This window comes from Schistocerca americana, chromosome 2, assembly GCF_021461395.2.
Source record: "Schistocerca americana isolate TAMUIC-IGC-003095 chromosome 2, iqSchAmer2.1, whole genome shotgun sequence".
Classification (NCBI taxonomy): Eukaryota; Metazoa; Arthropoda; class Insecta; order Orthoptera; family Acrididae; genus Schistocerca; species Schistocerca americana.
In genome coordinates, this window is record NC_060120.1 from 659400702 (window position 1) to 659472790 (window position 72089).

At 42.2% G+C, this 72089-nt stretch overlaps 2 protein-coding genes across 2 annotated transcripts; both read right to left on the reverse strand.

Moving 5' to 3' along the window:
* Positions 1 to 1850: 1850 nt before the first annotated feature.
* On the reverse strand, positions 1851 to 4724 carry LOC124594302. The gene is made up of 2 exons (XM_047132665.1): positions 3885 to 4724; positions 1851 to 2258 (listed from the first exon to the last, which is right to left on the reverse strand). Exons 1-2 carry the CDS (start codon positions 4722 to 4724, stop codon positions 1851 to 1853), a joined length of 1248 nt encoding a protein of 415 aa, XP_046988621.1.
* A 26430-nt stretch (positions 4725 to 31154) lies between these two features.
* Positions 31155 to 33550, reverse strand: LOC124594303. The gene is made up of 2 exons (XM_047132666.1): positions 32855 to 33550; positions 31155 to 31562 (listed from the first exon to the last, which is right to left on the reverse strand). The coding sequence occupies exons 1-2, from the start codon at positions 33548 to 33550 to the stop codon at positions 31155 to 31157; spliced, it is 1104 nt and encodes a 367-aa protein (XP_046988622.1).
* Between the last annotated feature and the right edge of the window lie 38539 nt (positions 33551 to 72089).

Genomic DNA, 72089 nt, shown 5'->3' on the forward strand with positions numbered 1-72089 from the left:
ATGTAAATGATTACAGAGTTGCAATTCTCTGCTGGAGGTACAACGTTTATTATTGTAACCAGGCCCAGTGTGCTCTATAAAGGGTGTTAACAGTGTTCGATGATGAGTTATCACTGTAAAGGACACGGAGATCCCGTGTACTCGTTGAGACAGCATTATCAGCACCTGACAGAGATTTCTCTGGTTGGTCGAATCACGCAGTATCCAGATATATCGGGCATTCAGATGTGTCAATGGCCAAATGTGTGCATTAGCACGTAAGGGTAACGCATACTCGTCATCAGTGTTCCTGTCGATCGCCAGTTGTGCACAAGGCTCTTTGCAACCCCTTCACATCTGTCGTAAAAGAACAACTGATAGACTCCCTGCTACTTTCTGTATTTCACCACTGACTGCAGATTAGCAGCAGGCGGACTAGAGAATTACCATCCCATGCGTAGGCTGCCATTAACACAGCCCCAAATGCGGCTACATTTGGAGTAGTACGGTGTCTGGAAAGCATCGTCTCCTGATAAATGGGTTCAGCGGTGAATTGTGGTTCTGCACTATCTCAGATGGACATGATGTAAGGTTCCATCATTCCAATGTTTTGGAGAGGCACAAAAGTTTTGACCCTGGGACCATGATGTGGGAAGCCATCGAGTATGACGTCAGTTCATGGCTGACAGTGATTCAGGCAAATCTGATGGCCTAACAGTACAACACGAACTCCGTTCTGATGTGTTACGTCTCTTGCACCATGTTAGCCCACACATGGAAAAAGGCTTTGTGAATTGTCTGCCTGATCTTGAGGTTCTTCATGACCAGCAGAACGTGGGACGTCCACGAAAGGACCTGTTTGCGACCAGCTTGAACATCAACTCCATCCTAATATATCCTAGTAATAGTGTGCTGGATTCACAGAGTAGGTACGACAGTTTTGGCCCCGTTTGCTTGAAGAGAGTGTACAATGGCTTTACGATACTCGTCCTAACAGAATCGACGCATGCATCCTGGTCCAGGGGGACAGGGGCGGGGGAGTGCAATGTCATCCTGATACATAGATTCATGCTACTAAGCTCTTTGCAAATTAGATTCGATTTTACAAGCACTGACATAACATCAAATACACTCTCAAGCCACGGAGTTGCATTTCGTTTCCTCTTCCTCTTCTATACAATTATTTTTTATGATTAGGCAGTGTGTGCCATATTGGTGGAAGTATTGTCTTAATCATCCAGTTTGAGGATAAAAAGAATGCGCTTCAGCTGGAATGCACTGACTGTGTAGTCCTCCTACGGAGGCCGTTGGAGAAATTAGTGTTCTTTGACGTTATTTTTCTGGCAGAACAAACCATGATATCTTGAAAATTGTATCTGCTTCATAACCAAACCACAACATGAATAGCCAGCAGGTGTTACATCATCTATGCATTTCTTGTGACAGTTAATAAGAACCCAAATAACGTGGAAAATCTAAAATTTTAGTTAACATTAGCATGATTCCAGCTAAAACGATAACAGAACATAGAAGCCACCACAAAAGACGCAAGTAGTAAATACAACTGAAAATAGCTGCGAAAATTTCTTGCATTGAATTTTAAAGGTAATATAGTATATTGCATTACAGAGCATTTCTTCATTTGTTGACAGGTAAATTTTCCTTCTGGTGCAACGAACTCTTCAAATAATACAGAAACCATTGATGACGAGGGACTATTTTAGAAATAATGTCGACCAAACATAAAGAAACCAGTCACACCCTCAAAATTATCATAAATTTCTTTATTGAAGTCAGAACTTTGCGAATATTTACAATACGCTGATGTTTTGTTTCAGCTCTCTTTGTCCTGGGGATATTAATGATGAGCCTCAACTTTCTAGAAGACAGTTCTTCTCAAAAAATGGCGTCAAGTACTCGGCAAAGGACAAATACTCAGGATTTGTGTAGCATTTCTGTAACAACTTGTCCACATTGGCTGCATAGTTGGGTGACGATGTATCGAGGTCGAAATCGACTGCCTCTAGGTTGAGCATGACAGGCAGCAGGTTGTAGGTGCAGAAGACCCCTACTGGTGCCAGCTGCTCCATCTCTCTCCTCAGCTGCTCTAGCGGGTAGGCGTCTGCCTGTTGCTGCAGCCCCAGGGCTCGCAACGTGTGCTGCAGGGTGCTGTGGTACTCGGACAGCAGCAGGTCCGTGTGCCGCTGCAGCACCTCCAGGCTGGTGCTCGTGTGCAGGAAGTACTGCAGGTCCTCCGCTGGAGATCCGATATGGGCTCCCTGAAAAATCCAACATTAATGAATTAATTATTGATTGTCACAAGTTACAAGCACCTGTACGGCAGTGAGGCGTTTCAAGAACGCAAATAAGAAGAACAGAACATCATTAGGAACATTGGCCAGTGTACACTCTCAAGGATCTTTTGGATTCCACCTCTCGACAAATAGACATGGGTCGCTGCACTCGCACATAGAGTCTGGAACGTGACCACCACTATATTTTTCTGCTATGGTCTGTTCACATCCGCAATTGAATGTATGAAGGGACACAATTTAATATCACAACAACAGTGTCATTATGACCTAACTGTCAGTTCCGATGTTTGATGAAGCTCAAGGGAAGTAAGCCTTGCCTGTTTTGGGATCTGTCCCAACATAGACCTGAAATAATATGGGGAAACCTCAGGAAATGCAAATCAGGATGGCCTGAAGAGGGATTTGTAGTCTGTTTGGCTCGAATATGAATTCCACTGAAGAAGTCACACAGGTACAAGCAGTCTTCACAAATGGTTCAAATGGCTCTGAGCACTATGGGACACAACTGCTGAGGTCATTAGTCCCCTAGAATTTAGAACTAGTTAAACCTAACTAACCTAAGGACATCACAAACATCCATGCCCGAGGCAGGATTCGAACCTGCGACCATAGCGGGCTTGCGGTTCCAGACTGCAGCGCCTTTAACCGCACGGCCACTCCGGCCGGCCAGTCTTCACAGAATTACAAAAAACATCTGAAGTGAGACAGTCCCCAGAACAATAATCTCTCTTTTGGGTGCAGAAACATGGGAGGGAATTAAACAGTTCCAGAGAAGAGTGTAGATTTTTTTAAAACGGTTTTCCGCATTCTGTCGTTGGTGTGAGGCATACGAAATGGAGTTCTCTAGAAACTCCCCCAAAGAATGGACATCTCCATCACAGTGGAAAAGTCAAGAAACCGTTGGGTTGGATTAGTACAGAGAGCATTAAATGATGTCAGCAATATTTTATCAAAAATAAAAAGCAGCAGTACAGTTTATTCCATTTACGATCGACTGAAAAAATGAGTTTTTGTTATTGTGATCACGATCACACTAAGATACCAGATCAGATGCACAGCCATTGCCCAATGTTGCTATGTAACACTACAAGACCCCGGTCATAACAGCTGACTTCTGGTAACTACATCAGAACGTAAATGAATTGCGATTGGGAATCTTACTTAATATTTTTACACTAGTGCAGTCTCTGAAGTTCTGAGAGATGACAAGAACTCAAAATGTGTTAGACTGGTGCCCCAAATGAGAGGCAAAATCAATTATTGCATATATGGATAACAAAATTGAGAAAGTAAAGATCATCAGCAATTCATGTCTCTTGCTCAGTACCAAGTAAGACAGAGAAGATTTCTAGTTATCATACAGCCCAGTAAAGAAATATGAGAAGGAAAGTAAAGAAGTGTTGAGAACTGTACATTCAGACCTACTAATTTAGTATTACAAAAGCCCTACTAAACAGCATGTTCCCTTGGATCTACTAGACACCACAGGGAAGCTGACATTTGCATAATTAACTTAGAACTTTTAGGATAAGCGTAGTACATTATCAGAATTATCAGATGGGTTGCAGCTTAAGTAAATTTGATTATTACCTGATAATCGTAGAATATGACTTCAAGCTCTTCTTTCGAGTACTGGAACATCATATTGTTCTTCTGAAAGTCCCCATGCAGCATGACAGTGAGTTTGTTGTCGCAGCTGCTAACGGCGTCAACAGCTCGCAGCAGCAAAGTGTCCGCAAATTGTAAGAACTTGTCCTTATACTGCCGGAACCACGGATAGCGGTTGAGTATTTGAGCCATCTTGAGGACGGTTGTCTTGGTCTGCGACTGAAGCAGTGGGATCTGGCTGGAGCCAAAAGAGACGGACTCTCGCAGCAGGGGTTCGACTAGGGCGTCCTGGAGCGCATTTCTCGTGGTGGCAGCGTGAAAGCGTGCCAGCCCACGCATGGCGACCACACAGTGCTCCAGATCCAGCCCGCGGGCCGAGGCGGCACTGGGGGCCTTGCGGAAGCCCGCGGCCACCACGTCCTCCAGCAGCAGGCAGCCGCCCCCGCCGCCGAACACGCCCGGGCAGGCAGGCCACAGCGGCCGCCACGCGCCACCTTCAGCAGTCTTCAGCGCCGCCTCCGCAGCGGGCAGAGTCCTCGTGTACAGCGCGCTCTCCCTCCGGAACAGCCCGTCGGAGCTGAGCGCGCCGTCCCCGCCTCTTTGCAGAGACACTTTCAGCACCAGGCTGGCCACGTCTCCGTCGAGTGTCCGCCCCCGCAGCACCAGTGTCTCGCTCATGAAGCCACCCCCGCCGCTGCAGGCGTTCTTCACCTGGATGCTGTCCTCTACCACATCGAAGCCTGCCTGTTTGAAGGCTCTGACCAGGAAATTGCTGCAGGCCCAGTCAGGATGGGGTTCGTTCTCCACTATTTCTAGCACCATGTCTGCTGGTGTTTCGCTCAGGTACCTGGAAGTAAAACATAATCTTCACTACTAATCCACATTGCTCTTGATGTGACAGTCAACCCAAAGGACACTTAGGTGTTAGCCAAGTCGGTAAAAAATCTTCATCTCTGAATAACTTCTGTAAACTACAGTACACCCATTTGAACCCACTTGCTACAACAAAGACGTGCTCTCCAAGTTTTGGGCTACAGACTTCCACCCATTGCCAAATCGACTATTCCAAGATGCTACAGGATGTGTCCTATCTGACAAACTCTCTTTCCGTCAAATTGTACCACGAAGTTCTTTGTATCTTGTCTTCGTACTCTTTACTAGTTGTAAGGCATGTCAATGTAATCTACAGAATTCTGCCAAGGTACTATATTTCAAAATCTTCTAGCATCCACTAGGCTACTGTTTATCATTAATATTTCACTTCCATATATTGTGATACAACAGACAAATATTTTCATAAAACAATAAAAAATTCAAATAGACGTGGCCAAAGTGGAAACACAAGACATCAAGTTTCTGCAAAGAAGAGAGTATGGTTGAAAGGAAAATTTACTATCTCATATTTCACTGACGTCTTGGCTAGCAGAGTCAGATCATGTGCACAGTTGGACAAGGATGTGGACTAAAAGAGCATTCATAGAAACTATACTTGTTTTGCGTTAAATGCTATATGAGGATAAGTCTCAAGTGATTTAGACGCTACTCCTCCTCAGAACAATTTTTATGTTTTAACCCCTTGTGGCTTCACTGGTTGTAAGCAGGGGCATAGCTCACTGGCACTGCTGTTTGACATGTGTGCTGGTAACACAATGAAGTAAGTTAAGCAAACTTCCACTACAAGAAAAGTCTGGAGGCAAATAGGTAACTCAGCTCTGCAGACAACAGAATCTCTCATATCGAAAATGAAATAGATTTAGAATAACTGGTATTCAATGTAAACTACCTACTTATCATATCATTTTGATTTAGACTATGCAGAATTATGAAGATAATTGCAAACAGCAGAGTAACGACTTACTAACACTCCATTGACTCCCAGAAGAACTCACTCAAATATCGTACTTTAAGATGCAATGAAAGAAAGGGGCCATCGATAGTAGATTATTGCAGTGGAACTACACTCACTTCAACGAAAGGTATTTTCTGGTGTCAAATAGTGCCATTCATTTGAGGAACAAATTTCTCAACTAAGAAGGCTACAAGCACAACATCATGTTGAATTGAAAAGTGTTTCATTGATAAATTACAAAGGCAGAATCTGGAACCATTTAAAATGTATTGTTGCAAGAAGAAGACAGATCAGGATTTGATATCTCATGGACGAAGACGTCATTAAAAATGTCACAGTAGCGTAGTTGCCAAAGAGTGGGGTAAGAAACTGGGCGTAACGGAGTTGTATGAACCTTGTCATCATTTGCCTCTAACGATTTAGCGTATCCAAGAAGAACGCATTTTTTTTATTACGAGATCGAAATTGGGACATACACAGAAAAACTGCGTATTGCAGGTGAAAGGATGCTTTGAAAACACCACGGTCGGCTTCTTCCCCAATTCTTGTTCAGAGCGAGTTAGTGAATGCTCGCCGACCATGTCTCAGACGTAGTATGAAGAGCTATTTTGCTTTTTCAGCTACTTTTGATTGGGCTGTGTTACACCATAGTTTGTGGAACCATTCCTGATACTTTTCATGTGACTGCTAACGTAAAGAGCAGAGTGCATTATACTAAATTTTCCTAAACGCTGAGTATATGATTAATGGTTGGTAATGCTGTGTCAGTTTCTATAGACAATCTGAGACCACACAAGAGTAACACATAATGAATTTACACGAGTTCCCTAAAAGAGACTCAGTGTCTGTCTGTCACCCTGAAGTCATCATAATATGCCATGCTTAAGCAACCAATAAAGACATATTGGTTCGATGACGAAGTACGTTCACTCACCTGGTAAGCAAGTAGCGCGCTGGAGATTCTCTGCCTGTGACTGATGCTTCCAGTATGCGCTTGCTCGTATATATAATAATCGTACTGTAGGTTTATCTGTTGGGTAATAGGTTGATAATTTCTGTCCTTGGAAGATACATTGACTTCTTCCGATTACAGGCTCTTCAAGTTCATGCAACAGCGAAAATAGTGTATAAGACGATGGTGTAATTCGCAGATCTAATCTAAAAGATGTTATCTGCCTATTCGTAGTCCGAATGAGTCCACTGAGTACTGCTGTCAGTGAAACTGCTTTATCCCAGGAGTTCCTTGACCTTTAGTAACATACCACACTGATTTCTAAGACATCCTGTGCAAATATCTCACCTGTATCACTTCAAGAGAAAGTCACTCGTCTTAGAAAGTTTGCCAGTGCCAAGAAAACTGCTCAGTAACTCTGCCATGTAGTGGATAGGTGGATAGATTCTGATAATTGTGAGAGTTGACAGGGTAATATCGCAGCTTATTGCATGTGAAATGTAGAAGGAGTGAGCACTGAATATTTTTAAGTGTTTTCCAATGTCCGCCACCTTATCTGAGCAGTCTGCACGTCTGAGTGACACGCAGCAGGGCCGGATTCGATTCCCAGCTGGGTCGGAGACTTTCTCCGTTCGGGGACTGCGTGTTATATTGTTCTCCTCATCATTTCAGCGTCATCGACGCTCCAAGTCGCCCATTGGAGCGTCAACTGAAGAGACTTCCATATGGGGGCCGAACGGTCCCAGACGGGGATTCCTGGCCATCAATGTCATACGATCCTTACATTTCATTTTTGTTTTTCAAAATCGACGGTAGTTAATTCAATATTCCTCATTTGTGAGTTTCTGAGGCACTAAACCTATCACACAGTGGTAGAAACATTACGTCTAAATACATCAAAATGAGAGGTTTAATAGAAGGTCTCGATCCGTTCATTGACTTTTCATAAGCAAAGTACTTCTAAGATTTTCTTGTTGGTCTTCCACCAATGGTCTGACATTGGAGACTATTATAGACTTCAGGCTTAGCTCTAGTTATGGATACACCAGCTACTGTAAAGATCTATTAGTCAGCTTCTCTTCACAATATACGATTGTACAAAATTTGGAGGAAGCCGAGCAGAAAAATCTATTTCGGTACAGTACAGTATTAACGTGAAATCTAAATCCACATATCTTATATAAGGTGACAAAAGACAGTAATGATCCAGCTTGGTTTAGATGTGAAAAAAACCGAGGTTCTGAGACTGGCGAAGACATTTTACTTTCATCGTCACTAACGTATACGAATAGTTCTGCAAAACACAGTATCTAGTGCTGTAACCAGCGTCTTGTAGAAGTACAGGATACCTAAGCGTTGTGCACAACGTGTCTACTCGGTGAAGTCAGGAACTATGCGTCTTAAACACTTCCTGTTCTACTTCTTAATCATCTCTCCGTCGGTGCTACTCGGTGTAAACAGAGCGTGCAGTTCGTACAGTGTCATTTCTCAGTTTCTCGACTTATTCGCTGACAGCGCGGCGAAGAATAACGATCAGTGGGCCCTCTGCCATGCGACAGTCTTTTGGCGTCCCGCGTCGTCGCATGAGTTGTCCTAATACTTCAGTCACTTCACACCTAACGAACACAACATGCTAGATGCGATTTTCACATGGAAACTTTCACCTGGTCATCCCACTGCCTCCTCCTTCCATTCTCAATTTACCTTCTGATCGATATCCTATTAGATGCCCCACTGACCTCTCCCTACGTCTGAAAAGTGTATGCGATACCCTTTGTTCTGTGATAAGATTCGCTGACAACATTACTATCATCATTGAAACTGAGGAAGAATTTCAGGACCTGTTGATGAAATTAACTCACAAATGTACACGGAATGTGGAATCAGGATATACCACTCAAAGAATATGCTTATGAGTTGTAGGACTATTAATAGTGATAAACTCAACGTCTAAACTGGGGAGTACGAAGTAGACGACGTGAAGGACTTCTACCTTCTTCGATGCAAAATTACGTATGACGGACGAAACAAAGAGGGTAGAAGAACCTTTCTGGTACAAGCAAAGAGGGCATTCCTCACAAAGAGACGTCTTCTAGCTTCCAAAATAAGGAAAGTGAAATTTAGGAAACTCAGATTCGTTTCGAAATTAATTGTATAGTGGGGAGAAACCGGAGATGAGGCGAATCGAAGCGTTCGAGATAAGAAGCTAGAGAACCACGTTGAAAATTTAGTTAACAGTAAGAAATGATAGGTGTTCCACCGAAAGGGCGAGGAAACGAATATGTGGAAAACGCTGAAAAGACGAGGGGCCAGGATGATAGGGCACGTGTTGAGGCATCAGGGAATAACTTCCATGGTAGCAGTGGAAAATGTAGAAAGAAACGACTGTAGGGAAAGACAGACTGGACTATGTCAAACAAGTAGAGAAGGGCGTTGAGTGTAAGTGCTACTTCAAGATTTAGAGTTTGGCATAGGAATGGACGTCTTGGAGGATACCAACAAACCAGTCATAAGACTGGCCACTCATATACAGGGTGATTAGAAACAGTCTGAAAAGTTTGTAAGTGTACTGCAGGGTAGACTGTGTTGAGAAATAATTGTAAGGAAAAAATTTGATACGTTAATTGCCTTTCAAATTAGCCAATCAAGTAATTGCATGTGCAACATCAAGCATCCTCCCACTGACAGTGTCGCCAAACGTGGCCTTTCTTTGGTTTCCTCGGACACAACAAACTCAGCTTTTGCCCATCTGCCTTCCGAAAAAGGCGCGTTTTAACTGGTAATGAGCATTTCAACAAGTTGTAACTTGCAGAAAAGGAACCGTTGGGGACAAAGACCTAGCGGTCTATTAGCGTGACTATCTAGCGAAGGACGCCAGGGTATCAGGACACCTGGACACTCAACTCGAGTGAAGGTACGCAGATTCGGTGACAATCCTGTAAAAGCTGGTAACATCTTCAGAGGGTGTCTAAAGTCGTTTATCAAGGACTGCTTCGAATGCTTTGGATAACTGGATAGCAATATGTACATATATAGGTGGCATACGTAAGGTATAAAGAGGCAGTGCATTGGCGGAGCTGTCATTTGCACTTACATGATTCATGTGAAAAGCTGTCCGACGTGATTATGACCGCACGACGGAAATTAACAGGCTTTGAACGCGGAATTGTAGTTGAAGCTAGACACATGGGACAATCGCATTTCGCAAATTGTTAGCATATTCAATATCCAAGACCCAGAGTGTCAAGAGTGCACCGAGAATACCACATTTCAGCATTTTCTCTCACCACAGACAACTCAGTAGCCGACGGCATTCTCTTGATGACCGAGAACAGCGGCGTTTGCTTAGAGCTGCCAGTGATAACAGGCAAGCAACACTGCATGAAGTAACAGGAGGAATCAATGTGAGACGTACGACGGACGTATACGTTAATACAGTGTGGCGAAATTTGGCGTTAGTGGGCTATGGCAGAAAATGACTGACGCAAGTGCCTTTGCTAACAGCACGACATCACCTCCAGCACCTCTCCTGGACTCGTGGACTTGTCAGTTGGACCCTAGACGACTGGAAAACCGTGGCCTAGTCAGATGAGTCCCGAGTTCAGTTGTTAAAAGCTGATGGTAGGGTTCGACTGTGGCGCAGACCCCAGGAAACTACAGACCCAAGTTGCCAACAAGGCACTGTTCAAGGTGGTGGCATTTACATGGAACAGAATGGGTCCACTGGTCGAGCTGAGCCGACCATTTGCTGGAAATGATTATGTTCGACCACCTGGAGACCATTTCATGTTCCCAAACAACAATGGAATTTTTATTGATGACCATACGACATATCACTGGCCCACAATTGTTCGCGATTGCTTTGAAGAACGTTCTGGATGGTTCGAGCGAATGATTTGACACCCAGATTACCTGACTTGAATGCAACTGAATATTTAACGAACAAAATTGAGTGGTCACTTGGTGTACAAAATCCTGCAGCGGCAATCTCTCGCATGTATGGACGGCTATAGAGGCAGCATGGCTCAGTATTTATGCATGGATCTTCCAATGACTTGCCGAGTGCGTATCACATCGAGTTGCTGCAGAACGCTGGGCAAAACGAAATTCGACGCGCTGTTCGGAGGTATTCCATCACTTGCGTTCACAGTGGATAAAGGGCTCTTTAGAATGGTTTTGGTCGCCGATGGTAAAAGAAACCTCCAGATAAAGTGTTGATCGAATATCTTGGGTATTACTGCATAAATTGTAGGAATGTGTGGCTCAATTATACTGTTTTGATGTTCAGTTTACCCTTGAAAGTTGAGAGACTCTGATACATGGTTTCACTGACTACTAGGGTGTAATCAGCGATGCAATGAAGCATGCTTCTTGGGAATAAGCAGTAAATTGTGGTTGTTTTTTTTGTGTGTGTGATGAGTCACATGGTTGTAGGTTCAGTTGCATACTCGTCAAAGTGAATAAATGCTATTATACTGTCCCTTTCTCTCTGTACGCTATAGAAGGGATACTGCTTGCAGTTCTTAAACAAATTTCTGACCTCTAGACGATACGTAGAGTATGTTTTGCTAGCCATTCTTCTATAAACTGTGGGTTGAACTGATCGATTTTGTGGTGCTTCTCTGTCTGAAAACTACACGGACTGTATCTTATGAGAGTCCAGTTATGATTTTATGACATGTAGAAGTTTACTTTCAAATTTACCGATGGGTTTCCCCTTCAAACGTCGAATCACTGAAGCTGTTTTGCATATAGCGGCTCGGACATTTTCCATGTCCCTGAGATACATAGTGAGTATTTTTCCGACCGACGTAGCATAATAGGCCACTTAATCACATTCTTGTACTTCAAGTTTTCCTTGAGCATCTGGAGCGAGTAGTTTTACCGTGTGTTGCATATTGCTTAAGAATTTTATAGCATGTCTCTTTAGATGAGAGTGCTTTCGTTGATTTAATATGTTTTTCTCTTCTTTTGTACATTCTGGAAGGATACGGAATATTACATTTACATTCAATAGATGTCATTATAATTTCCAACGTTCTTCTTGCTACCCAGTTCCTATCACTCCTTCTTGGAAATAAACGGTAACCACTGTTTGTATTGCTTAAGACAGAAACAGTCATATTACAAACTCCGTTTGAAAATGGTTCAAATGGCTCTGAGCACTGTGGGTCGTAACTTCTGAGGTCATCAGTCCCATAGAACTTAGAACTACTTAAACTTAACTAACCTAAGGACATCACACACATCCATGCCCGAGGCAGGATTCGAACCTGCTACCGTAGCGGTCGCGCGGTTCCAGAATGTAGCGCCTATAACCGCTCGGCCACCTCGGCCGGCTGAACTCTGATCAAATTGCTTATAGCTGAAACAGAAGTAGAATTATGGAATCGCACACGTATGTGGCTGCTTACATATACTTTAACTTTCATTCTCCCATGAAGCTTGCATATAACACCCCTTAAAGAGATCTTACAACTAAATTTCGTTTGAACTTGTATCTGTGCCGGCCGGAGTGACCGAGCGGTTCTAGGCGCTACAGTCTGGAACCGCACGGCCCCTACGGTCGCAGGTTCGTATCCTGCATTGCGCATGGATGCGTGTGATGTCCTTAGGTTAGTTAGGTTTAAGTAGTTCTAAGTTCTAGGGGACTGATGACCTCAGGAGTTACGACCCATAGTGCTCAGAGGCATTTGAACCATTTTGTACCTGTAATGCGACTATTCTTATGGAAAGGATATTGATTATTATGAATCACATATACTAATATTGTCTGCAGCTTAAATTCCGACCAACTTTTTGCTAAGCGTACCAACAATAAAATCGGCCTATGGTGAAGTGCCGTCGTTGGCTGGAGTGGCCGAGCGGTTCTAGGCGCTACAGTCTGGAACCGTGCGACTGTTACGGTCGCAGGTTCGAATCCTGCCTCGGGCATGGGTGTGTGTGATGTCCTTAGGTTACTTAGGTTTAAGTGGTTCTAAATCCTAAGGAACTTAAGACCTCAGAAGCTAGGTCCCATAGTGCTCAGAACCATTTGAACTATTTTTGAAGTGCCGTCGTTACCAGTGCACATGTGTCGTAAATACCTGCAGTGCACAGACGTTCCCTACTACTAATCTTAATGCTTATAGCTTTCTATTGTAGACTGAGGTTAAATGACTCGTCCCAATGTGGACATTTACGTCGGTACTTCCACTCCCGTCGGCCGTCACATTACGCTCAGGCGCTGCGGCTGTGGCCTGGTCACATGTGGGTCAGTGGACTGCATCTTATCAGGCAGTGCATGTCTGCATCTCGCAAGCGCTCCGTACTGTCGAGTGGACATTGATCTGGCTGCTTGTCTCTTCGTATCTGCTGAGATAGGGAACGCCTACAAAGCAAGTAAATGTCACTGAACTCCTCAGACGTTTTTCTTTCAAAGTTACGTCACTCCTAGTGTTCTAGAACAACGGGAGTGAAATCTTGTATGGGAGGATTTAACTTGTCAAAACAGTGACATGGAAATAACGGTAAGGCTCTCGATTCTTACATCATCAGGAACAGGTGGGGCCAATAGGCCACCTGGAATATCAAAAAACCGGAAATTCAGAAAAATATTGTATGAAGTAAGTCAAAGGCCATTAACAATCTTTTTTTGTTACGTAAAGATACGAATTATTATTCACCGAAACAACAACTAACTTTGTTTCGAGCAACAATCGTAAATCGTTTATGTCCAAAAGCGTCACACAGATGTTTTACTAGCGTAATTCAGTCGAAGTTGTGTACAACTTGCGTTCAAAGCAAATCATCAATCTTTCAGCCGCGTTGGCGCCTTTATGTGTGTCATGATGTCTTCAGGCTCAGTGCCAACTTAATCCATCATCACCTTTGTCACTGTCACCCGACCAACAGAGATAATTTCGTCTTCAGATATCATTTATATATTACATATTGCCAACCACAGCAAGTACCCAGAAGTCACCTACCTTATTAGTAAAATATACGTAAGTCTTCATTATTCTGCAACTACTCGTTGTAAAGTCAGACAGCATAACACTGGCAGACTTAATAACATTACAATATTCTGATGCAAAATTTTACAGTGATTAGCATTGTTTTCACAAGCAACATTGATATGCTCTTACTGAGGTGATTATAACGCCACTAAATTCTATAATTTTGAATTTTGGTGCACCGACTCTAATATCTTTCCGATACATTTTCTTAATTTTACGGTTTTTTTTTTTTTTTTTTTTTTTTTTTTTTTTTTTTTTTTTTTTTTTTACAGATCAAAATCGGTTATAATAGCAATTAGTACGAACAATTGTGATCTGGTTCTTTTATTCTGATTATCCTTATTATATTCAAATAGCTTTTTTGTATAATATTAGTCTCAGATATACACTTCATCTGTGAATGAATGACAGTGAGCGACCGGCCGGAGTGGCCGAGCGGTTATAGACGCTTCAGTTTGGAACCGCGCGACCGCTACGATCGCAGGTTCGAATCCTGCCTCGGATATGGATGTGTGTGATGTCCTTAGGTTAATTAGGTTTAAGTAGTTCTAAGTTCTAGGGGACTGATGACCTCAGATGTTAAGTCCCATAGTGCTCAGAGCCATTTGAACCTTTTGACAGCGACAGGAAGGATATACAAACAATAAATGCCACAGCAGTTGCAAATAGCAGACATACGGCTTCGATATTTCATTCAAATAACCACTTCATTACAAGTCAAACAGGCCATTAACATGCAGTTTGTCTCTGTACCAAAAGATAGAATATTTAACCACTGAGAATAGGCTCAACATTCGCTGAGTTCGCCTAAGCTCTGCGTAAGCCTGTTATTTAAAATCTCTGCCGTCGACCTATACCGAAACGAGGAACATGAGCGTCTTACACAACGTCAGCAATTAGGTAGTTGAATTCATAACACAGTCTCTGACTGGACAAGAAATTCTGCTCAGCCAATTTAGGAAAATAACGGAATACTTGACCCTGGAAGCCCGAACACAGAATTTAAATCTCTCTCCTCCGGAATGCAACTCCAGTCCATTATCCACAGCACAACCGCGCTCCACAATCTGTACGACTTTAGCAGAGGACCAAGATGCCTCTGCAATAGTGGTATCTGTCTTTAGCAGCGGATATCCCTTCAGCACCAACACCACATAATCACAGAAAACCACGGTTGCTCGTCTCGAGGCGAATGTGTTTACTGTTGGTTGCGTACATAGGCTCTGTACACTAGACAGTAGTGTGAGGAGGGGGAGGGGGGGGAGAGTGAGGGAAAGGCGAGGGGGTGGGGGATTGCGACACCGATCACCACTCTAAAAAGAAAGATAAGTACGCTTAACCCTTCCCTGCCCGACAGTACTTAAAACTCCCATTCACTTTCTATAGACATAAAACAGAGGACAGAAGACATCGACGGACTGTCGAACCGTAGTCATAAGAGCTTGAGCTCTGATGACATAAAAGTACATTATTGTAAATGATTTGATGTTTACACTGTGGTTTCGTATTCCTTTAATTAATGTAAACAGATATTACTGATTCAGTAAGTAAATAACCCGATCAGAAACGATGAATATCTTCTGACAGGATTCAGAAGTCCCACTTGCGATTTACAAATGAAGTAAAAAAATATATCTTTTACAATGCACTACTCAGTTTTTAGTTGCTTTCGTAAAATTCTTCTCAAATAATAAATCCTATGCCACTGTTTTCATAGTTGGGGCAGGAGAGGCTTGAATTTGGTTAAGGAACAACGTCATTGAACTATGAATCGTCCTTATCTCAAATGAGCCATAGTAACCAACAACACGCTTTCTGACATACGTCACATCAATGTGCTGTCTATGTGGCATCAAGTGTGAGCACATACAACACTTAGGGTTTAGTGTTCTTATTCTGAGCTACCTATTTCCGCGTGCTTCACTGTTTTGGATGCAGAATTCTATTTCTGTGTTCATTTTCGATAAATTATTTCTTTTTGAAACAGCAGTTGTATAGCTGCATTTTGTTTTCATTTCGTTTCTTTGCATTTTCATTTCTTTTCCCGACAACTTGATAGTGTACATCAAGAAGCGCTTGAGGGTGGGGCTGCGAACCAAAAATTAGTCACGAAAAAATGAAGTGCAATTAGATCAAAATAAGCAAATCTCCTACACATAGCCATTTACTGCTCCTATTAAAATCTGTTTGCTTGGATAATTCCACTTTCGATGTGTTATAATGATTTATTTCACCTCTTATTGGATAACACCTTCAGATATTTCGTTGATTCTATTTTATTAACCATTTCGAAATTATAGACCTTCTTCTACTGAAGTGCTTGTGGCAGTGCAACTCAACAGAAACATGAAAGTACATAAAGTGATCCAAAGCGTAACCAATCCGAAAATGAGTAGCCTACTGCAAGCAGAGAATAGGCCATTTCTTCAGTGCACCATATTTTACGGCTACAGTAGCACTACAGATTTTAGATGTAATTGCTTTTTGGATCACCCTCTATTTCACCGTTAATATTACTGAGCTGCCAAAAGCACCTCTCAAGATCAAGTTTATAAATTCCAAATCGACCATGTGTATTAAATATCAATAATAAACAACTGACAGGATTACCCAATAACAGCGTATTAATGAAAAACATCCATAAAGATGAATCTCACCAATATTTTTTTATCCTTTCCTCAGTATCCCGCATTTGTACAAATTACCACTTTTACTTTCTGTTCCAATTAAACTCAGTTTGATTCTTCTACAATAGGTCTCATCATAAAGTTTTAATCATGACCTAAAAAAAGTTTAAAAATTAATTTTTGTGTTTTTGCTGTGCATGTTAGCATTCCTGGTCCACATTGTGGTTCCCGTGACGCAATAAAATTGCAAGACCATTGAAAAGATGGAAATAGATGTGAATCAAGTCAACGGTAACTGTTTTCTCAAAGAAATATATATCTTACCTTTAGGTATTACTATTAGGTACCTACCTGTTGTTTCACGTTTCCCATTATTTTTAGGCTCAAGAAACTTCAGTCTTCCATCCTTCGCAATGCTCACTTTGTTGACCTGAAATACACAAACATGAGTGGGGTCTTCACTTCTGTCTAAATTGGAGGTATCTTATTTTCTCTGTGACATTGTAGGCAGGCTAGTCATCACTGAAGAAACATAGCGACGATGACATTTAACTAGAGTCAAAATGTTGCATATCGGCGAATGATCACACTAGAAATAATTACTTTGAGCATATACTAATGTATGTGGTATAACAGCCTGCACCATTTAAGGCATTGACTTAGAACCTGAGAGTTGTGAGTATCACAACGTCTAAATGATAACAAAAGCTTTGTGTTCTGCTTTACGGCAGGTCTTGTCATGGGGGAAGCCTCGTCAGAGAGATCCACCGCATGAGCGTCTAGGGAAGTGATTCCAGTGGTGGTTTCCCTTTGCCTTCCACTGTTGATGATGAAATGATAATGAGGACAACACCCAGTCCCTGAACAGAGAAAAATCTGCGAAGCAGCCGGAAATCCAACCCAGGCCCCTTCGCGTGACAGACCGCCTCGCTGACCACTCAGCTATCGGGGCAGACAATAAGTGCTACCCTCCATCTCTTAGTTAAGTCATGGTAATGAAGTGGAGTTTGTGTGCCAATCAGTTGTATGGAAGTGTGCAGTACTGTGGGTCGATGTGTCAATGTGACAGAAAGGGCCTACTGCAATTGTGAACCCGTGACCATCTTGTGAGTAGTAGGATGGAGCGATATGGAACGATTTCTGAGACAAGCCAGTCACTTGGTCATAATAGCCTCCATAAAAAATATAAAAATAAAAATAAAAAAACAACGAGAGAGGGGGGGGGGGGAGAAACAGAGATATCCCTCTTAAGTTACAGGGGTTGGACAAAAGTATGGAAATATGGAAACACCGCAAAAAATGCTTGTTTGAATGTTAGATGCCTGCCAAGACCACAGATGCCACTTTTATATCCGACCAACCAAACGGCACTGTCAGTCATGGTCAGAACAGTGTTCTGTGTGGTGGTGAGTGCAGTATATCAGACTATAGAGCTTTTGAGGATGGGCAAGTTGTTGGTGCTTATATGGTGGGTGTTTCCATAACAAAGATACCATAAAGGTTCCAAGAGGCTCTGTACCGAATACCGAATATTTATACTGCATATAGATAATTCGGAAATCCATCATCTTTTAAGTGACAATGTGGATGGAAGTGTGTGTTGAGTGATTGTGACAGATGATCATTGAAGAGGATTGTAACAAAAAGTAAGAGGATGACAGCTGCAAAACTGCAGGACGAACTGGAATTCCAAAACTACACATAAGTGATGCAAATGCATGTAACAGGAAAACATGGTGCCTAAGCCAAAATTTTTGACTATGGGACAATGGAAGTTTACATCTAGCATATGCTTGCTGCCAAAGGTGAAACATGATGGGGGCTCAGTGATGATTTGGGCAGCCATATCGTGATATGTCGAATAACTAGCAAGGATTACGTGACCATTTTGGCTGACCAGCTCCATCTCAAGGTTCAATTTGTGTTCCCTCCATTGGTGCACTGCTGTAAGTTATTTGAATTCGTTATACAGGTATTGCACATCTGATTTACGATATAGGGACTGAATCGTCTCGGAATTACCTTTCTTCCATAGAATCCTATTTAAGGTCCTACAAAAACAATACAGGCTACTTATCATAGTACACCAGTGAGATTTTAAATCTCTGGTCATTACAGCAGTGTTAGCATTTTGAAACATAAATGAGGGAAAGCATATCTAGTGGGGTGGTTATTATCACATGCAAATGCAATTCTTAATAGTCATGTCATGCAGAAGTCGTAGGAACATGCCAATTTTTTAGTTGTGGGAAAAGGTTTCCACTAAAGAAGAATAGTGACGGATAGGCACAAGTTGGAAAAATTGCCAAATTGTAAAGTAACAATTACAGATACATAACTGCTGATGACAGCAAACAATTTGCATTTCAAAATCATGAAGATCCATTTGTTGTATGTTATGAAGACTCTAACATTTATAGGACATTTATTAATGAGAAGAATGTAGGGAAATGCAGTACCATATGGCAGTGTTCTAAGTTCCTATATAATGCACAAATGACTAGAGCATATACTCTTATTGGACTGGATAACGTTTCTATTACACGTCCAGTCTGATTTGGTACTTAACTGACATGGATAGTTCAGTGTTATTGTCTAAGATCATGTGTTGCATTTTCCTCTGCGGCTATACTTCGCCTTTTAGTATTACATTAAAACATAATCATTCCACAAATATCGCATAAGTCTAATTTGGGACTACTTTGTCATATAGGTCTGTAAAATCATTTTGTTCGTAACAGGAACCTTAAACGACACTAGGAGTTGCATGAAAGATGTGATTATCAGTTTTTCTTTGGGATGACACCAGCAACAAATTGTAAAAACGAAGTTGCAAATACCTACCGAAACACTACAGAAAATGAACCCAACGGCTCTGAGTAGGGGTAGTCTGTATCTCTGACCGCCACACAAACGAGCAAATTACTAGAGATAAGTACAATTGTTGACTTTTCTCTTCCATGAGAAGGACAATGTTACAGTGAGAGAAATCCTGGAAAGCAATCTGAGGAGATATAAAAGCCCTATTGCAACTGAGGAAAAAAATGTATGCTTCTGTGCATTGTAAAACGAGGTGGGAGCGTTATTTGTAGTATCTAAGCTTGTATGTCAAGTATTATAGACCCTACTGTGTTTACACAATGTGTAGATAGCCTCTTTATATACACCCACCACACCCACACTGTAACAAGAGAATATGATGGCGTATGTGGTGTGACATCCAGCTGCCCACGATCAGTCTGCCATGAGAGAATGACGAATTTTAGTACATAGTACAGCCATAATGAAATCGGTTACCTTACAGTTCTCACTACGGAAAAATATGCCAGGATGATGAAATGTTGAATATGCCTCTTTCTGGGAATAAACTCAGTGACTAATAGACAAGTTATAATAAAACTATTAGAGTTTGTTTAACACTGCTAACTGCAACATCCCTGCATGGTGACCCAACCACGAAGGCCCATTGTTGAAGGTATGTTAGATGAGAATATGCTTGAGACATGATGATAGTAGCACACCAGTGGTCAGAGCCATTCGTGACTCAGCCTTCAAGTCCGGCAGCTACAGCGGCCTGGGAGGGGCACTGTTGGCAAAGGCAGCGGCCAATGATACCTGCAGTGCTGAACCGTGCAAAGAAACGGCGGCCCTCACCAGTCTGGCACAATGATGGGAGCGGCACTGGGGCAGGCTTTGGGTCGACAACACACATTCTTTGCTTGTTTTAAATAACGACATCTTTATCGTTCCTGTTCTGTCCTGGTGGTGATGGTCTTAGTTAAAGGTTCCCTTATAACTGTCTAGGTAATTTAGTTTTAGATGGAAGTAGAACTACTCCTAGTAAATCACTGTGCTGTTCAAATCAGCCTTTGGGTTTATGGTAGCCTTGTTTAAGATTCAGAATAAAAGTAATACATAACGCGCTCTGGTATTCAATACAGTGAAGAGCTATGAGAAGCACATAATTTAACTTGAAAAGTAAATCTTTAGTATCAGTGAAGTCATGCAGAAGTAAGGATACGGGACAAAAAATCAAACAACTCGAGCAGACATCATACTAATTCTGTCTAACACCACCTCTAGCCTCGCTAATGGTGCAACAGGCCAAGATCGTGCCTAAGCTGCTTCAGGACTGCTGAACTCAGCTGAATCATTGATGATTATATCCGACAGAGCTAGGTTATTGTAAGGATGTTGTTCTACACAGTCCCAAACATTGACTATGGCATTAAGATTGGGCGATTTAACACACCTATCGAGAGTGTGCATGCAGCCCTGCGAACACTGATCTTGTCATCTCACAACACTTGGTGACAGACAATTTTTAAAAATATACTTCCTCGTTCTTCATGATGGCTTCAATGGCTGGGTGAAAACATGGTACAAAAGGCAACACCAAAACATCACAAGAACACTTGTGACGTGAATTACACCGTTCAGCCCCTGTACGTTGTGATCTTTCTATTACCATGTTTCCTACATCAGTTACACGGGTGCCAGTGACACACCTTTCCTTGTAGACATTTAGGACACACTACGCTTGTTCTGCACAAACAATCAACTTCATTAACGAGAGGGGTAGGGTTGAGCAGTTTCTGTGTCAATGGACCCATTGTTCTCCTTATGTAAACAAACCACTCATAGTGCTCGTACGTTACGTTCATGTAAGTCTAATTTATGACCAAAATGTAAACAAACCAGTAACTTGGCTGGATCCCTTAAGTAAACAAAAGGCCACCATATGCTGTTAGCTTTATCCAAATTACTACAATTTATGGCCCAAAAATTGATCACTGCATTTGCTTAGCTAACCTAATTTATCACCTACCAAAAATAGTCGACACATTATGGCATCACTATTACATTGCTCAAGTTCAGTCCTACAACAGGGCTTGTAAAAACGACAAGAAATTAAAATAATTGAAGTAGAAAGATATGTAAGTACACAGATATGTAAGTACACAGATATGTAAGTACACGCACTGTAGATCACGCACAAGACATCACTAACTGACTCTAATATCCCACGTTTACACAATTACCTTAACTTGTGGTGTTAGCATGAACCACTAGGAATTTGTCACATTAAATTATCCAGAGAGAAAATCTGAAGCCAAAAGTAATGCTTCTGGTGGGAGCAGTGTTGCCACACTGAAAATGGTTAGTAATGTGCGAACTTTTCAAACAATTAGTCGAATGAAACGTACAGCGCTGACCACTGATCGACTGCAAACTTTGGATCCATAGTTTGGCAATTAACCACTCAGCCACCGAGTTAAGCCAGGAAAATCTATGGTGGATTAAAATTGCACGTCGGACCTCTGACCTAGATTTCTACCTTATACTGGAAACGTTTGTGTGAGTAGGCTACAAATCGACTAATCCTTGGTCTCTCTCCACTTAGATGCTACCTTCAACACGTAAGGAACCAGTGAGTAATGATTAGAATTAAAACATGCTATGGTAATCCACAGAGAAATATGAAGAAAGTAATCCTCCTGTGGGAGCAGCGTTGCTGTACCGAATGTAGGTTAGTAGGGTGCGAACTTATCACACAGTTCGTCACTATCTGGATGACAGTAGGTCGTTAAACGCCCACAACTCAGCAGTGAGGTCGCTGACCCAACCTGAAGTTGGATTCATTCCGAGTAAGGGGCAGAGCACCTTACTTTATCATAATCTTCCATACAAGTGTTTCTGAGTAGCTTATGAGCAAATGAAGGCCGTTGAGATAACAACAATCTGTGATAAGCAGATATTATTGCGAGGGTAAGGGTACTAATGAATTATATGACTTGCAGATAGAATAACTTCTTACGTAAAGAGCACAAATAGCATTAAATCGTGATTTCACTTAAATGATCAACGAAACGCTGAGCATTAAATGAAAGAGTCCGGTAGCAGTTTCGATTTCGTTGTATAGTGACGTAGTGAGAATATTCTGTCGCTTTCCGAAGTCATGTTCATGCAAGTCTAATTTATGACCCAAATGTGAACAAACCAGTCACTTTTGGCTGAAATTTTAGTTGGTCATAAGGTATCAAAAAGTCCTTGTAAAACTTAGTGGATCTACGTGCGGAAACTATCCCTTGTCTGGTCCATATCCGGACAGCAATACTTTCTGACAGAGACTCATACTTCTTGGCAAAGAAACATACAGTGTTAATGTCGAGGATTACTCAGGAGGGCTAAGTATTTTCGCATTAAGGACTGTTGTTAAATAACGACGCAAGCTACTTTATAACAACTTCTTGTGACCAGCTTCAGTTACTTGCTTTTTAAAAATGGTTCTCAGGTCTGAAAATCACCTTTATTAAACCTCAGTGTCGCCACCGACCGCACTCATCAAACGTTACTCGCCATTGACGTGATTGTCCTTGATCAGTCTGTGTATGACTTAACAGTCCTTTGCAAGAAAACTTTTGGATATAGCCCATAATAATTTCGGTTCTTTCAAAGAAGAAATTTTCCGCCATATGCAAGCCACGATTAATGTCTCATTCGCACATATTGTTTCGGTATTTCGTGTGCCATCTTCAATTATTTTCTTTATTATTCTGCTTTACACATTGTTATGTCTTCATCTTGAGATCATATTCATTTTTCTGATCGAGTTTTCTACAGTGATGCCAACTTGAGTGTGAAATTCTTTCAATGTTGCTCACGGTTTGCCCCATTCTTTGGGTTTGCACTAGTTTCATCAGTAACTATGACGTACTTTGTATCGTAATGGGTTCATGGTATATTTGAACGTGTGTGTGTTAGTATCGTTTTCCTGTATAGACATTTTCTGATTGTTTATTCTTGTTAATGTAGACTCCTTCGAGGATGGCCAGTGTGTGATATGCGTAAGAGAAGTGATTCAATAAAATATATTTCTTTGTAAGATAAAATAATTGTTTTATATAGGTGCAACCGTTACCCCTGCACCTCATGTCATTTTGAAAATGAACCAGCATGTTTGTTTTGCTGATAACATTGTATCGATAGTCTAATGTGCAGCTAAACTTCATCAACAACTTGGGTACAGAAAGTTAAAAAGTAACTTGAAAATCAGTTACAACACGATTCAAAAACATGTAATCAACGTGCTGAAAGAGAATAGAATAAATTAATAACGAACTTATAGCTCAGTATATAAGCTTTTGTCTCTTCAAGTAAGGCAGTATCGGTTGCAAAATCTTATTTATTTAAAGCGCTATCCCTTGTCGGTACGTGATATTGCGTCAGTGGGACTGACTCCAACCCTTCGTTTGGACATAATAAATCATTACACCTCATCAATTTCTCCTTACCCATGTGATCACTGCCCTTCAAACGTTCCCTCGTAACACTTCCGTATCGAGGGTTTGCTTGAGACATTCCCCTAGGCTCAACCTTCCGAAGTCCTCATCTTCCTGAGTGGCTATTATTGCATCCTTTGACACAGACACCTACCATCCGGCAGAGTTATCTACACTAATGTAAATCATCCGTTCTCCATTAATTTCCTTCTCATACGCCAAAATCCTGCGGATAAAACAATACGAGCTGTCCAACTCTTCATTGCTTAAGAGGGGTTGAACCACATATAATGTTTCCCTCTGCAAATCGGAATCCCCTGAAACTTACACAATCTTTCCCGTACCTGCTGGCATTTCATCTTATTGAACGATCTTTACTGAAAACGTACTCGGTTTAGTTAGTCTCACCCCCATGACAGGTGAACCTTGCGATATTGCCTCGGTTGCCAGTGTTCGCCAGTCGAAACAAAGTCTCACTGAGTTCCACTGTGCTTTACAAAAGATCAATTTTAGCATGATGTTTGAGGAGAAAATGTAGTCAGGTAATCACTGTATAACTTTCGCCTACGCATGACAACATCTACATGCGTTCCCAATCGAAAACTACAGTACTGCCGTACGCAATAATACCACCATCTTATCGCCAACATCACTTAAGCTATACCGTGGTGGCCCTAGTGCTCTCTTTCCAGTGAGGTCCAGACTGATAACGGACACATTCGCACCAGTGTCCACCAAAAGTCTCTGATCCCTGCCGCCTACTAACCGCTCTGAGCTGGATTCCGTCTGTGCACAAACTTGTGCGGTATTACGGTCTATCGGGACTGCCTTCCGAAAGTTGGAGTACTGCCGTTTGCATTTAACGGCTGCTTCCCTTGCCCGACCTTCCCACCCTTCCTACCTCCACACTCAAATGTCCGGTGGCCCACTATGCCATATGCATAGAACTCTGGTTGCTTACACGGCTTCCGTAACATGTCCCTCCCGACCACTTCTGTAACACTTGACTTCAGAGGCAAATATGTGGTGGACCACTCTCTGCGTTCTGCCCATATCCACATCCTCTACAAGTGTTGGAAACCTAAGAGCTGACTCTAAGTCCTCTGTGTTTTCCATCCGTACCCTCCTGTTCTGATTTTGATGCCGCTGGCACAACCCACTCCTGGAAAGTATGTGCTTTTCTCACTGTCTCGTGGTAGGCACCATATGCGTGCTTTGGTGTCCATCAACAAACGCAATCTAGGACCACACAGTGTTACATCATCTGACCACCCATACGCCCCAGCAGCGTCACTAAATCCTTAACGAAAATTGTGACGTCCTCTGTTGCCTTGACTGATTAAGTATTAATCAGTGCCACCACTCGCGGCTTCGTGGGTGCAGAGTTGTCTGCGGTCACTGACTGAGATGCCCTGGGCGGACGGCTGTAGGTGTTAAGGCTCACTACAAACGAAGGCGGTCGGCTGTTTCTCTTCGCCTCTCTACGTGAGGTCCTCGAGCTGCACTTGAGGGAGCAGTCAGCCGTTTCCTGGGCTACCGGCGCAGCCAACAGGCGCGGTGGCCCCTTAGCGCTATGTCTGCAAGTCTGGGCGGTCGGACGCCAATGCAGCGGATTTCCATTGACATTGGCACTGGCCGATGCACGCACGCCACCTTCGATGCACTAAAGTCAATGACACACTTGCCGGTGTCTCTCTCCACGCTTTCACGTCAGTCAACCCTCTCTCTCAAACCTTGTCTCCCGGTCGTTTTCACATATTACAGCCCCTGAGCTCAGGGGTTTGTAACAATTTGCTGTCGAGAAGTGGTCGTTTCACTTTTCAAAATGGTTCAAATGGCTCTGAGCACTATGGGACTTAACTTCTAAGGTCATCAGTCCCCTAGAACTTAGAACTACTTAAACCTAACTAACCTAAGGACATCACACACATCCATGCCCGAGGAAGGATTCGAACCTTCCACCGTAGCGGCCGCGCGGTTCCAGACTGTAGCGCCTTTAACCGCTTGTCCACCACGGCCGGAGCACTTTTCATCACAATACGTTGTGTCGGAAAGTGTTTGCCCATGTTCAATGCTACATTTTGGTGAGTGAGTTGGTTTCGGTGAGTCAGTCTGTGGCACTTGACATAGGTTGCGTGGTACCGCTCAGCACAATGTGATGCGGTATCTCTAAGTTTTATTTATATTGTTTTTCCTGTCTACTCTCGTTGTCAGAGTTAGTTGTGCGAGCTAGGGTACACGATGTTTAGAGCTACGTTTGTGTAGCCACAGGAATCTGTGGACTTATCTTTGGCTCTGAGCACTATGGGAGTCACACACATTCATGCCCTAGGCAGGATTCGAACCTGTGACCCCAGCAGCAGCGCGGTGCGGGACTGAAGTGCCTTGAACCGCTCGGCCACAGAGGCCGGCGGACTTATCTTTGTTTAGATGTCATGGCGTTCGTGATAATTTAGTGACAGTGAGGTGTCCATTTTGAAATTTGCTGGGCACCAATCGACATGTAGCCGAGCTGTAGCAGCTGTTTCTTCTGTATTTAGGCGTACTAGTCTTCTGTGTAGTAGAACTGAGTGTAGATGGGCACTGATCCGCCAGTAGAATTAATTTGAGAGTACGTTTTTTGTGTTGGGATAAATGTATTGCTATTTTAAAAAAATCAGTTGATTAAAGTGGAAGTAGGGTACCAAAAATGGTGGAAACACGTGCTGTTACCTTAGATACAGTTTCTGCCTTAACTCAATATGTGCGAGCGTTTACACAGGCGTTTGAGGGCGTGACACATAGAAATTTCGAATTTAGTTACAGGCTCGTAGACGAAGTCACGGTCAGTCGCAATCAGAGTTACGGGAAAGTAAGTCTGGATTGAGAGTGCCTCCTTCTACTCCGTATGACCACAACTTAAACGATCGTCTTTCTCTCTGGCTCTAGATGCGGACAGAATGGCGACACGACTACCTCCCCCCTCTCTCCACAAGTCACCGGGCTCGTTTATTTATACGTCTTTTCTCTATGGCACTGACGTATAGCCTCTGAACAGGACAAGTGAAGTGCTCTTCAATAATTACGTCACCTTTCCACAGTCCGCTTTGGTCCCTACACACAGGTCAGTAGGCGCTATTTAACTCCAACGCATGGGTCCTGCCCTCATTACTTCACACTTGTATACAGTGCCCGCTGGGCCGTGCTTTCCCGCCTGCGAGCGGTGTCGTAAACCTGCCTCGCAGAATCGTTTGCTAAATATCAACATTGCTGGCGCCTGCCGTCCGATGTGATAATCGGTACCTTAACTACTAAATTCCAGCCATAGCTGCCCGAACTTTACAAAAATTCGCCAAATGCACACCTGTATTTATTTATTGCACAGGAGTACACTCCATGGAAGATAGTCAGTGGGTGAAAGACCAAAGGACATGTGATTAAATTAAATATATTTGGCCGTGCAGTTCTAGGCGCTGCAGTCCGGAACCACGAGACTGCTACGGTCGCAGGTTCGAATCATGCTTCGGGCATGGTTGTGTGTGATGTCCTTAGGTTAGTTAGGTTTAAGTAGTTCTAAGTTCTAGGGGACTGATGACCTAAGATGTTAAGTCCCATAGTGCTCAGAGCCATTTGAACCATTTTTGGGATTCAGTCAAAATAATGGTTTTATTCTAGATCCATGTTGTCGAGCGAGGTAAACGTGCCGTCTGGTGCGCCTTGCCATGGTTCTCACAGCTCTCCCCAACGGAGGTTCAAATCCTCCCTCGGGCATGTGTGTGTGGGTTGTCCTTAGTGTAAGTTAGTTTCAGTTAGTTTAAGTCAAGTATTTTTACCAGGAAATATCTGAACCGTCTTCAGTTTTCTGATGACGTACTGAAACCCACTAGTGTACATAGCCCGCAGCTTGTGGTCTCGTGGTCGCCATCTCGCTTCCCGAGGACAGGGTCTCGGGTTCGAAGCCTGCGCGATCAGCGATTTTCACCTGTCTTGAGATGGCGCGGTGTTTGTGTTGTCCTCATCATTTCGTCACCATTCATGAAAGTGGCGAGATTGGACTGAACAACGCTTGGGAATTTGTGCGGTCGCTGATAACCGCGCGGTTGAGCGCCCCACAAACCAAACATCACCATCATCACCTAGTGTGCATAATACTGAACAACAAATATGACAATATAATAAGAAAACTCTGAATACATACTTAAAAACAGACCACAACAAGTATAAAGTAAAGTGTAAACAACAACTGGAAGAGGATTGTAGAAATTAATAATGAAGTCATAAAACCAGTGGATGAGATCCTATTTTTAGGGCAGCTTGCACACGGCTACCACATAAGCAGACTAATAAATAAACAAATGAGTAAAAACAGCTTGGAGTGCTTTAGTACATTAGAGTTTTCAAAACGAAGTTTTCTCTCTGCTTTTCATAGAATTTATAAAAAATATGTATTGCCTTTATGCAGAGACAATTCAATATCAGGGTTGTTCAGCAAACGCAGGAGAGGTGTACTCTGGGAATCAACAAGCGTTGGAAAAACAAGCAAGTAGATTATTGAATAGAGAGTAATGAAAGACTTTATTCTGACCATAATAAAAATAAATTGAACGTAGGCGCGATATGTAACCAAACAAATCGATGATTAGGGAACAATGAAGATATTTCTCAATTGTAAGTGATAAGAAAAATTTGAGATGATCGTTTAAGATCAAATTGGATTTGTACGGCTGAACATCGCAATGGGTGGAAAAGTATGGTAGAAGCTATTCTCACCCAGTGGTTGTCAAGTGGGGAATGATATTGACGAGAAACCTTCCATTAGACGTTTCAGTTTTCAAGTACGTTAGTGCAACAGCGACTCCTAGAAGCACTGTTGATGATCAGTCCCACAAATGAAATTGGAAATTTGTGATAAGGACCATGGGATCAAACTGCTGAGGTCTTTGGTCCCTAGGCTTATGCACTACTTAATCTAACTTAAACTAACTTACGCTAAGGACAACACACACACCCATGCCCGTGGGAGGACACGAACCTCCGATGGGGGGAGCAGCGCGAACCATGACAAGACGCCCTGAGACCGCAAGGCTGCCCCGCGCTGCCCTGGAAATGACTGATCTCTTTCCACGTTCATGTTTAACTGTCACTACCAGTTCTACACTGTGTGACAAGAAAAGCGAACCAACCTGAAGAAATAGTCAGATGCTAATGTAACTTTGTTCACTTACACTCTGTCGGCGGGTATGTACATGATTACTGAGTTGTAATACTCTGCGGCAGGTACAACGTTTATTGTTGTAACCAGTCCCAGTGGGCTATATAAACGGTGTTAACAGTGTTCAATGATGAGTTATCGCCGGACGGCGTGGCCGTGCGGTTCTAGGCGCTACAGGCTGGAACCGAGTGAAGGCTACGGTCGCAGGTTCGAATCCTGCCTCTGGTATGGATGTGTGTGATGTCCTTAGGTTAGTTAAGTTTAATTAGTTCTAAGTTCTAGGCGACTGATGACCTCAGAAGTTAAGTCGCGTAGTGCTCAGAGCCATTTGAACCATTTGATGAGTTATCACTGTAAAGGACACGGAGATCCCGTATACTCGTATAAGACAGCATCAGCACCTGACAGAGATTGTGAAACTCCATTTGTCTGGCTGGTCGAATCACGCAGTATCCAGATTCATCGGGCATTCATATGTGACAATGGCCCAATGTCGAACTGCATTAGCATGTGAGGGCAACGCATATTCGTCATCAGTGTTCCTGTCTTACAAGGCTCTTTGCAACCACTTCACGTCTGTCATAAAAGAACAACTGATAGACTCCCTGCTACATTCTCTATCGTCCTTCACCACTCACTGCACATTAGCAGCAGCTGGACTAGAGAATTACCAACCCAAGCGTAGGCTGGCATTAACACAGCCCCAAATGTGGCTACATTTGGAGTAGCACGGTGTCTGGACAGCATGGTCTCCTGATAAATGGGTTCAGCGATGAATCTTAGTTCTGCACGATCTGATGGACATGGTGTAAGGTTCCACTATTCCAATGTTTTGGAGAGGCACAAAAGATTTGACTCTGAGATCATGATGTGGGGAGCCATCGAGTATGACTTCAGTTCATGGCTGACAGTGATTCAGGCAAATCTGATGGCCTAACAGTACAACAAGAACTCCGTTCTGATGTGTTGCCTCTCATGTAGCAGTACCACGCTCTTGTTTTCCAAGATGATGATGTTCGTCCACACATGGAAAATGACTCTGTGAACTGTCTGCCTGATCTTGAGGTTCCTCATGATCAGCAGAAACCACAGATCTGGCCACGAAACGACATGTTTGCGACCAGCTTGAATATCAACTCCATCCTAATAAATCGTAATACTAGTGTGCTGGGTATCACGGAGTGGGTACAACAGATGTGGCCCCGTTTGCTTGAAGAGAATGTACAATGGCTTTACAGTACTCGTCCAAACAAAATAGGCGCATGCATCCTGGTCCAGAGGGAGAGGGGGGGGGGGTTGCAATTTCATCCTGATAAATGAATTCATGCTGCCAAGTTCTTTACAAATTAGATTCAATTTTACAAGCACTGAAATAACATCAAATACCCTCTCAACCCAAGAAGTTGCATTTCGTTTCCTCTTCATCCACTATAAGATTCATTTTTCTTGTTAGGCAGTGTGTCTACCCTTTTTGTGCGCCATATTGGTGGAAGTACTGTCTTAATCATCCTGTTTGAGGATAAAAAGAATGCGCTTCAGCTGGATGCACTGACTGTAGTAGTCCTACGGAGACTGTTGGAGCCGGCTGAAGTGGCCGTGCGGTTCTAGGTGCTGCAGTCTGGAACCGCGAGACCGCTACGGTCTCAGGTTCGAATCCAGTCTCGGGAATGGATGTGTGTGATGTCCTTAGATTAGTTAGGTTTAACTAGTTCTAAGTTCTAGGGGACTACTGACCTCAAAAGTTGAGCCCCACGGTGCTCAGAGCCATTTGAACCATTTTGAGACCGTTGGAGAAATTAGTGTGGTTTGACGTTATTTTTCATGGCAGAATAATCCACGATATCGTGAAAATTGTAACTGTTTCATAATAAAACCACAGCATGAGTAGCCAGCAGGTGTCACATCATCTATGCATTTCTTGTGACAGTTAATAAGAATCCAAATAATGTGGAAAATCTAAAATTTTTATTAATGTTGGCATGGCTCCAGCTAAAACTATAATAGAACACACAAGCCACCACAAGAAATGCAAGTAGTAAATACAACTGAAAACAGCTGTGAAAATTTCTTGCATTGAATTTTAATGGTACTATAGTATATTGCATTACAGAGCATTTCTTTATTAGTTGACAGGTAAATTTTCCTTCTGGTGCAATGAAGTCTTCAAATAATACAGAAACCATTGATGACATGGGATTGTTTTAGAAATAATTCCGCCAAGAAATAAAGAAACCAGTCATACCCTCAAAATTCTCATAAATTTCTGTATTAAATTCAGAACTTTGAGAATAATTACAATACGCTGACATTTTGTTTCAGCTTTGTTAGACCTGGAGATACTAATGATGAGACTCAACTTTCTAGAAGACAGTTCTTCTCAAAAAATGGCGTCAAGTACTCGGCAAAGGACAAATACTCAGGATTTGTGTAGCATTTCTGTAGTAACTTGTCCACATTGGCTGCATAGCTGGGTGACGATGTATCGAGGTCGAAATCGACTGCCTCTAGGTTGAGCATGACAGGCAGCAGGTTGTAGGTGCAGAAGACCCCTACTGGTGCCAGCTGCTGCATCTCTCTCCTCAGCTGCTCCAGCGGGTAGGCATCCGCCTGTTGCTGCAGCCCCAGGGCTCGCAACGTGTGCTGCAGGGTGCTGTGGTACTCGGACAGCAGCAGGTCCGTGTGCCGCTGCAGCACCTCCAGGCTGGTGCTCGTGTGCAGGAAGTACTGCAGGTCCTCCGCTGGAGATCCGATATGGGCTCCCTGAAAAATCCAACAGTAATGAATTAATCACTGACCGCCACAAGATACAAGCATCTGTATGGCAGCGAGGCGTTTCAAATACGGAAATAAGAATAACATAATAACATGAGGAACATTTCCCAGTATACACTCTCCAGTATCTTTTGCATTCCAACTCTCGAAAAATAAATATGGGTCGCTGCACTCGCACCTAGAGTCTGCACCGTGACCACCACTTTATTTTTCCTCCTATGGTCTGTTCACATCCGCAATTGAATGTATGAAGGGACACAATTTAATATCACATCAACAGTGTCATTATGACCTAACTGTCAGTTCCGATGTTTGATGAAGCTCAAGGGAAGAAAGCTATGCATGTTTAAGGATCTATCCCAGCATGAGCCTGAAACAATAGGAGGAAACTTCAGGAAATCCAAATCAGGATGGCCAGAAGAAGGATTGGTAGTCTGTTTCCCTCGAATATGAATTCCAGTGAAGAAGTCACACAGGCACAAGCAGTCTTCATAGAAATAAAAAAAAAAAAAACATGAGAAGTGAGACAGGCCCCAGAACGATAACCTCTCTTATGGCTGCAGGAACATGGAGATAATCAAGCAGTTCCAGAGAAGAGTGTAGATTCTTTTTAAGCAATTTTCCCCAGTCAGTCGTTGGTGTAAGGCATACGAAATGAAGCTCTCTAGAAAATCCCCCAAAGAATGGACATCTCTTCCACAGTGGAAAAGTCCTCCATTGGTATAGAGAGCATTAAATGATGTCGTCAATATTATATCAAAAATAGAAAGCAGCAGTACAGCTTATTCCATTTATGATCGACTGAAGTAATGAGTTTTTGTTATGTAAATGAATTGCGATTTGGATTCTTATTTATTACTTTGCACTAGTGCAGTCGCTGAAGTTCAGTGTGATTTCAAGAACTCAAAATGTGTTAGACTGGTGCCCAGAATGAAAGACAAAAAGATTTATTGCCTATATGGAGGAAAAAATTGAGAAAGTGAAGATTATCAGCAATACATGTCTCTTGCTCAGTACCAAGCAAGACAGAGAAGATTTCTAGTTATCATACAGCCCAGTAAAGAAATAAGAGAAAGAAAGTAAATAAATGTTGGGAACTGTATATTCAGTCCTACTAATTTAGTATTACATCAGCCATAGTAAACAGCATGTTTCCTTGGATGTATTAGACACCACAGGGAAGCTGACATTTGCATAATTAAGTCAGAACTTTTGGGATAAGCATAGTACATTATCAGAATTATGAGATGGTTTGGAGCTTAAGTAAATTTGATTATTACCTGATAATCGTAGAATATGACTTCAAGCTCTTCTTTCGAGTACTGGAACATCATATTGTTCTTCTGAAAGTCCCCATGCAGCATGACAGTGAGTTTGTTGTCGCAGCTGCTAACGGCGTCAACAGCTCGCAGCAGCAACGTGTCCGCAAATTGTAAGAACTTGTCCTTATACCGCCGGAACCACGGATAGCGGTTGAGTATTTGAGCCATCTTTAGGACGGTTGTCTTGGTCTGCGACTGAAGCAGTGGGATCTGGCTGGAGCCAAAAGAGATGGACTCTCGCAGCAGGGTTTCGACTAGGGCGTCCTGGAGCGCATTTCTCGTGGTGGCAGCGTGAAAGCGTGCCAGCCCACGCATGGCGACCAGACAGTGCTCCAGATCCAGCCCGCGAGCCGAGGCGGCACTGGGGGCCTTGCGGAAGCCCGCGGCCACCACGTCCTCCAGCAGCAGGCAGCCGCCTCCATCGCCGAACACGCCAAGGCAGGCGGGCCACAACGGCCGCCACGCGCCACCTTCAGCAGCCTTCAGCGCCGCCTCTGCAGCGGGCAGAGTCCTCGTGTACAGCGCGCTCTCCCTCCGGAACAGCCCGTCGGAGCTGAGCGCGCCGTCCCCGCCTCTTTGCAGAGACACCTTCACCACAAGGCTGGCCACGTCTCCGTCGAGTGTCCGCCCCCGCAGCAGCAGTGTCTCGCTCATGAAGCCACCCCCGCCGCTGCAGGCGTTCTTCACCTGGATGCTGTCCTCTACCACATCGAAGCCTGCCTGTTTGAAGGCTCTGACCAGGAAATTGCTGCTGGCCCAGTCAGGATGGGATTCGTTCTTCACTATTTCTAGCACCATGTCTGCTGGTGTTTCGCTCAGGTACCTGGAAGTAAAACATAATCTTCACTACTAATCCGTATTGCTCATGATGTGACAGTCAATCCAAAGAACACTTTGATGTACTTCTTCGTGTCAGCCTAGTCAGAAAAAATCTCTTCATCTCTGAATAACTAACGTAAACTACATTACAACCATTTGAACCCACTTGCTACAGCAAAGACTTGCTCTCTCTCTACAATTTTTGGGCTACAGACTTCCACCCATTACCAAATCGACTATTCTATAATGCTGCAAGATGTGTCCTATCTGCCAAACTCTTTTTCAGTCAAATTGTACCACGACGTTCTTTGTATCTTGTTTCAAATCAATACTCTTAACTAGTTATAAGACATGTCAATCTAATCTACAGCATTCTGCAAAGGTATTATATTTCAAAATCTAGCATCTACTAGCCTACTTGTTCCATAAAAACACGGGAGAACTGCCGGATATCAGTAACGTTCTGCCACGATATTTCGGCGCAGAGTCTTCTGGCCATCTTCAGGTGAATGCCACTGTAGTAGTACTGGCGAGTACGCGCTGAGCTCCGCTATTTAAAGCCTTCTGAGGTGACATTGCGCATGCGCTGCTCAGCGTGCGCGTTCATAACGACTCCGTGCGCTGCGCCTCGCGCACTCCACTGTGAAAGCCTGGCGTATCGGTGTCAGGTCGATTTCCATCTTTATGCAGATAACTACGACGACTACGAAGTTTCTCTATAACAGGATTCCAAGCAGAGTTTAGCTGATAACCGCTATCTCGATTGATGAGAGTCTCGTTGTCAGGCAATCTTATTTCCACAGATTCATTGATAATCGAGCTCCAAAAGTTTGATGTCTGGGCCAAAATTTTTGTGTCGTCGTATTTCCACAGACCATTCCATGAATTACGACGAAATATCGTGGCAGAACGTTACTGATATCCGGCAGTTCTCCCGTGTTTTTATGGAACAATCAGTGCGCCGGGAAAGCTTTAAACATCACATACTAGCCTACTGCTTATCATTATTATTTCACTTCCATGTATTGCGATTCGACAGACAAATATTTTGATAAAAGAATAGAAAATTCAAATAGACGTTGTATTGGCCAAAGAAGAGAATATGACTGAAAGGAAAAATTACTATCTCATATTTCACTGACTTCATAACTAGCCGAGTCAGATCACGTGTGCAGCTGGACAAGGATGAGGACAAAATGAGCATCCATAGAAACTTTACTTGCTTTTGCGTTAAATTCTGTATGAGGATAAGTCTCAAGTGATTTAGATGCTACTCCTCCTCAGAACAAGTTTTATGTTTTAACCCCTTGTGGCCTGACTGGTTGTAAGCGGGGGCATAGCTCATCGGCACTGCTGTTTGACATGTGTGCTGGTAACACAATGAAGTAAGTTAAGCAAACTTCCACTACAAAAAAAGTCTGGAGGCAAATAGGTAACACAGCTCTGCAAACAACATCATCTTTCATATCGAAAATGAAACAGATTTTGAATAACTGGTATTCAATGTAAACTGCCTACTTATCATATAATTTCGGCGTAGACTAAGTAGAATTATGAACATAATTGCAAACAGCAGAGTAACGACTTATTAACATGGACACTGACCCCCCCCCCCCCTCCACGTGTAAGTCACTCCAATGACTCCTAGAAGAACTCACACAAATATCGTCTTTAAGATGCAATGAAAAAAAATGAAAAAAGGGGACATCGACAGCTGATTATTGCAGGGGAACTACACTCACTTCAACGAAAGGCATTTTCTGGTGTCAAATAGTGTCACTGATTTGAGGAACATATTTCTGAACTAAGGAGGCTATAAACACAACATCATGTTGAATTGAAAAGTGTTTCACTGATAAATTACAAAGGCAGAATCTGGAACCATCTGAAATGTATTGTTGCAAGAAGAAGAAAGATTAGAACTTGTTATCTCATGGACGAAGACGTCACTAGAAATGTCACAATAGCGTAGTCGCTAAAGAGTGGGGTAAGAAACTGGGCGTAACCGATTTGTATGAACTTTGCCATCATTTGCCTCTAACGATTTAGCGTATCGAAGAACTTAAATCAGGTTAACTGGATTCGGATATGAACGCATTTTTTTTTATTACGAGATCGAAATTGGGACATACACAGTAAAAACTGCGTATTGCAGGTGAAAGGAGCCTTTGAAAACACCACGGTCGGCTTCGTCCCCCACACTTGTTCAGAGCGAGGTACTGCATGTGACTGCTAATGTCAAAGAGCAGAGTGCTTTATACTAAATTTTCCTAAACGCTGAGGACCTGATTAATGGTTAGTAATGCTGTGTGAGTGTCTATAGACAATCTGAGATCACACAAGAATAACACGTAATGAATTTACACGACCATCCTAAAAGAGACTCACTGTCTGTCTGTCACTCTGAAGTCATCATAACAAGCCACGCCTAAGCAGCGAATAAAGACATATTGGTTCTATGACAAAGTACGTTCACTCACCTGGTAAGCAAGTAGCGCGCTCGAGATTCTCTGCCTGTGACTGATGCTTCCAGTATGCGCTTGCTCGTATATATAATAAACGTACTGGGGGTTTATCTGTTGGGCGATAGGTTGATAATTTCTGTCCTTGGAAGATACATTGACTTCTTCTGATTACAGGCTCTTCAAGTTCATGCAACCGCGAAAATTGTCTATACGGACGATGCTGTAATTCGCAGATCTAATCTAAAAGATGTTATCTGCCTTTTGTTGTCCGAATGATACCCCTGAGTGAAGCTGCTATATCCCACGAGTTCCTTGACCTCCAGTAACATACCCCACTGATATCTAAGACATCCTGTGCAAATATCCCACTTGTATCACTTCAAGAGAAACAGTCACTCGTCTTAGAAAGTTAGCCAGTGCCAAGAAAACGGCTCAGGAATTCTTCCATGTTGTGGATACGTGGATAGATTGTCGATAATTGTGAGAGTGATAGGGTAATATCGCAGCTTACTCAATGTCACACGTAGAAGGAGTGCTGTTCACACTGAATATTTTTAAGTGTTTTTCAATGTCCGCCACCTTATTTGAGCAGTCTGCACGTCTGAGTGACACGCAGCAGGGCCGGATTCGATTCCCAGCTGAGTCGGAGACTTTCTCTGCTGGGGGACTCGGTGTTGTGTTGTGTTGTCCTCCTCATCATTTCTGCGTCATCGACGCGCCAAGTCACCCATTGTAGCGTCAACTGAAGAGACTTCCAACTGGGGGTCTAACGTTCCCAGACGGGGATCCCTGAGCATCAATGCCATACGATCCTCACATTTCATTTTCGTTTTTCAAAATCGACGGTATTCAATATTCCTCATTTGTGAGTTTCTGCAGCACTAAACCTATCACACGGTAGTAGAAACATTACGTCTAAATAGACATTTAAGAGTATTTCAACGTTCTATCTTTCCCTTTCAACATAAAAATGAGAGGTTTGATAGAAGGTCTCGATCCGTTCATTGATTTTTGATAGGCGAAGTAATTTCTAAGATTTTCTTGTTGGTCTTTCACCAACGGTCTGACATTGGAGATTATTACAGACTTCACGGTTAGCTCTACTTATGGATACACCAGCTACTGTAAAGATCTATCAGTCAACTTCTCTTCACAATATACGATTGTACAAAATTTGGAGCAGAAAAATCTATTTCAGTTGACATGACGCAAGTTCAGTATTAACATGAAATCTAAATCCACATATGTTAAGTAAGGTGATAAAAGACAGTAATGATCCAGCTTGGTTTAGATGTGAAAAAACCGAGGTTCTGAGACTGGCGAAGACATTTTTCTTTCATCGTCACCAACGTATACGAATAGTTCTGCAAAACACAGTATGTAGTGCTGTAACCAGCGTCTTGTAGAAGTACAGGATACCTAAACGTTGTGCACAATGTGGCTACTCGGTGAAGTTGGGAACTACGCGTCTTAAACACTTCCTGTTCTACTTCTTAATCATCTCTCCGTCGGTGCTACTCGGTGTAAACAGAGCCTGCAGTTCGTGCAGTGTCATTTCTCCGTTTCTCGACTTATTCGCTGACAGCGCGGCGAAGAATAACGATCAGTGGGCCCTCTGCCATGCGACAGTCTTTTGGCGTCCCGCGTCGCCGCATGAGTTGTGCTAATACTTGTCACTTCACACCTAACGAACACAACATGCTAGATGCGATTTTCACATGGAAACTTTCACCTGGTCATCCCACTGCCTCCTCCTTCCATTCTCAATTTACCTTCTGATCGATATCCTATTAGATGCCCCACTGACCTCTCCCTACGTCTGAAAAGTGTATGCGATACCCTTTGTTCTGTGATAAGATTCGCTGACAACATTACTATCATCATTGAAACTGAGGAAGAATTTCAGGACCTGTTGATGAAATTAACTCACAAATGTACACGGAATGTGGAATCAGGATATACCACTCAAAGAATATGCTTATGAGTTGTAGGACTATTAATAGTGATAAACTCAACGTCTAAACTGGGGAGTACGAAGTAGACGACGTGAAGGACTTCTACCTTCTTCGATGCAAAATTACGTATGACGGACGAAACAAAGAGGGTAGAAGAACCTTTCTGGTACAAGCAAAGAGGGCATTCCTCACAAAGAGACGTCTTCTAGCTTCCAAAATAAGGAAAGTGAAATTTAGGAAACTCAGATTCGTTTCGAAATTAATTGTATAGTGGGGAGAAACCGGAGATGAGGCGAATCGAAGCGTTCGAGATAAGAAGCTAGAGAACCACGTTGAAAATTTAGTTAACAGTAAGAAATGATAGGTGTTCCACCGAAAGGGCGAGGAAACGAATATGTGGAAAACGCTGAAAAGACGAGGGGCCAGGATGATAGGGCACGTGTTGAGGCATCAGGGAATAACTTCCATGGTAGCAATGGAAACTGTAGAAAGAAAAGACTGCAGAGCAAGACAGACTGGACTATGTCAAACAAGTAGTGAAGGACGTTGAGTGTAAGTGCTACTCCGAGATGTGGAGGTTGGCATAGCAAAGGACGTCTTGGAGGATACCAACAAATCAGTCAGAAGACTGGCCACTCATATACAGGGTGATTAGAAACAGTCTGAAAAGTCTGTAAAGGTATTACAGGGTAGACTGTGTTGAGAAATAATTGAAAGAAAAAAATTTGTTTCGTTAATTGCCTTTGAAATTAGCCAATCAAGTAATTGTGCGTGCAACGTCAAGCATCCTCCTACTGACAGTGTAGCCAAACGTAGTCTTTCTTTGGTTTCCTCGGACACAACAAACTCAGCTTTTGATCATCTACCATCCGTAAAAGGCGCGTTTTAACTGGTAATGAGCATTTCGACAAGTTGTAACTCACGGAATCACAGACGTCTGTGCATTACTGCATTGCAGCGAGTGTAAGTGCTTCCGATTTGCACCCAAACGATCTGACTGGCTAATTAAATCGGAAACGGCGCAAAGTATCGAATTTTTTATAACAGTTATTTCTTAGCACAACCTAACCTGTCAGGCTTTTCAGATTGTTCCTGACCACCCCGTATATTTGCCGTTCACACCTATCAACTCATTTTCTATTATTCCTGAGTCTACTGCTTTTGACAAGTCCGTCAGCCGAATTTTCATGACTTAATGTGGAACGAATTGTTAGACGTGATAGGTCAATTCGATCGGAGAAATAACTGCTATTTTGCAGACTCGAATGCACTTTCTTCCAATTCTTTCCTTTATCAGCATAGCAATAGTTTCAGTGATCCTCTTTCCAATCTTGCCATTTTTAACAACCCTGTCAGTGGTTTCAAATTAACTGACTAGTGTGTCTCCGTTTCTGTGTTTGTTCGCACGATAGCCGGGGAGAAAACTTGCGACAGATCATTGACCGGAGGCTGGCAGTAACTGTGATTTGGGTGCCTCTCGCTGGGGAAAAAGGAACCGTTGAGGACAAAGGCCTAGCGGTCTATCAGCGTGACTATGTAGCGAAGGACGCCAGGGTATCAGGACACCTGGACACTCAACTCGAGTGAAGGTACGCAGATTCGGTGACAATCCTGTAAAAGCTGGTAACATCTTCAGAGGCTGTCTAAAGGTGGTGTCATAAAGCGAAATCATGTATGATTCCTATATAAAGTCGTTTATCAAGGACTGCTTCGAATGCTTTGGATAACTGGATAGCAATATGTACATATATAGATGACATACGTAAGGTATAAAGAGGCAGTGCATTGGCGGAGCTGTCATTTGCACTTACATGATTCATGTGAAAAGCTGTCCGACGTGATTATGACCGCACGACGGAAATTAACAGGCTTTGAACGCGGAATTGTAGTTGAAGCTAGACACATGGGACAATCCCATTTCGCAAATCGTTAGCGAATTCAATATTCCAAGACCCAGAGTGTCAAGAGTGCACCGAGAATACCACATTTCAGCATTACCTCTCACCACAGACACCTCAGTAGCCGACGGCCTTCACTTGATGACCGAGAACAGCGCCGTTTGCTTGGACCTGTCAGTGATAACAGAGAAGCAACACTGCATGAAGTAACAGCAGAAATCAATGAGAGACGTACCACGGACGTATACGTTAGTACAGTGTGGCGAAATTTAACGATAGTGGGATATGGCAGAAAATGACCGACGCAACTGCCTTTGCTAACAGCAGGACGTCACCTCCAGCGCCTCTCCTGGTCTCGTGGCCGTGTCGGTTGGACCCTAGACGACTGGAACACCGTGGTCTACTCAGATGAGTCCCGATTTCAGTTGTTAAGAGCTGTGGCGCAGAACCAACGGACCCAAGTTGTCAACAAGGCACTGTTCAAGCTAGTGGCATTTACACGGAATAGAATGGGTCCACTGGTCGAACTGAGCCGATTATTTACTGGAAATGATTATGTTCGACCATCTGGAGACCATTTCATGTTCCCAAACCACAATGGAATTTTTATTGATGACCATATGACATATCACCGACCCACATTTGTTAGCGATTGCTTTGAAGAACGTTCTGGATGGTTCGAGCGAATGATTTGGCACCCAGAATACCTGACATGTATCCAGTCGAGTATTTAATGAACAAAAGTGAGTGGTCACTTGGTGCACAAAATACTGCAGCGGCAATCTCTCGCATATATGGACGGCTATAGAGGCAGCACGGCTCACTATTTCTGCATGGGTCCTCCAACGACTTGCTGAGTGCGTATCACGTCGAGTTGCTGCAGAACGCTGGGCAAAACGAAATCCGACACGCTGTTACGAGGTATCCCTTGACTTGCGACCACAGTGGATAAAGGGCTCTTTGGAATGGTTTTGATCGCCGATCGTAAAAGAAACTTCCGGACAAAGTGTTGATTGTATGTGTAGGTTATTACTAGTTAAATTGTAGCAATGTGTGGCTCAATTACACTGTTTTGATATTCATTCAGTATTATACAAAATTTACCGTTGAAAGTTAAGAGGCTCTGGTAGATGATTTCGTTTCACTGACCACTAGGGTGCAGTAAATTGTGTTTTGTGTGTGTGTGTGTGTGTGTGTGTGTGTGTGTGTTTGTGTGTGTGATGAGTCACGTAGTGGTAGTCTCAGTTGCATACTCTACAGAGTGAATAACTGCTATTATACTGTCCCTTTGTCTCTCTACGCTATAGAAGGGACGCTGTTTGCAGTTCTTATACAAATTTCTGATCTCTCTCTCTAGACGATACTTAACAGTATGTTTTGCTAGCCATTCTTCTACAAAGTTTGGGTTGGAATGAACTATTTCGTGGTGCTTCTTCGTCTGAAAACTACATGGATTGTATCTTATGAGAGTCCAGTTACGAATTTATGACATGTAGAAGTTTACTTTCGAATTTACCTATGGGCTGCCCCTTCAAATGTCTAATCAGTGAAGCTGTTTTGCATATAGTGGCTCTGACATTTTGCATGTCACTGAGTTACGTAGTGAGTAATTTGCCGACCGACCTAGCATAATAGGCGATTTAATCACATTCTTGTACCTCAAGTTTTCCTTGAGCATCTGGAGCGTGTGGTTTTACCGTGTGTTGCGTATTTCTTAAGTATTTTATGACATGTCTCTTTAGATCAGAGCGCTTTCGTTGATTTCATATGTTTTTCTGTTCTTTTGTACATTCTGGAAGGATATCGAATATTCCATTTACATTCAATAGATATTATAATTTCCAATGTTTCACTTGCTACCCAGTTCCTATCACTCCTTCTTGGAAATAAACACTAACCACTGATCAAATTGCTTATAACTGAGGCAGAAGTAGAATTATGGAATCACATATGTATGTAGTAAGCCCATGCCTACTACAGTAGTACAAGTTTATATGCCAACTAGCTCTGCAGATGATGAAGAAATTGATGAAATATATGACGAGATAAAAGAAATTATTCAGGTAGTGAAGGGAGACGAAAATTTAATAGTCATGGGTGACTGGAATTCGTCAGTAGGAGAAGGGAGAGAAGGAAACATAGTAGGTGAATATGGATTGGGGGGAAGAAATGAAAGAGGAAGCCGCCTTGTAGAATTTTGCACAGAGCATAACTCAATCATAGCCAACACTTGGTTCAAGAATCATAAAAGAAGGTTGTATACCTGGAAGAATCCTGGAGATACTAATAGGTATCAGATAGATTATATAATGGTAAGACAGAGATTTAGGAACCAGGTTTTAAATTGTAAGACATTTCCAGGGGCAGATGTGGATTCTGACCACAATCTATTGGTTATGAACTGCAGATTGAAACTGAAGAAACTGCAAAAAGGTGGGAATTTAAGGAGATGGGACCTGGATAAACTGAAAGGACCAGAGGTTGTAGAGAGTTTCAGGGAGAGCATAAGGGAACAATTGACAGGAATGGGGGAAAGAAATACAGTAGAAGAAGAATGGGTAGCTCTGAGGGATGAAGTAGTGAAGGCAGCAGAGGATCAAGTAGGTAAAAAGACGAGGGCTAATAGAAATCCTTGGGTAACAGAAGAAATATTGAATTTAATTGATGAAAGGAGAAAATATAAAAATGCAGTAAATGAAGCAGGCAAAAGGGAATACAAACGTCTCAAAAATGAGATCGACAGAAAGTGCAAAATGGCTAAGCAGGGATGGCTAGAGGACAAATGTAAGGATGTAGAGGCTTGTCTCACTAGGGGTAAGATAGATACTGCCTACAGGAAAATTAAAGAGACCTTTGGAGAGAAGACAACCACTTGTATGAATATCAAGAGCTCAGATGGCAACCCAGTTCTAAGCAAAGAAGGGAAGGCAGAAAGGTGGAAGGAGTATATAGAGGGTTTATACAAGGGTGATGTACTTGAGGACAATATTATGGAAATGGAAGAGGATGTAGATGAAGATGAAATGGGAGATAAGATACTGCGTGAAGAGTTTGACAGAGCACTGAAAGACCTGAGTCGAAACAAGGCCCCGGGAGTAGACAACATTCCATTAGAACTACTAATGGCCTTTGGAGAGCCAGTCATGACAAAACTCTACCATCTGGTGAGCAAGATGTATGAGACAGGCGAAATACCCACAGACTTCAAGAAGAATATAATAATTCCAATACCAAAGAAAGCAGGTGTTGACAGATGTGAAAATTACCGAACTATCAGTTTAATAAGTCACAGCTGCAAAATACTAACGCGAATTATTTATAGACGAATGGAAAAACTGGTAGAAGCGGACCTCGGGGAAGATCAGTTTGGATTCCGTAGAAATGTTGGAACACGTGAGGCAATACTAACCTTAAGACTTATCTTACAAGAAAGATTAAGAAAAGGCAAACCTACGTTTCTAGCATTTGTAGACTTAGAGAAAGCTTTTGACAACGTTAACTAGAATACTCTCATTCAAATTCTGAAGGTGGCAGGGGTAAAATACAGGGAGCGAAAGGCTATTTACAATTTGTACAGAAACCAGATGGCAGTTATAAGAGTCGAGGGGCATGAAAGGGAAGCAGTGGTTGGGAAAGGAGTGAGACAGGGTTGTAGTCTCTCCCCGATGTTATTCAATCTGTATATTGAGCAAGCAGTAAAGGAAACAAAAGAAAAATTCGGAGTAGGTATTAAAATTCATGGAGAAGAAGTAAAAACTTTGAGGTTCGCCGATGACATTGTAATTCTGTCAGAGACAGCAAAGGACTTGGAAGAGCAGTTGAACGGAATGGACAGTGTCCTGAAAGGAGGATATAAGATGAACATCAACAAAAGCAAAACGAGGATAATGGAATGTAGTCAAATTAAATCGGGTGATGCTGAGGGGATTAGATTAGGAAATGAGACACTTAAAGTAGTAAAGGAGTTTTGCTATTTAGGGAGTAAAATAACTGAAGATGGTCGAAGTAGAGAGGATATAAAATGTAGACTGGCAACGGCAAGGAAATCGTTTCTGAAGAAGAGAAATTTGTTAACATCGAGTATAGATTTAAGTGTCAGGAAGTCGTTTCTGAAAGTATTTGTATGGAGTGTAGCCATGTATGGAAGTGAAACATGGACGATAACCAGTTTGGACAAGAAGAGAATAGAAGCTTTCGAAATGTGGTGCTACAGAAGAATGCTGAAGATAAGGTGGGTAGATCACGTAACTAATGAGGAGGTATTGAATAGGATTGGGGAGAAGAGAAGTTTGTGGCACAACTTGACTAGAAGAAGGGATCGGTTGGTAGGACATGTTTTGAGGCATCAAGGGATCACAAATTTAGCATTGGAGGGCAGCGTGGAGGATAAAAATCGTAGAGGGAGACCAAGAGATCAATACACTAAGCAGATTCAGAAGGATGTAGGTTGCAGTAGGTACTGGGAGATGAAGAAGCTTGCACAGGATAGAGTAGCATGGAGAGCTGCATCAAACCAGTCTCAGGACTGAAGACCACAACAACCACAACAACAACATATGTATGTGGCTGCTTACACATACTTTTGCCTTCATTCTTCCACGAAGTTTCCGTATAACTCCCCTTAAAGGGATATTATACAACTAAATTTCGTGTGAACTTGTAACTGTAATGCGACTATTCTTATGGAAAGGATATTGTTTATTATGAATCACATATACTAATATTGTCTGCAGCTTAAATTCCGACCAACTTTTTGCTGAGCGTACCAACAATAAAATCGCCCTATGGTGAAGTGCCGTCGTTGGCTGGAGTGGCCGAGCGGTTCTAGGCGCTACAGTCTGGAACCGTGCGACTGTTACGGTCGCAGGTTCGAATCCTGCCTCGGGCATGGGTGTGTGTGATGTCCTTAGGTTACTTAGGTTTAAGTGGTTCTAAATCCTAAGGAACTTAAGACCTCAGAAGTTAGGTCCCATAGTGCTCAGAACCATTTGAACTATTTTTGAAGTGCCGTCGTTACCAGTGCACATGTGTCGTAAATACCTGCAGTGCACAGACGTTCCCTACTACTAATCTTAATGCTTATAGCTTTCTATTGTAGACTGAGGTTAAATGATTCGTCCCAATGTGGACACTTCCACTCCCGTCGGCCGTCACGTTACGCTCAGGCGCCGCGGCTGTGGCCTGGTCACATGTGGGTCAGTGGACTGCATCTTATCAGGCAGTGCATGTCTGCATCTCGAAAGCGCTCCGTACTGCCGAGTGGACATTGATCTGGCTGCTTGTCTCTTCGTATCTGCTGAGATAGGGAACGCCTACAAAGCAAGTAAATGTAACTGAACTCCTCAGACGTTTTTCTTTCAAAGTTACGTCACTCCCACTGTTCTAGAACAACGGGAGTGAAACCTTGTATGAGAGGGTTTCACTTTTCAAAGCAGTCACATAACGGTAAGGCCGTTGATTCTTACATCACTGGAACCTCTTTCATCAGGAACAGGTGGGGCCTGTAGCCCATCTGGAATATCAAAAATCCGGAAAAATCAGAAAAAAATTGTATGAAGTAAGTCAAGGCCATAAACAATTTTTTTTTGTTACGTAAAGCTATGAATTATTATTCACTGAAACAACAACTTTATTTCGAGCAAGAATCGTAAGTCGTTTATGTGCAAAAGAGTCACACAGATGTTTTACTAGCGTTAGTCCAATCGAAGTTGTGTACAACTTGCGTTCAAAGCAGACCATCATTCGTTCAGCCGCGTTCATGCCTTTATATGAGTCATGATGTCTTCAGGCTCAGCGCCAACTTAATCCATCATCACCTTTGTCACAGTCATCTGACAACAGAGATAATTTCGTCATGAGGTGTCATTTATATATTACCATATTGGCAACCACATCAAGTACGCAGAAATCACCTATCTTAGTAGTAAAATGCACGTACGTCTTCATTATACTGCAACTACTCGTTGTAAAGCCACACAGCAAAACACTGGCAGACTTAATAACATTACAATATGTTGATGTAAAATTTTACAGTGATTAGCATTGTTTTCACAAGCAACATTTATATGCTATTATTTTGACTTTTGTATCACCGACTCTAACATTTCTCCGATACATTTTCTTAACTACGTGAGTTTTAATTTTTTCTACAGGTCATAATCGGTCATAATACCAGTTAGCACAAATAAAAACAATTGTGATCTAGTTATTTTATTCTGATTACCATTATTATGCTCAAATAGCTTTTTTGCATAATATTATTGTCACATAAACATTTTATCTGTGAATGAATGAGAGCGACAGAAGGGATATACAAACAATAAATGTCACAGCAGTTGCAAATAGCAGACATACGGCTTCGGTATTTGACTCAAATAACTAACGGGCAACGATCATTTCATTACAAGTAGAACACGCCATTAACATGCAGTTTGTCTCTGTACTAAAAGATAGAACATTTAACCACTGAGAGTAGGCTGAGTTCGCCTAAGCTCTGCCTAAGCCACTTATTTAAAATGTCTGCCGACGATCTGTACCGAAACGAGGAAGATGAGCGTCTTAGACGTCAGCAATTAGGTAGTTGAATTCACAACACAATCCCTGGCTGGACAAGAAATTCTGCTCAACCAATTTAGGAAAATAACGGAATACTTGATACTGGAAGTCCGAACACAGAATTTAAATCTCTCTCCTCCAGAATGCGACTCCAGTCCAATAGCCACAGCACAACCTCGCTCCACGATCTGTACGACGTCAGCCAAGGACCAAGATGCCTCTGCAGTAGTGGTATCTGTTTTTAACAGCGGATAGCCCTCCAACACCAACACCTCATCTCACAGAAAACCACGGCTGCACTTCTCAAGGCGAAAGTGTTTACTGGTGGCTGCATACATAGGCTCTGTACACTAGACAGTAGTGTGTGGTGGTGTGGGGGGAGGGGAGGGGAGGGAGTGAAAAGCGAAGGGGGGGGGGGGTTGCGATACCGCACACCACACACCACTCTAAAAAGAAAGATAAGTACGCTTAACCCTTCCCTGCCCGACGGTACTTAAAACACCCATTCACTTTCCATAGTCATAAAACAGAGGACCGAAGACAACGATGGAATGTCGAACTGTCTTCAAAAGAGTTTGAGCTCTTCTGACATGAAAGTACACTATTGTAGATGATTTGATGTTTATAATCTGGTTTCGTATTCCTTTAATTAATGTAAACTGATATTACTGATTCAGTAAGTAAATAAGATCAGAAACGATGAATATCTTCTGACGGGATTCAGAAGTCCCACTCAGCTATCGGAGTGGACAGATGATGGAAATCTAGAATAGAAAGAACATGCTTATCTTCTCCTTCTTCTCTGTGGGACTTAGTGCCGCATCGGGGCAGGGTTGACATAATTATTAACGGATAGGGCGAGCTTGATTTGAGAAATGGGGCAAAGAGATAAAGAATGTATAGAAAGTTTGTGGCATGTTCTTCGGCGCTGCCTGCGGTGACTCGCCGTACTAGTAGTTGCCATGTTTCGGAAGTCAACCTGCAGGTGTTTTGGAAGAGCGTTCGCGCATGGTTTCTTAAACTGAACAGTTGCTGAGATTCTCTTCGGAATAGTGCCTGCCATGTGCTCAGAGAATAAACGTACGCTCATATCTAGAAAGAAGATTGAAAAGTAGTGTTAATATTCTCACACATTGTGTTCTGTAACTGTTCTGTGTTTTGTCTTCAGTAATGTCTTCGTTCACTTGTGAAATTAAGCCTGTTTGATCCTAGTTCTTCGATACATATGTGACGATGAGGAAGCTAACAGAGGCCTACATCATCGTTTGTAACATTTCCGAAACGTTAGGGCATAAGATCGTAACCACTTTTTGTGACTGAAAACTTACTTACTGGTTGGAAGGTATGGTCGATTACATATTTTTTTTTTTTTTTTTTTTTGTACGATTCAGTTTTTGATAGGTCAATGGGCATTTGTCCAATAACTGTTTTTGTTGCTGCCTGCAAACTAAATGAAGTACGATTTTATATGTGGATAGTCATTTTCCAAAGTTTGGATGTACAATGGATAGTGACGTATTTTAAATTATAATACAAATTATAATATCCAATAATGCATGGATAAAGTAGTGCATAGTGTAAATTAATCTGATACTGACTCTTAGAAATTGAAGTGTAGAAGAGTAGTCATGAGGCTAATGTTTCATATTGCCCCTCCCCCGCACCCCCCCCCCCCCCCACCCTCTGAAACCTTGAGACTGACCTCTAGCAAAGCCTAATGTTTATGTTAGCTCGTTATTTAACCACACTTTATCAACTTTAGCGCACTTTTCGTCGTAAGAAAACTAAAACTGCAGGATAAATTCAGAAAAAAGTATAATACATAATGGGCAATTCTCCAAGTGTTTAGATGTGGTTATGTACATATATCATAAAAAACTTCGAAAAGTATGTAATTTTACAAAATTTCGCTCTTTATGCCAAGGTTCCCTTATAACTGTCTAGGTTATTGAGTTTCAGGTGGAAGAAGAACTACTTCTGTTCAAATCAGCCTTTGGGTTTATGGCAGTCTTGTTTAAGATTCAGAATAAAAGTAATACATAAAGCGCTCAGGTATTCAGTACAGTGAGAAGATATGAGAAGCATATAATTTATTTTAAAAAGTAAATCTTTAGTATCAATGAAGTCATGTAGAAGTAAGGACACAGGACAAAAAATTAAACAACTCGAGGAGACATCATGCTAATTCGGTCTAACACCACCTCTAGCCTCGCTAATGGTGCAACAGGCCAAAGAAGATCGTCCATAGGCTGCTTCAGGACTGCTGAACTCAGCTGAATCATTGATGATTATATCCGACAGAGCTAGGATATTGTAAGGATGTTGTTCTACACTGTCCCAAACATTGACTATGGAATTAAGATTGGGTGATTCAGCACACATATCGAGAGTGTGCATGCAGCCCTGCGAACACTGCTCTTGTCATCTCACAAAACTTGGCGACAGATAATTTTTAAAAATATACTTCCTCGTTCTTCATGATGGCTTCAATGGGTGGGTAAAAGCATAATACAAAACGCACCTGTGGCTGGTCCCGGCGGAGGTTCGAGTCCTCCCTCGGGCATGGGTGGGTGTGTTTGTCCTTAGGATAATTTAGGTTAAGTAGTGTGTAAGCTAGGGACTGATGACCTTAACAGTCAAGTCCCATAAGATTTCACACACTTTTTTTTAATAAAAAGCACCACCAAAACATCTTAATAACACTTCTGATGCGAACTACACCGTTCAGTCCCTGTACGTTATGATCTATCTATCACCATGGTTCCTACGTCATTTACGGGGCTACCAGTGGCGCACCTTTCCTTGTATACATTTTGGACACTCTATGCTGATACTGCACAAACAATTAACTTCATTAATGAAAGGGGTAGGGCAGAGCAGTTTCTGGGTCAATAGACCCAGTGCTCCCCTTATGTAAACAAACTGTCCACATGTTATAGCCTCCTTATGTCAACAAACTGCTCATAGTGCTCTTAAGTTATGTTCATGTAAGTCTAATTTATGACCAAAATGTAAATCAACCAGTCACTTGGCTGAATCCCTTATGTAAACAAAAGGCCACCATATGCTTTTAGTTTTATCCAAATTACCCCAATTTATGAACCAAAAATTGATCACTGCATGTGCTTAGCTAGCCTAATTTATCACCCACCGAAAATAGTCTACACATTATGACATCACTATCACACTGTCAGTCCTACAACAGGGCTTGTAAAAACGACAAGAAATTAAAATAATTGAAGTTGAAACGTTTCTACAGATATGTAAGTACACGCACTGTAGATCACGCAGAAGACCCCACTAACTGACTCTAATATATCGCGCTTACACAATTACCTTAACTTGTGGTGTTAGCATGAACCACTAGGAATTTGTCACACTAAATTATCGAGGGAGAAAACCTGAAGCCAAAAGTAATGCTTCTGGTGGGAGTAGTGTTGCCACATTGAATATGGTAAGTAATGTGCGAACTTATCAAACAATTAGTCGAATAAAACGTACAGCGCTGACCACTGATCGACTGCAAACTTTGGATCCATAGTTTGGCAATTAACCACAGAGCCACCGAGTCAAGAGAGAAAAATCGATGGTGGATTAAAATTGCATATCAAATCGGACCTCTGACCTAGATTTCTACCTTATACTGGAAACGTTTGTGTGAGTAGGCTACAAATCGACTAATCCTTGGTCTCTCTCCACTTAGATACTACCTTCAATACGTAAGGAACCAGTGAGTAATGATAAGAATTAAAACATGCTATGGTAATCCACAGAGAAATATGAACAAAGTAATCCTCCTGTGGGAGCAGCGTTGCTGTACCGAATGTAGGTTAGTAGGGTGCGAACTTATCACACAGTTCGTCACTATCAGGACGACAGTAGGTCGCTAAACGCCCACAACTCAGCGGTGAGGTCGCTGACCCAATCCGAAGTTGGATTCATTCCGAGCAAGGGGCAGAGCACCTTACTTTATCACAATCTTGCATACAAGTGTTTCTGAGTAGCTCGTGAGAAAATGAAGGCCTTTGAGATAACAACAATCTGTGATAAGCAGATATCATTACGAGGGTAAGCGTACTAATGAAGTATATGACGCGCAGTTAGAATAACTTCTTACGTAAAGAGCACAAATAGCATTAAATCATGATTTCACTTAAATGATCAACAAAACGCTTAGCATTAAATGAAAGAGTCCGGTAGCAGTTTCGATTTCGTTGTGTAGTGGCGTAGTGAGAATATTCTGTCTCTTTCCTAAGTCATGTTCATGCAAGTCTAATTTATGACCCAAATGTAAACAAACCAGTCACTTGGCTGAACTTTTACTTGATAATACGGTATTAAAAAGTCCTTGTAAAACTTAGTGAATCTACGTGCGGAAACTATCCCTTGTCTGGTCCATATCCAGACAGCAATACTTTGTGGCAGAGACTCATACTTCTTGGGAAAGAAACATACAGGGCTAAGTAGGAGGGCTAAGTATTTTCACACCAAGGACTGTTCTTAAATAACGACGCAAGCTACTTTAAAACAACTTCTTGTGACCTGTTTCAGTTCCGTGCTTTTTAAAAAGGGTTCCCAGGTCTGAAAATCACCTTTATTAAACCTCAGTGTCCATAGACCTTACTATCGCCACCTACTGCACTCATCAAACGTTAGTCGCCATTGACATGCTTGTACTCGATCAATCTGTGTATGACTCCGAACTGTACTTTGAAAGAAAAAAGTATTATTATTAGTTAACTTTTGGATATAGCTTATCACATGCTTTCAAAGAAGAACTGTGGAAATTTTCCGCCATATGCAAGCCACGATTAATGCCTCATTCGCTCATATTGTTTCGGTATTTCATGTGCCATCTTCAATTATTTTCTTTGTTATTCTTCATTACACATTGTTATGTCTTCATCTTGATATCATATTCATTTTTCTGATCGAGTTTTCTACTTGAGTGTGAAATTCATTCGATGTTGGACACGACTTGCCCCATTCTTTGGGTCTGCGCATTTTCGAGTCATCAGTAACTCTGGCGTCGTACTTTGTATCGTAATGGGCTCATGGTATATTTGAGCGTGTGTGTATTAGTGTCGTTCTCATGTATAGACATTTTCTGATTGTTTATTCTGGCTACTGTAGACTCCTTCGAGGATAGCCAGTGGGTGATATGCGTAAGAGAAGTGATTCAACAAAATATATTTCTTGGTAAGATAAAATAATTGTTTTGTATAGGTGCAAGCGTTACCGCTGCTCTTCATGTCATTTTGAAAGTGAACCAGCATCTGTTAATGGAAAATCTCAGAACGACGTTTGTTTTGCTGATAACATTGTACCGATAGTCCCAGGTGCAGCTAAACTTCATCAACAAATTGGGTGCAGAAAGTTAAAAAGTAACTTGAAAATCAATTACAACACGATTAAAATAACATGTTCTCAACGTACTGAAAGAGAATAGAATAAGTTAATAACTAAGTTATAGCTCAGTGGAAAAGCTTTTATCTCTTGAAGTAAGGCAGTATCGGTTGAAAAATCTTATTTATTTAGAGCAAATGACGCTTTTCGCCGTTTTGGGGTATCTTCAGATTGGCCTAGGGATGGAAAATGAGAATAGTAAGGCATACACCGATTAAAACTGGGCAGTAGAGTTAATACAAAAACACAAAAGAGAACTATTTACTCAGTGCTAACAGTGAAAGGGGGTCAAAATTTTATAGAATACAGTAAGGAATGAAACGCAGCTTCTCAGAGTTTAAAACGGCAATATGCCTTCTGGCACAATTTAAATTTATCAAGCCACACACAGTAATCTGCACGACAGAGGTTTTCACTGACCGCAACCGGCACAACCTCCTTTAAACATCATAGCTCAACATATTCAGCAGCTAATAGCAACTTCTATCCTGGAAGCACTCTGTTCCTTGGAACCACAAAGCAAAGCAACGTCCGCTCGCCCAGTCCAGAACCAACGCCCGTGTTGACAGCACGTCATCACTACTCCAAACCCAGCATCCCACCACCAGGATGCCTCCGTTGCTTTGTTGCACGAACTTCTACTCCGCCTCGTCTAGCTGGCTGCCCTCTCTGATGATCGATAACTATTGTGTCTTCTTGCTGGCCATCTCCATATTCCTACTCTGTTACAGCTTCTCTCTGGTGACAACTGCAGTCATCCCACCCCACGAATAGAATAACTACCCGCTCTCTCCAACTAACTCCATGAAAGAAGCACGCAAGGACATAAAGAAGACCAGGGGCACACATCCCATGGACTAGCACCAATCACGAAGCCTCCATCTCTTACAGCACACTGCTACTTGCTGTGTCAGTAGCCGCACTACATCTAGCTTCAGATTCAAGTATCTCCCTTTGTTATCCACTGTATTCACTTCAGAAACATGTTTTCTTCTCTGATCAACATATGGAAATCCCTCAGACTGGTGCAGTAACTCTTCTAAATTGCTGAAGGTGGATGGTGATTGCACGAACATCAACAGCGTCCCATTATCTAGTTTAATTCCTTCTGTAATATTTTCAACCGCCTCACTTTCTGTGGCTTGGACACAAAATATGCACACAGTGATGTGAATCCCACTAACATATTCGCCAAAATTTCCATTTACTGCTTTTTTGCGACAATAAAATTACTCATTTAAAACCTTCATTGAACTTACAAGCATTACACTTTTACATAACAACTGATGAAATCCTATCAACGAGTCCCCTTCCATTATGGTCTTAGCTATCCTGCACCCCAAACTATACTTAGGATGGAGGTATGTACATTAACTGCAATTTAAATACTGCCTTTCGCTCCATTAGCCACAATAGATACCAGTAACAGGCATGGGATCAACACAAAAAATTCTTATTATTAAACATTGCTGCTGTGGAGTGAGAAAGCTTAGAAAACTGTCTTCCACCCCACACTTATCAGTATTGGAACAAGGGTGGCACAAGAACAAAGTACTGTTATCTGAGATGGCTGCGATGACGCCATCCAACATGGCGGCGATGACGTCGTCCAAGATTGCGGCTGTGACGTCAATCTAGATGGCGGATTTTGGAGGGAAGTTTGAATTTTGGCAGGAAAGTGCCACGGCCCCCTTCCCCAGAAAAATGGCGTGAAGTTCAAATTCCAACATGATAATGTATCACACCATGCTTATCTCTACTAAGCAAACAAAGTGGCGGGAAGATAGCCCACTTGGCCTACCTCCACTAACCTAAGACACCCGACCGCCACTTCCTCTTAAGACCTGGCGCTAAGTTTCAATTGGTAGGAAACAAAGCTCACTAAGAAAATTGTGGGAAAGAAAGGACACCTGAGCACCACCTCCTCCTAGGAACTGGCGCCAAGTTTGAATTCTGGCAGTAAGGAAAGGTCACTTGGGCTTTCACTACCAACCTAAGAAAATTGTTGCAAACGAAGCTCACCTCCAGTAACCTAAGTCACCCAACCGCCATTCGCTAACAACCTAAGAAAATTACTCCAAACGAAGCTCACCTCCACTAACCTAAGCCACCAAACCGCCACCTCTTCCTAGGGGTTGGTGGTAAAAGGACTCAGCCTGCACTAGGCTGATGGAGAGAGGAAGGTGTGTACTTTATTTATTTTGGAGCAATTTATTTAGGGATGGAGCATATTTATCACAGAACACACGTTCTCACATGCCCCACAACATATGGACGTGCAAACTACTCCTACATAACTCTTGTATAAGGCTCTACACACTCGCTTGCTAATTGTAAACAGTCAAAAATAACGCATTGCAAGATGTACAGACATGCAAATCACTCGTAAATAATGCAATACATTTACGTCCGGAGAGCCAAACAACTCTTAAATTGTCCACATTATAATCCATCTAAAAGACCCTGCGAACATGCTTGCTAATCGTCAACTGTCGAAATCATACACCAGTTTTTATTTAAACAATTAGAGGCAGCACCACCACCGAGTGTATTCGCCACTGAGTCCAGAGCCCAACTGGCTTAGTTCATATCGATGCCACTAGAGGACGCTGTAGTGAAGTCAGGTGATGATGCAAGTACCAAAATCTAAGATGGGGTCGCCTAGTGTGTTCACCACGAGCTCCAGAGCCCAAATGGCTTAGTTCATATTGTAGCCACCAGCTACGCTACCGTGACGTCAGGTGATGATCCAAGTACAGTTATCTATGATGGCGTCAAACAATGTGTTCTCCACGAGGTCTAGCACTAAGTACCACCGGCAGAGGACGCTATCGTCCATTTCGTGACGTAACCCATGATAGTTGGGGTAAAAGGCGGGAAAACGACTCCGGACAGAAGTCTTTGTTTTGCAGACATGAGATTTAGAGTCCAACTGACCTAGTACACAGTACTGTCACCATATGATGCTGTCTTCCCTCCTGTGATCTAATCCAAGATGGTAGGGGCGAAATGGCGCGAAAATGACAGCCTTCTCTGGGCTGCTGGGGAGAGTAAGGAAGGATTGCACTCTATTTATTTCGAAACAACTTATTTGGGGATGGAGTATATCTATCGCACTGATACAAAACACCCACCCTGATGTGTCTGGAGTCATGTTGCACAGCCCACAGACATGCAGCCAACTCCCAATTTCAGTGCACAATAGAAAACTGCTCCTAAATAATGATTCACACTGATGTGTAGAGACGCTCAGTACTTGTAAACTGATCAAATACCTCATAGCACGGCCTGCAGACCTGCTCGCGAAATAATGTAATCAACGCATGCAAGCACATTCCGCTGCCCCCTGTCCAGTAGAGTACACAGGAGGTAGCGATAAGTGACGCATCTGTCAGATGTCAAACCGTGCACAGCTGCCCGCAAGCATGAGATTATGGCATCCCCATTCATATTTCACACCTGAGAAATTCCTATCTCCTAGGTGCAGATGATGATGCAATCGCATCAGAGTGAAAGCATATTTACTGAGTGCACATACGATCGGAGCTGGTCCGCGCACACCACAAACCCTGCGAAGTGAGGCGGCCGTCGGCTGTCAAAGCACACACAGGCCCCCGCTTGGCTCCAGTGCACTCCGTCACAGCCACAGCTAGCTGCAGTTGTCGAATGCATGTAAAAGTTGCATGCCTCTTTACAATCACGCTTATACTGAGGCCATAGCATCCAAGGCGTGCTCACGCCATTCGCATATGCGAGACATCTCCAGGCCTCACTTGTCTGTATCATTGAAGGCAAAATAGCATAGGGCACATTGACACACATGTTCAGCCATGCGGCCCCTCTCCAACGTGGCTCCCGCCTCGCCTCGTGGCAAATCAGCATCTAAAATGTTCTCAATGTTATTCTTATGTCACATGGATTGTAAGAAAAATAACAACCAAGTCGACCTCTCAGGAATTGTATAGCGCCCCAGAAATAGTTAACTTTCGCATTCTTGATGCCTCAGCTTGTATGTACGAAAATTCTTACCCTAACAGAACCTGTTTATGAAAATGACATCCATTGCACTCTTCCTGCTCTCAACATATGCAAACGTTCCCTCTGCTATGTAGAGTCTCCTATATCCCAGCACAAATTATGGAGCATTATGATTAGCTCTTATCGAATTTACCTACCGAATTACTGATACCATCGGTATGGAAGCACGATCCACCTTTTCTTTCTGGGGCTTTCAGAAGTAAAATTATTTTGCACAGATTGCTAATCAGCATTGACAGTTAAACCTTGCAAAGTTGTCTACACATTATCAAAAACATACTACTCTCAAGAATATAGGAAGCCAGGAAGATTTTTACTAGTGTAACTGTGATAAAATATTACAGTGCTGCTACAGTCCGACACCAATCAATGTGCGAGTAATGTCTCCTCTTGACGATTGTGCTTCAATATCTATAGTGCATATAATTTCCCACGTAAAAAATCTCACACGGTTATCCATGTACTGAATCTATACATCCCTCACGATAAGACACACAGTCATCGTCTCTAGTCATCTCATAACATAAACCATACTAACTTTACAATGCAATGTATGCACAGTTTACACAGTGTAAGCCACAGTAACTTTACAATACAATATTTACACGTTTTACACAAACAGTGCATTTATCTTTTATATCTGTACAGCACACACAAAAATTATCCTGTGCCTACACTCACACCATCTATATGTCACTATCTCCCCCCCTCCCCCAGTCCTACGGAAGCACTGTCATTCTACAGACACGACATTCAGCCGTAATAAACTGTTTTATACTGATCACCATGTTGCACTCACAACCAAACCTCGCAATCTTGTCTACAGATCATCAAATACATACGAGACTCGCAAGAACATTGGACCGTGAAACCGATCTCCATCCCGGCAATATATCACCGAGTGCCGTCTCGATCTAGTAGACATGCAATTCATATCCCCCACCATACAAAATCAACCCTTTTACATCAGCGAACCAAAGCCGCTCTCGGAACTCTTCTACAAATTCGAGATCGTGTCCCTCGATTCAAACTCGTTACTGTCTCTGCTCCCTTGCCTGCTCGCTTTTCTACACACATCTCTAGACTCGTGGATTGCAAGAACATACATATTTTCACCATAATATTATACCATTTTCGCGATACTTCCCGATATCAATTACTAGGCAGCGTCCTACCGAGCGTTACCGCAACATAATTCCCGAGATATAGACTGGAAATTATTTCTCTACAAACCTCAAACTTTAGCGAGGTGCAGCATGCTGTAAACCACTGCCTAACTAGAAACAAATAAATGAAACTCATATTTTCACTCTCGAATACCGATGTCTGCCATCTAACAGATCCCATATCATCCATAAACTTTACAAATCAACTGAGGTTTCTCCCATGTCTAGATAACAGGCAAACGTGTCTCCCACACACCACATTCGATCTTCCCTCAAATAAATAAACGCGCGAAACGTGCACAGTCAACCAAACAATTTACATGGGAGGGAATAACACTCCATCGCAATCATACCATCTTCTCAAAGCTCCACTTGATCACGAAAGCCCCCCAACACATACTAAGTATTAGTTAGCTATCTGGTCGTCTAGACAAGGGCAAAGTTAACTCATATACATCCATACAATCCAACAGGCCTCTGAATTTGAATGGATGCTGCCATTAACAGGAAATGTGAATCATTACCACCACGGACTTTGCAGACAGAATCATTCTGGAAAAACGGTCGCATATATAAGTGGGAATTTAAGGAGATGGGACCTGGATAAATTGACTAAACCAAAGGTTGTACAGAGTTTCAGGGAGAGCATAAGGGAACACTTGACAGGAATGGGGGAAAGAAATACAGTAGAAGAAGAACGGGTAGCTCTGAGGGATGAGGTAGTGAAGGCAGCAGAGGATCAAGTAGGTAAAAGACGAGGGCTAGTAGAAATCCTTGGGTAACAGAAGAAATATTGAATTTAATTGATGAGAGGAGAAAATACAAAAATGCAGTAAATGAAGCAGGCAAAAAGGAATACAAACGTCTCAAAAATGAGGTCGACAGGAAGTTCAAAATGGTTAAGCAGGGATGGCTAGAGGACAAATGTAAGGATGTAGAGGCTTATCTCACTAGGGGTAAGATAGATACAGCCTGCAGGAAAATTAAAGAGACCTTTGGAGAAAAGAGAATCACTTGTATGAACATCAAGAGCTCAGATGGAAACCAGTTCTAAGCAAAGAAGGGAAAGCAGAAAGGTGGAAGGAGCATAGAGAGGGTCTATACAAGGGCGATGTACTTGAGGACAATATTATGGAAATGGAAGAGGATGTAGATGAAGATGAAATGGGAGATACGATACCGCGTAAAGAGTTTGACAGAGCACTGAAAGACCTGAGTCGAAACAAGGTCCCCGGAGTAGACAACATTCCATTGGAACTACTGACGGCCTTGGGAGAGCCAGTCCTGACAAAACTCTACCATCTGGTGAGCAAGATGTATGAAACAGGCGAAATACCCTCAGACTTCAAGAAGAATATAATAATTCCAATCCCAAAGAAAGCAGGTGTTGACAGATGTGAAAATTACCGAACTATCAGTTTAATAAGTCACAGCTGCAAACTACTAACGCGAATTCTTTACAGACGAATGGAAAAACTAGTAGAAGCCGACCTCGGGGAAGATCAGTTTGGATTCCGTAGAAATGTTGGAACACGTGAGGCAATACTGACTCTACGACTTATCTTAGAAGCTAGATTAAGGAAGGGCAAACCTACGTTTCTAGCATTTGTAGACTTAGAGAAAGCTTTTGACAATGTTGTCTGGAATACTCTCTTTAAAATTCTGAAGGTGGCAGGGGTAAAATACAGGGAGCGAAAGGCTATTTACAATTTGTACAGAAACCAGATGGCAGTTATAAGAGTCGAGGGACATGAAAGCGAAGCAGTGGTTGGGAAGGGAGTGAGACACGGTTGTAGTCTCTCCCCGATGTTATTCAATCTGTATATTGAGCAAGCAGTCAAGGAAACAAAAGAAAAATTCGGAGCAGGTATTAAAATCCATGGAGAAGAAATAAAAACTTTGAGGTTCGCCGATGACATTGTAATTCTGTCAGAGACAGCAAAGGACTTGGAATAGCAGTTGAACAGAATGGATAGTGTCTTGAAAGGAGGATATAAGATGAACATCAACAAAAGCAAAACGAGGATAATGGAATGTAGTCGAATTAAGTCGGGTGATGCTGAGGGAATTAGATTAGGAAATGAGACACTTAAAGCAGTAAAGGAGTTTTGCTATTTGGGGAGCAAAATAAGTGATGATGGTCGAAGTAGAGAGGATATAAAATGTAGACTGTCAATGGCAAGGAAAGCGTTTCTGAAGAAGAGAAATTTGTTAACATCGAGTATAAATTTAAGTGTCAGGAAGTCATTTCTGAAAGTATTTGTATGGAGTGTAGCCATGTATGGAAGTGGAACATGGACGGTAAATAGTTTGGACAAGAAGAGAATAGAAGCTTTCGAAAAGTGGTGCTACAGAAGAATGCTGAAGATTAGATGGGTAGATCACATAACTAATGAGGAAGTATTCAATAGGATTGGGGAGAAGAGAAGTTTGTGGCACAACTTGACCAGAAGAAGGGATCGGTTAGTAGGACATGTTCTGAGGCATCAAGGGATCACCAATATAGTATTGGAGGGCAGCGTGGAGGGTAAAAATCGTAGAAGGAGACCAAGAGGTGAATACACTAAGCAGGTTCAGAAGGATGTAGGGTGCAGTAGGTACTGGGAGATGAAGAAGCTTGCACAGGATAGAGTAGCATGGAGAGCTGCATCAAACCAGTCTCAGGACTGAAGACCACAACAACAACATATGTTTATCATCATACAAATAATTAGATGTTACGATCGCACTCTCAATTGAACAGCATTCGAGAATGAGCGAAGTATCGGAAATACACCCTCTTGTCGGCAGTGGCTCTGGAAATAGCTGTACCTTCCTTACAACTGGACATACGCCCCCCTTTGCTATCACAGTACTCCAAGTCAAATCCTTACCTTCCCTACAACAGGGCATAGTAATCTCCCTTCCACAAATACACATACTTTGTAAACGTGATGCTCAAATGTGAACATATCACGCACCCTCCAATACTACTATGTATATTACTTCGTCAATAACTGATTGCCTACGATACCAAATAATACTGATCGAAAATCAGCGATGGGCATGCATGTCTCTTAAGTTCTTCTTTCGAGGTCTACCACTGCGTCCTAGAAAGAGACACGTAATCGGTGAGATGTTAAAGAAGAAGCTGATCCCAGCAACAACTGCATGTTACTGTCACAATCAGTCTTGCTTCTACAGGTGCACACAAATATCCATGTTAAAACCTATACCCCCTTCACGAATTGAAGTACGAAATTACCTCTCAGTGAGGTGGTTTTTTCTGGACAAATACCGTAACGGTTATGGTAGGAATACGTATTATCAGCCAACTATGCAACTTCGGGATAAAGTCACTGAACTTTGAAAGTGATTCGGCTAAGGAACGTGGTATGTACGCGGTATTTGTGACTCCCTCACACCGCCCCAACTAGATAATTGTTTAGTAACGCACTCTTTCTCGACATCATATCAGCGGTTCCACGATATATCCACCTAGTTATAGGTGGATATATCGTACTGATTGAGAAGGAACACAAACAGTAGTAGTAAATGATGTGCTGACTGAGGTCGTAAGAAGAAAAATGTACACAAGCTTCTCAGATCTCTAGTGTTACACTATATGTTCGAAATGATGTCAGTCATTTGGAATCACCTCTCAAGCACATACCTGCATCGGAGTACAGCCACTACTCAATCATATTTCTGGCACTTTCATGTCTCGAAACGAGTCACCTTTCCTGACCCTAGCTTCTACAGTAAAATTCCAACATGGTTTTAGTCACCCACTACACATCGTGCAACTGCTCCCATTTCTACAGCTTCGCGCATGTGATCAGTTAATTTTAAATCTGAACTGAACACAAGTCGGAGAAAGACATATCCACCACCTTCAGCAACCTCTGTAGAAACAGAACGACCTGAGTTACTGCAACAGGACTGTGTTTTGACCATTCGGTGGAAATGCACGCAATGTGGTACGTCCCCAAACTAGATACAAGTACTACAGATCCACATCCATTCAAATCAGTCAGCCCAACAGATAAAAATTACGAACTATAAAAGCTCATACGATTTAGAAGTCACCAAGGTACCAATGAGGGCGCAATGACGCATAGCTGCAGTCGGCCTCCAGTGCGGGGGATCACATTTCACAATACTTCCCACAATAGCGTAGCGTGCAGCCATCCAAGCATTCCTAGCCGTATAACCCCTTCCTCAGAGGCTCTCACCTCAAACTGCTACTACTGCTGCTTCCGTATGTATGACAAAATTCTACTGCTACTACTGCTGCTTCCGTATGTATGACAAAATTCTATTAAATATACAGACACCGCCGAGGCCACTTTAAAGTTGGATCACCTATACTCAGCCGGCCGAAGTGGCCGTGCGGTTAAAGGCGCTGCAGTCTGGAACCGCAAGACCGCTACGGTCGCAGGTTCGAATCCTGCCTCGGGCATGGATGTTTGTGATGTCCTTAGGTTAGTTAAGTTTAACTAGTTCTAAGTTCTAGGGGACTAATGACCTCAGCAGTTGAGTCCCATAGTGCTCAGAGCCATTTGAACCATTTTGAACCTATACTCTAGGCGAATTATCGTATGACACGCCCCCTCTGGTCCTGTTTGGTTGTCTCAAACACTGTTTTCTAATACGCTTTTGTACAACGCCAAACATTTCCTTATTCTGCCACGACTTCGATGCCTGTCTCATGTTCTAAACTAACATTAAGACGCCCTGATACACGGCCTCTCACAGAAAACTAGACATCGCACGGTGTGAATCATATTCTTACGGCGGATAGCATAACACTGGATGATTTTAAATAAAAGACAATTATAGGATAAGGAAAGTAGAAGAGTTTGGCTGCGTTGTGGAGAACTGCCAAACTACCGTCCAAAAGGGATTCACGACCTCTACATTTAAACTCATATGTCACAGTGCCGGAAAATATGATGGCTCCACGTTCCATTTCAAGTGATTCCTCATTTTGCACTCACGTACACAATCAATGTTTCACTGCTAGCAACCCCCAGAAGTTGTCACCCATCCACAAAACATTTTCCCCAACTCAAACAAGCGTTGTCAGTCAGTCAAAAAATGTTCAAATGTGTGTGAAATCTTATGGGACTTAACTGCTAAGGTCATCAGTCCCTAAGCTTACACATTACTTAACCTAAATTATCCTAAGGACAAACACACACACCCATGCCCGAGGGAGGACTCGAACCTCCGCCGGGACCAGCCGCACAGTCCATGACTGCAGTGCCTTAGACCGCTCGGCTAATCCCGCGCGGCTCAGTCAGTCATTATGTGGTAACCTACAGCGCACCAATGCACGGATGGGATGGAAAAGACACCGCCCATGTACTCTAATATTAAGCAACACACTTGATAGCGCGAAGAATTTTACAGTAACTCCAGCACAGCATCTTCCCCCAATTTCACTGTCATAGCTAAACCATCCCTTCTCTACTTTGCGAGTTTCATTGCGAACATGGATAGATGACTACTCAGTACGCCCATTCACAGTTAATTCTAGAACATATAAATCATCAAAGTATACCAGACAGCGCTCTACATATTTCTAAGACCTCGAGCATAGTACTTAATTTACGATCCATCTCTCTGCGTATGGGACTCACAGAGCATTCTCCCCGTCTTAGGGTAAAAGACCATCCTCACATAGTCATCGACCAACCCGCCCTGAAGCACCGTTAGAGAAGTAACCTCCAGCCGAACAGAAGAAGACCGCTACACTCCACATCACGTGAATGGATAGAGCTTTCCGAGTCCTAACCCTTCTAAGTGCACGAGATTTCTCGAGATGTGAGCATGTCGAGGAGCTTAGCACTCCTTATCGATATATTTTGATTAGATTATTATTCTCTTGTGAAGATTCAGAAATCTGTTGTGAGTTTTGCACCACTTCCTGGCGAGAAGAGCAAAGACTTTTCAAAATACTTAAGATCAAGAACAGAGTTCGCATTGCCACTTAATTGCCACTTACGATTTTGCTTTCGTAGCTTCGATTGTTTAAAATGAGTCCTTAGTAAGGTTCTCTCACCTTCTCTATATTCAATAACCTTACTTACCTTTTTGTAAAATGCTTTCTTACGGAGGTTTGCATACGTTGAGCTACCGTACAGTGGCCGTTGTGTACTATCCATTGGATTGTACCGTTGTTTATTATTATCCTTCGGTCGAAACTGTCCATTTCCGTTAGACATCTGTTGATTTTTGTAGCCGCCGGACGGTTGGTAGTAAGCGTCGCTACGGCGCGCTCTTCCCCCATTGCCATTGTTGACCGCGTAACCTCCACTGTTTCGCCTGCTCACTTCATTCGGAGCGCTACCAGCATTTGCTACCGCGTCTTCGCGAATCAAATCCAATTAGTCTAAAATGAAACAAAATGCTTAGGTATCGTCCTCGGAAACATTACCTAATTTCTCCCTTATAGAGATTGGCAATTTAGGTTTCAAAATCATGATCGCATCTTTATTTGTAATTGGCGAGTCGCGGAATTTAATTTTTGCTAAATATTTTTCGAAATACCTTCTGAGACTGCCGTGTTTCGAATTGACCATTTCAGCACTGAACACTTCTTTTCTTAAGCGCTGCTGAACATCGTCACTCCAAAATTTGTTCAGAAACATCCTCTCGAATTCAGTATAGCTCCTGCACTTGTCTATCATTTCTATTCCCCATAAGGCAGCATCTCCTGTTATATACCCCGTTACAAACTGTATTCTTTGCTTGTCTGTCCATCTGTTCGGAAATACTCCAGAGAAGTTTCGCAAAAATACGATCGAGTGTATGTCACGTTTTTGCGCGTGAAAGGTTGGAAATGTTTTGTGTTTCAATACGCTTTCTTCCTGCATTTGGGTTATGCACTGTGTCTGTCGGACTCTGGTATGACGTGTGATCAAGTGGAGGGCTGTAATGAATTTGCCTATTGTCATTTCGGTATGGGGAGTGATTCCATTCGCTACCCAGCGGATGTGAGGGACTTCCCACTTTGTTCTTTAGTGTCTGCACCTCTTCAATGTCCTGCTGCTTCCATTGAGGAAGGTCCTGTGCCAAAGTTCGCCTTATCTGTCCTAGCTCAGATAACACGGTGTCTCCCGATTTTCCTGGTTCCGCCAAAATATCATAAGTAACTTCCCTTACTACTTCCTTCAGTTCTGTCTTTACTTTTTTTTCTGTCAGATAGTCTTTGGTTTTTATCCACTCTGTGTATTGGTCGGATAACGCTTCGGCGTGAGGCTTTACCGCAATTTTTACCAGCTCCTCTACGTCAAGTGATGCTACTTGTTTCGTCAAATAATTTATCTCCTTTCCCATTTTAGTGACAACCAGTTTCACGGCGCTGACCTCCTTTGACATGGTATCACAATTACCCTTTAATGCAACAGTTTCGTTATGGTATGCTTCTACTGTGACATTAATTTCACCCTTGGCAGCTCCTAGTGCTGCATCAAATTTGCTAGATACCTGCTTGATCTCAACCTCAACCTGTTACGGATCTCAGTTTTCACTACTTCGATCTGCCCACTTATTTCCGACTTGACCACGCCCAACTGGGTATTCAGATCAGTTTTCAAGACGGTAGTTATTTCAGTTTTTACTGTGTCAAATTTTCCATTTACCACTTCAAATTTTTCATTTACCGCATCAAATTGTTTATTTAAATCGGTAAAAGCTCGCATTAGCTCTTTTTGTTTTCCTCCTCTCGTTCAGCTCTCTCTCTCTCTTGCTTTTCGTTCCTTTTCTAACCGTAATTGTTCCTTTTCCCTATCATTATTTGCCATCCAAATTTGGATTTGAAGGATGATTGCATTTGTGTCTACAGTTGGGTTGGTACCCGCGGGAATTGTTTGGTCTGTGTCAATCACATCACCGACGTTATCCTACGCCTCCATTCGCATGCTAATTGCACGTGAGCGCAACGAATATTGAGTGCTGTTTATATCGTCACTGTCACCTGCTGTCGGGAGTAATTTCTGTTTACCCTCCGCCATCTCCGCGGTGTCTGTTTGTCAACAGTATTACGTCAGCTACACGCGATCTGCAAAGCGGTTCGACTGTCTTTTGCTTGTGACGTCAGGTCACGTGCTGTCTGTCAAGTATGGGAGCTGTACTCACCTAACGAACGACTGTGAACTGAAACGGAGAAGACAAGACGGAAGACGGGCACACTAAACAACTGAATTAGCACACATGTAACACGACGCCATATTTACACATTGAAATCAAAACTCAACAAAGGGATTTAGACACTACGTTGCAAACCCTACTAAATTTTGAGTAAAAAAATAATTTTAAATTGATTTTTTAAATGTGGAGATTAAAATAAAAGGAAGAATGGTAATGTAGCTCGAAAGACAACTGTACTACTGAAGCGTCACAACTGCATATGAAAATTTTTTCGTAATTTACGTTTGATGTCTTGAAAGTCGGAAACTGGATATAAAATTTCTCCGTTTTCTGCCGTCGACTAGTCTTTCCTCTTTGAAATTTTCATCCTCAATTTTTTAAGCGCGTAGCGTGCACATGAAAAATAAATGTATTGTTAGATACATCTATATTAGCAGCAAACACAAGAGGACTGATTTTCATGATTTCAGTCAAGTCCCTTTTCGGGCGCCAAGTGTGGTGTTTTTGTTTTTTAATTATATTTTGATTAGATTATTATTCTCTTGTGAAGATTCAGAAATCTGTTGTGAGTTTTGCACCACTCCTTGGCGGGAAGAGCAAAGACTTTTCAAAAACCTTAAGTACTGTCTGTCATATCTTATATGTCGCCTGAAATCTTTTGCAGAAGGCGTAGCGTTCTCAAGATCAAGAACAGAGTTCGCATTGCCACTTAATTTATTTGTGTCGTGATCATGTTCGATCACGTCATAGCAACTACGAACAGAGAAACCTAAGGGACCAGACCGAGCTGGAAATTTTCTTTGCTCTACTACACTACACATTAAAAGAAATTAGATTTAAATCACAAACAAGGTAAATAGCAATGCGCCTTCTGCATTAACACATGCAGTCGGTTCCTGGTAGCTGTATGAAAACTATAAAAACACCATTATTTCTGTTGCTGTCAGTAGGAGATGGATAGCTTAGAAATACTTTAAGTAATAAGCAGGCACTACTGAATTTGAGAGCACAACAACTTATTTAATTACCTTAGTCAGTATCACTAACAATACGTTCCGTACAGTTTCAATTTTCTGTCTTTCTGGCTGTTTCCTTAAATAAAGTGCTTTAACATCTTCGATATTTCATCTTAGATGCACACATAAATTCTTACAGATCACTGAACAATAGTAATATTTTATAATAACTAATTAGTGATTGCGGACCACGCCATATACGCGTCCACCGTCTTTAAAAAATATCACGACTGTGTTAGCGGAAGAGGATTACAATTCTTCAGCTGTCAAAAAATAAGAAACACAAAATATCTCTATCGATACAGTTTATGAGGAATTCTTATTCCGCGCCGTGGCATAAGGTATTCTTTGAAATATCAGGTGGTCGCTGCTCAGCGACGATCTAAGAAATTTTTAGGCAGATTGGTTTTATGAACGTGCATGGTTAGATTATCGAATGTAAGTTTATTTAAGCTACCGAAACAGATACTAATATTACAATAGTAACAGATTTCATATAGGTACGAAAAGGGGTTCACTACGCTTTCAACTACCTAGTATCAACTACTTTTCAAGGTCTTCCAACTGATGTGGAAGTGATCGCAACACCTTATGTCGGTGAGTTGATAGTGTTCAAAACACTGTTAACTCGCCGACATATGGTACTGCTAAGCACTGGTCACAGATGCTAAAACCCTTGGTGGGTTACGGCCCACACCATGTGAAAAACTCGGCTGAGTTTATGAAGGTACTACAGGGCATGCGGCTGGTAAAATGGTTCAAATGGCTCTGAGCACTATGGGACTCAACTGCTGAGGTCATTAGTCCCCTAGAACTTAGAACTAGTTAAACCTAACTAACCTAAGGACATCACACACATCCATGCCCGAGGCAGGATTCGAACCTGCGACCGTAGCGGTCTCGCGGTTCCAGACTGCAGCGCCAGAACCGCGCGGCCACTTCGGCCGGCTTGCGGCTAGTAAATGAAGACCTAATAGTCAGCTTCGATGTGACATCCTTATTCACACAAGTACCAATAGAAGACTCCCTAGCTTTATTCGAAGAACACTTTGAGGATATCATCAAGCTCTTTCGCCATATGCTAACCACCACCTATTTCAAATGTGGTGGGAAGTTCTACGAACAAATAGATGAATAGATGGTGTAGGTATGGGCTCCCCGCCCCGCATCAGGGCTAGCCGACCTATACATGGAGCACTTCGGAAAGCTAGCACTGGACAGTGCTAAACACAAGCCAAAAGCCTTCTGAAGGTACGTTGACGATACTTTTGTAGTAGTGGCCGCATGGCAGGGACAAACTGCTAGAGTTCCATCAACACCTCAGTGGTATACATGGAAATATCAAATTTACCATGGCGATAGAACAGAAGCTTATTATTTACCATGGCGATAGAACAGAAGCTTACCCTTCGTGGATACCCTGATCACAAGAAACATGGGACACACCGTGTTCAGAAAGAAAACACACACGGACCTCTATCTTAATGCCGACAACTGCCACCACCCTGCGCAACGCAATTCTGTACTCAACACCTTAGTGCACAGGGCCAGGTCCATCTGCGATAAGGCAAGTTTGCCAGGAGAATTACAACACCTCAAGGACACCTTCAAGAAAAATGGATACAGTGAGACACAAATAAGAAGAGCTCTGAAGACCGACCACAAGAAGAGAAACTGGATAAAGACGAAGCAATGGGCTGTGCGTTCTTGCTATACGCGCGTCATCCAGCGGCCAAGATCGCGAGAATTCTCAAGAAACATAAAGTGAAGACCGTTTTCCGCGCAGCGGAAAAATCAAAGACCTTCTCATTTCAACCAAGGATCCACTAGGTCTGACGGCACCTGGTATGTACAAGATCGGATGCGATTGTGGGATGCAATATATAGGACAGACGCAGCGCTGCATCCCACAGTGCCGCAGTGAACACATCAGGCATGTAAGCTTGGGTCAGACCAACAAATCTGCTATGGCGGAACATAGTACTGACGAGAAGCGCACCTTCGATTTCGAGGACACAAAGAAAATATGCAGTACAAACGGATTTTGGGACTCAGTAATCAAAGAGTCCATAGAAATACGGTTACACGACAACCTAATCCACCGCGACAGTGGCTACCATCTCAGCACAGCCTGGGAGCTTGCAATCAGGAAAATCAGAGAAGAATGTTCCGTTCCACCGTTCCACCAAGGGCCACGGACGGAGCAGACAGAGACGGAAGCCGGGACACGAACCCCACACACGCTCAGACCACACCGCATTACGTGTTGCTAGTGGCTAATCAATACTGTTACGTAGTAATTAACTGTCATCTGTGTTTTTATAGTGATATTTCCTTTTGAGCTTCCATGTGTGTAGCTACTGTTTCCGCCTAAACTCGTTTCAGTATTTGTTACATAATATTTCTTCCACACAGACATACATAATTTCATAACTTCTGCTCAAGCACGAGCCGGCGACCATAAATAATCCTTCAGTAACTAACATTTCAACCAATCTCAGTTACTTATTTAATCACAAAATTAGCTAACTACGCTAAATTATTCAGCTGGGGCACAAAATCTGTTCCCAATCATTGTTGTTCAGGTAGGTATTTATTCGACAATGGTCAAGTTAAAATCTTGCTGACATTCTATCGTGTAGCATTTGAACTTCTGAATTAATGCCTTTTCTGTGAAGCACAGAACGTTAACTGACATTGGTTATTAATAAACCAAAGAGTATGGTTAGGTTATAACAGTAGCGCCACACGTGTTTTGTACTCAAAATCCTTATACATTTTTATAAATATTTCTGATTTGCTCCAAAGATCAAATTTTCGTTTGAAATCAGAGATACAAGCGTATTAGCTACAACAAGCAACTCGCGTGTGTTTGGAGAAGCATTTCTAGTACTGAAAAATTTCTAAAAACGTCAAATGATAGAAGATCGTTCTTTGTACCATGACTAAATTTCCTCAAGTAAGCCTGAGATCGAAATGTTAAAATCTTTACGTGTTTTGATACACATTAAAGACAAATTCGATCGAAAATGAGATAGCGAAACTTCATTTGAAAGTCGACGGTCCTACTTTAGGCGTCAAGTGTAAGTTACACATTAATTGCATTTTTCCAGTAGCTGACAATTACAGAATAGTAACTCAGACCGCCTATTTCTTTGTGTCAACTACCACTGTAGCAAAGTATTTAACCAGCATGTGTTTTTTACTGGTAAATGCTAGTTCATGTTCGTTTTAGGATGTAACCTCATTTAGGGCTAAAATGAAGTGTCAACTGTCTGTTCAGAATGTTATTTTTAGCTACATGTAGGAGTAGAGACAGAGATGAAATTTACTGATGAGACACTACAGTATATGACATAAAAACCTTTTTACAGAAGAAGAAAACAGAGAGAGTAATGCAATTTGCATACGAGACAGTACAGTATTAGACATAAACTTCTTGATAAATAATGCAGATGTGGAACTTCATGCAGAGTGTGTGTGTGTGTGTGTGTGTGTGTGTGTGTGTGTGTGTGTGCTGTAAGCGCATGCACGCTATTGCACATTTCTGAAAAACATTTGCTGTCGTTCGCGTACTTCTGAATGTGATGCAAAGTTCAGATCGCTCTGAACACGGCCAAGATGGCGTCTGTAGGGGTAAACTGTGACTGGCTGCTGCGTTTAACTTTCTTCTTTCATCATGGTCTAGGCCATAGGTCTCTTCCGTTTTCCAGGTATACAGCCATCTTTTTCTTGGGCTTCCTACGGATCTTGTACCAAGAGGTCTGAAATTTAATGCTTGTTTTGGTGATCTCGAATTTGTTATTCTAGGTAGATGTTCTAGCCATCTTAGTCGACTAGACTTGATGTTCTCATTTATCGCATGTATCCAAAACTCTGCACTTATGTATTCGTTTCTTAATCTATCTGATCTTGTACCGTCCTTCTTACCCCATAGAAATTTAGATTTTACTTTCCTGCTTTTTACTAATTGTCCAAATTTCACTGCCAAACAGCAACGCAGGGGCGGCCATTACCTTACAAAACTTAGTTTTTGCGTCTTTCCAACTGTATTTCTCAATGTTGTACTGATTGTTCTGCATATGATTTCATATTTCAGCAGTTTATCTCGAATGACAAATTCGTTCTGGTAGTTCATAATATTTTACTGGTAACTGAAGTGATTAACTCGTTTTTTTTTCCTCCTAAGATAATGGTCCTCAGATATTTTGCCTCTTTGAAAGTCATCGCCTCAGGTTTTGGAATGGATATTTTCATTTTTTAGAAATTTTTTTAAATCTCTAGATCGATCTTTATAGCATAGTTTTGCTATCTTGTATGAATGCGACATTGTCAGCTAAAAGCAACATATTAAAAAGTGATCATTTCAAGCGTGGATGAATTTGTTATCTCCAGGTCTAAATCATATAATCAGTATATATATTAAAAAACTGTACCCTTTCTGGACACATTGATTTATAGCTATGTCTTCATATCTTCTGATGTAGCATGCTTAAGCTATATTCTTATTTTTGCACCTCTATATAGGCGGCTTTCTATCACCTTCATTATTTGTTAAAAATATCATTTCTTGTCTAACTTGTCTCATGAAATTTATCTACCTACAAGTTCGAAGGTTTTCTCTAAGTCTTTAGAGGTGATGTGTCTATCTATATTAAACTGTCTTTGTTTTTTCAGTATAGCCTGCTTAAGTGTACCATAAAAACATAATTAGTGCAAATCTCGGTTTTCTGAAACCGTTTTGTTGTTCAGATAATAGATTTTCAGCAAAAATTTCTAGACATTGTTTTAGTATCAAGGCACACGTTTTATATGCTGTGTCCGCTATTGTTGTATCACTCTAATTATTGGATTCATTTCATTTAGCTTTTTGAAGACTGATATGACATATGCAACTGCCCACAGTTTTTGGATTTGCCGTTTTTTCCAAAACATAATATATAAATGAAGAAGTGTTAGCTTAAAAAATAGTCCCCCATATTTATACAACTCTGCATTTATACTGTCAGACCCTGTTGTGTTTGGGTTCCAAGTTATATTCCGGGCCTCGGTTAGTTCTTGGATGGTTATGAGATCGCCGTCATGTCATTTATCTATTTCAGGGGGGTCGTACTCTAATTTTTGGTTGTCATTACACCAGAGCTGTTTATAATGTGCTAGCCTTTTATTTTCTTGTGTCATATTTATGTTTATTGTCTCTTTTTCAGTGTTTTATTCAAATTCTTTATCATTTTGCCAGCTATAGCTTGTTTTATTTCTAAATCGTGTTCAGTTCTGATCACGAAATTATTCCACGACTCTTCAGTTGTTTTCCTGACAGTGATTTATACTGTACTTCTTTTCTTTCTATATTTTTGTTTCCCAAATTCTGTTTTCGCTTGTAAATGTATGGAGTTTTCTTCGCTCCATTTTCTTATCCTTCGTATGTCCTCCATTATTCTTTTTTTCCAAATGTTCATTTGCACCCCCGTTCAATACATAGCATTATATTCTGGCATTCGATTTCTAAACTATCATTTGTCTGGATAAATGTTTAGATTCCTCCTCAAGGATTGCCTCCTTACCATGGTGAGGAGAGTTTTATGTACTGTTATACCCTGGAAGCTACGCTGGAGGGAGCGTAAGCTCCTGGCTTGGTCATCCATGCCAGATAGGTCAAAGGGTTGGGACCAGACGAAGGTCTGACCTCTCATTGTGGACTGCTTTCAGGAGGTCTCAGACACAGGACAGAAAGGGTTC

Bases quoted from the DNA above. Each gene is read 5' to 3' on its own strand.
- LOC124594302 (XM_047132665.1), bottom strand. From the start codon at position 4,724: ATGGTGCTAGAAATAGTGGAGAACGAACCCCATCCTGACTGGGCCTGC. The intron at 2,259-3,884 runs GTAATAATCAAA...TGGATTTTTCAG, and splicing joins TCATATTCTACGATTATCAG to GGAGCCCATATCGGATCTCC.
- LOC124594303 (XM_047132666.1), bottom strand. From the start codon at position 33,550: ATGAGCGAGACACTGCTGCTGCGGGGGCGGACACTCGACGGAGACGTG. The intron at 31,563-32,854 runs GTAATAATCAAA...TGGATTTTTCAG, and splicing joins TCATATTCTACGATTATCAG to GGAGCCCATATCGGATCTCC.